The 72,089-nt window shown below is 38.4% G+C and overlaps 1 protein-coding gene across 1 annotated transcript; it reads left to right on the forward strand.

The window, feature by feature from the left end:
* Positions 1–37,137: 37,137 nt before the first annotated feature.
* On the forward strand, positions 37,138–44,304 carry LOC149159339 (ALG6, ALG8 glycosyltransferase family). Its single transcript, XM_089436462.1, has 7 exons — positions 37,138–37,442; positions 37,584–37,824; positions 41,911–42,085; positions 42,560–42,667; positions 42,812–42,973; positions 43,067–43,319; positions 43,426–44,304. The coding sequence occupies exons 1-7, from the start codon at positions 37,322–37,324 to the stop codon at positions 43,890–43,892; spliced, it is 1,527 nt and encodes a 508-aa protein (XP_089292588.1). The 5' UTR covers positions 37,138–37,321; the 3' UTR covers positions 43,893–44,304.
* The last annotated feature ends 27,785 nt before the right edge of the window (positions 44,305–72,089 follow it).

Below are 72,089 nucleotides of genomic sequence, written 5' to 3' on the forward strand. Positions count from 1 at the left end.
ATGTGCATGTATGGTTGTCATCCTTTACATTTGTGTCATGGTTGAAGCACTTTCAAGCAGCATCCTTGTCACAGTTACTTGATTGGTTGATATGGCATTACAGCATTACTTGATCTATCAATTTTGCAGCAAAGTAGGTTAGATTTGTACATAAATAAGCTGCCCGAGGCAGCATTTTAGTTTGTGGTATTTGTTTATGTACATGTTGCAGTATGTATATGTTTTTGGATTGGTATGAGTTGTTTTGGGTTTGCAATTGTTTGACCATCCATGCCCAATGGAAGAGGCACTGTCTGCTTTTTAGAGATCTGTAGTTCTTGGCACCTCCAAGGAGCTGCCATCCCCAATGGAGCCGATGTTAGTTCTAGTCTTCGCATCCTGTCACCAGGGATCAACATGAGCTCTTACTATGTCTGGTTTTGTTAGATGTTTTGCACATGATGTTCAACACAAAACATGTCACAAGTGTGTCCATCAGAAGAATCTCGGAAAAATATTTCCAACAGTATATCACACTCCCATAACTGGTTTCTAGATTAGAAGATATGATCAAAATGAATGAGTGATTCTTGGTTATTCATGTTTTGAGGTCAGTTGCTGCACACAATGACAAGTTTAGTACAAAATCAGTTTCTAAAAGAGTGGTAAGGAATTTTTCGAAAGTGAAAGAGATTTTTGTTCATCACATACCAAATAACAAAAACCTCCTTCAGTTTATGCACAGGTGCTACTATGTGGGAGATATACAGTGATATTTGGAGCCTACATTAAAACAAAGCAAATTTTTCATATTTTTTACTGTTTTAGTCATTTTAGTGCGGGGCCATTTTACAACAGATGGAAAGTAATTTTTCAAAACCCAAGGAGGTTTTTGTTAAGAAAGAGACATAAAATAAAAACCTCTTTCATTTTATTCACAGGTGCCATGGATTTGGATATGTGACTGGATCTTTACAGCTCATTTTCATAGATTTAAATTTTTAATGATTTTCTGTTTTAGAGATGATTTTGTGGAACAGATTGCGAGCAACTGGAAACGAATTTCCCAAATTTGAGAGAGGTTTTTCTCCAACATGACCTTATCTACAAAAAAATCTTTCAGTTTTGTAACAGGTGCTATGGTTTAGGAGATATGAGTTCATCTTCAACACCTATTTTCAGAAATTTGGCCCAAGTTTAATGTAACTGATTCTATTTTGAAGAAAATGGTTGAGCTCAATCCCTTAGTACAAGGATGAGAAAATGTATATATTTTATGAATTTTATAGTGTAGGGGTTGGATTTTGATAGAAGGTTGGACTTTTGAGAAAGCCTTGAGCTTCATTGTACATTCATATCAACATTTGGGCTAAGGAATTGAGACCAGGGTTTGCAGCACTCTTTGGGATTCATGTGGCAATTTGTCTTGGTACAGTGCTTTTCTTTGTAATTGTGTATTTGCTTATATGTCATGTATGCAATTCTCTATCTTGTTTCTTCTGAACTAAACAAACAAGAGTGTAAGTAGAATCCTTTGAAATTGCAGTGCTCTACTTGAGGTTTGCTTTAGTTTCTTGATGTTTTCAGCTGTTTTGAGAGGATCCATGACTTTCCTTGCCCTCTTCAGCTCCTCACCTGTCTAATCCTTCCATATCACTCAAATTGAAGTGCCAAAAACAATTGCCTACCTTGCCCCATTGAGATCTTTGCAAGACTGAGCCTCGATCCCCGCACCCAAAATCTACCTTTCCATCTGAGCCAAAAATAACATCATTTTATTCAATCAAACTTTTTCACACATATACCTAGCCTAAGATCAGTATTTCTATCAATCATCTCAAGCCCTCTTCGATCATATTTTGCTGAAATTGACCTGGAGAGAGCCCTCTCCGGACCTGGTAGGGCTAGCTACCAGGTTAAGCGTGGTTTGATGTTGGTCCTGGATCCTACCTTTCTCAACCTGAGGTAAATCTAGGCTCTAACATAGTGGCCACCATACTGGGGAAGAAATTGTTTGTTTGTTGGTATTCTTCATTTTATAAACTACAGACAAAGTTTGAAGATTAGCCAGGTAGCCTTCGAAACGCTTTTTCTTTGCATTAGCGCAAGTAGATAAAAGCTACTTCAGTCAATCTCCGGTCTAGTCTTATAAACGGAATATCTAACTTGCAAATTGCCCCAATAACATGTATCAAGTTCAGATCTGATTGTTGATGGTGGACAACGATCAGACACATATGAAGGCTGAAATCATCTACCTGGCGACTCCACTGTTCGAAGTCTCGAGTTTCAAAGTATTGATGGTGGCTCCACTGGCTAAATGAAGGACTTAGATGTTGCTTCTATTTGTTCAAGGTATTCATGTATCGATTTTTCTAATCTTCCTGGTTTTCCTAATCAATTACCAAAGGATGCATACATTTTGAGTAATGGCCCTAAATTCAATGGGGAAGATCTGACTTTGACTCTAGAACATATAGAAAATTTTAAAACATTTGTGGACATTCTTAGAATTAAAAAGGAAGATGTCTTCATCAGATTGTTCTTTGATTCGTTTCAAGGCAAATGTAGAAAATGGATTGAAGGTTTTCCTATCAGATCTATTAAGTCCTTTGCAGATTTTTGGCATATCTTTCTTGAAACATGGATGGAGAAAGAGGAAGAATTCAAAATAGAGGTGCCCTCTATTCAATGTTTTAGAGAATGGGAAGATATGTGCACGGATGATGAGGTAGATGAGAACTTTGCTTCATCTCTTTCTTCTTATCTGAAATCCTGTCGATGCAACCATGAAGTTAAGCTCAATTTTTTGCAAGAGTTTTCCATCAAAATTGAATGAGATCTAACTGAATTGGCGACCCAAATACAGTTCCAGTATTTGGATTGTCGAGTCCCATTCTTTGGGGACATTTTCAGCAAAAGGAACAGAAGGTAAGGCTGCCCGTGGATATTTTCATTGATAGTTTGCAATTGGAAGCAAGTATTGAGGAGTTGGGGCAGCAAATAGAGTTTGGTTTCTTTGATCCTATTGCAGTGTACATGGAAAAAAAAATTAGTTTGAATGATAGATCAGATTTCCTTTTACACAACCAAATTCGTTATGTGCATGTACGACTGTCATCCTTTACATTTGTGGCATGGTTGAAGCACTTTCAAGCAGCATCCTTGTCACAGTTACTTGATTGGTTGATATGGAATTACAACATTACTTGATCTATCAATTTTGCAGCAAAGTGGGTTAGATTTGTACATAAATAAGCTACCCGAGGCAGCATTTTAGTTTGCGGTATTTGTTTATGTATATGTTGCAGTATGTATATGTTTTTGGATTTGTATGAGTTGTTTTGGGTTTGCAGTTGTTTGACCATCCATGCCCAATGGAAGAGGCACTTTCTGCTTTCTAGAGATCTGTAGTTCTTGGCACCTCCAAGGAGCTACCATCCCCAATGGAGCCAATGTTAGTTCCAGTCTTCGCAGCCTGTCACCAGGATCAACACAAGCTCTTACTATGTCTGGTTTTGTTAGATGTTTTGCAAATGATGTTCAGCACAAAACATGTCACAAGTGTGTCCATCAGAAGAAGCTCGAAAAAATATTTCCAACAGTATATCACACTCCCATAACCGGTTTCTAGATTAGAAGATATGATCGAAATGAATGAGTGATTCTTGGTTATTCATGTTTTGAGGTCAGTTGCTGCACACAATGACAAGTTTAGTACAAAATCAGTTTATAAAAGAGTGGTAAGGAATTTTTCAAAAGTGAAAGAGGTTTTTTTTCATTACATACCAAATAACAAAAACCTCCTTCGTTTATGCACAAGTGCTACTATGTGGGAGATATACAATGCTATTTGGAGCCTACATTAAAACAAAGAAAATTTTTCATATTTTTTACTGTTTTAGTCATTTTATTGCGGGGCCATTTTACAACAGATGGAAAGTAATTTTTCAAAACCCAAGGATGTTTTTGTTAAGAACGAGCCATACAACAAAAAATTATTTCATTTTATCCACAGGTGTCATGCATTTGGATATGTGACTGGATCTTTACAACTCATTTTCATAGATTTAAATTTTTAATGATTTTCTGTTTTAGAGATGATTTTGTGGAATAGATTGCGAGCAGCTGGAAACAAATTTCCAAAATTTGAGAGACATTTTTCTCCAAAATGACCTTATCTACAAAAACCTCTTTCATTTTTGTAATAGGTGCTATGGTTTAAGAGATACAAGTTCATCTTCAACACCTATTTTCAGAAATTCGGCCCAAGTTTAATGTAACTGATTCTATTTTGAAGAAAATGGTTGAGCTCAATCCCTTAGTACAAGGATGAGAAAATGTATATATTTTATGAATTTTATAGTGTAGGGGTTGGATTTTGATAGAAGGTTGGACTTTTGAGAAATCCTTGAGCTTCATTGTACATTCATATCAGCATTTTGGCTAAGGAATTGAGACCAGGGTTTGCAGCACTCTTTGGGATTCATGTGGCAATTTGTCTTGGTACAGTTCTTTTCTTTGTAATTTTGTATTTTCTTATATGTCATGTATGCCATTCTCTATCTTGTTTCTTCTGAACTAAACAAACAAGAGTGTAAGTAGAATCCATTGAAATTGCATTGCTCTACTTGAGGTTTGCTTTAGTTTCTTGATGTTTTCAACTGTTTGGAGAGGATCCATGACTTTCCTTGCCCTCTTCAACTCCTCACCTGTCTAATCCTTCCATCTCACTCAAATTGAAGTGCCAAAAACAATTTCCTACCTTGCCCCATTGAGATCTTTGCAAGACTGAGCCTCGATCCCCGCACCCAAAATCTACCTTTCCATCTGAGCCAACAAAAACATCATTTTATTCAATCAAACTTTTTCACACATATACCTAGCCTAAGATCAGTATTTTTATCAGTCATCTCAAGCCCTTATCAATCATATTTTGCTGAGATTGACCCGGAGAGAGCCCTCTCCCGACCTGGTAGGGCTAGCTACCAGGTTAAGCGTGGTTTGATGTTGGTCCTGGATCCTACCTTTCTCAGCCTGAGGTAAATATAGGCTCTAACAACATGCAACCTGTGACCTTTCACCTCCTTTTTCTCCTAATTTCATTTATTTTCATAAATAATTGTGCCAAAAATTTTATTTTGCCTTTCAGAGCCTTAGCCATTGCCTTTGCCATTTTCCTTAGCCATATACAACCAAATGAACACCCCCTAGGATGTCTTTCCCAACATTCAGCTTGGAATAAGTGTCCCTTTCATCCGTGCTTATTGTTTTTAAATTTTATTACACGAAATTTTCACCAAGGTTGTTACAGAACCCTCCCACTTGGGGGACACCATCCTCGGTGTTCAATCACTCATATACCTCAGAAACCTACAGAAAGAAGACATACTGCTTATGGAGCTTTATAACACAACTCGATGCAGTATTTACAATGAAATATCTACTCAAGAGAAGAACATCATGACAACATGATAACATACAGTATAGTGGAGATTTATATCAAAACTCACTATGGTATTTAAAATGATCATTCAGCTGAGTGCCAATCTGCATGACTCATAACATCATGATAGCATAATGACATGATAGCATAATAACATGATAACATAACCATAATGACATGACACCCATACCACATAGTGGAGCTTTATATCAAAACTCGCTATGATATTTACATCCATACACATGCGTACATATAGCAACATCACCATAAATATAGATACCAAAACATATATCAAATATATACTAGTCATCATAGCACATATCAAAACATCATATAGCATATATCAAACAATCATAAAGCATATATCAAACCACCATAAAGCATATACCAAATACCAAACCACCATAAGAAAATAAAAAACCATCATGTCAAGCTACTTTGCCTCAACTGGAAAATAAGGAAGGATACATGGCCTGCATCTGATCTGCCATCTCCCATGTAGCTTCATCGGGACCAAAGTACTTCCATTGCACTTTAACTTGCTCGATTGCTTGGTTCTGGAGCATGAGAACGTTTTTATGCAATATACACTGAGGCTATGACTGGAATTCTCCATCTGGTTCCACCTGCAACACAGACCAGTCAACTACATGATCAAGATCCTTAACATACTTCTTAAGAAAAGGCACAGTCATCCAACATCATCAACAAAACCCTCAGGAGATAAGTCAACCACTCAAACAACCTGTTCCTGGGTCCCACTACTATTATGGACCTCTGAGGCCATATTTTCTCTCATGCTATGGGCAAGGGAGCGACCACGGACCTAAAGTCGCTCTCATAGGCCTACCTGCTAGTGACTGTGGACGAAACTTGCTAGTTCTATGCCAACTACCCTAGGATTTAAGCCACTTTTTCAGACCCAAAGCCCGGGCCACTACCCAGAATTGAATGAAAGCTTAGAATAAAGTAAAGTACAGGGAAAAAATGGTGCAAAAATAATAGTTGTTCAAGACCTTAACCAGACCCCTACTAGCCATAACAGGCATTTCATCAAACATATTTTCAACATGTAACCTACAAGCGTAAACAACAAAATTAAATGTGGGGATCTCATACTTATCTAAGAATCGCCATGAACCATTGTTTCCTCGTGTCATTTGTTGCCTTATCACTTATTAGGTCATATATACCATATCCATTCAAATACAAGTAAAAACATGTTGAGAGCCATACATAGTTGTTGTCACAAAATATACATCTAACCAGCATAATAGGAACATAAACACAATAAACATATTAGCCATCAAAATCCATATATACACCAATACATCTACACATGAAAATCAAGGAAATGAATTTCTCATTAATGAATACAATGAACCAACCAGAGATGGGACTACCACATTCCACCCGACCATAGATTGGTTGATCCAAGTCTCTCTTCAACCAATCACCCTTGTGCCATATTCTAAGCATGAATGTCGGACTCATAGAACACATCAAAAAAACCAATCAATGTGGATGCCACCGAAGTTCTCCGCCTACACCATGAGCTATTTGAGTGCCTCCTAGTCTCTCAGGATCTACCGTGCATCCACAATCTATCCATGGATCACTAGGCCCTACACCGAAACATACTCTCCAGTCTTTACCATGCATTCCATCCAGGAATCACTAGGCCCAACGGAGAGAAAATCCACCTCTTGGCTTTACCGTATATCTCGTCATTCACCGTCAAGGATTCCTAGGCCCACTGAGGCACACAATCTGGCTTTACCATAACACATAGTCTAGTTCAGGGGTTACTAAGCCAGTGGCTTTGTGCATCCTGAATCTGGTTAAAGGACCACTACACCATGTGTTTTTCAATTCAGAGATCCACCCCACTCAGCTTCGAATCTAATCTAGCCATCCCACATAAACCGAATGAGAGAACCCATCTCATCAAAGCTATCATGAAATTATAAGGTAGGCTAAAAATATTGTCACACTTGGAAAAACCCATGCCATGGTAGAAAAGAAACACATGCAATCCCATGCATGCCAGATCTAGTATGGAAACTACACATGCAATCCCATGCATGCCAAATCTAGTATGGAAAATACACATGCAAGTCGATACCTGCAATGAAGTATGTTGTAGCTGCTTGATCCTGCCCTTCCTTGCTTGATGTTTGCTTCCTCTTGCCTACTTTTCCTTTCTTTCTCTAATGCCAAAATGCTCTAAGAAAACTCTAAGTGTCCAAGAGTATGAGAGAGAGAAAGAATAATGAAAGATCTCCAAAGCTAAACTGACAAAAGTTTACCAATTGATCCTCAAAATCCTTTTTATGAATGAGCCCTCTATTTTCTTCATTTTCCATTATTTTCCTTCATTTTCCTCCTCACATGCAACCTATGACCTTTCACCTCCTTTTTCTCCTAATTTCATTTATTTTCATAAATAATTGTGCCAAAAATGTTATTTTGCCTTTTAGAGCCTTAGCCATTGCCTTTGCCATTTTCCTTAACCATATACAACCAAATGAACACCCCCTAGGATGTCTTTCCCAACATTCAGCTTGGAATAAGTGTCCCATTCATCCGTGGTTATTGTTTTTAAATTTTATTACATGGAATTTTCACTAGGGTTGTTACAGAACCCTCCCACTTGTGGGACACCATCCTCGGTGTTCAATCACTCATATACCTCATCAACTTGCAGAAAGAAGACATACTGCTTATGGAGCTTTATAACACAACTCGATGCAGTGTTTACAATGAAATATCTGTTCAAGAGAAGAACATCATGACAACATGACAACATATAGTATAGTGGAGATTTATATCACAACTCATTATGGTATTTACAATGATCATCTAGTTGAGTGCCAATCTGCATGACATCATAACATCATGATAGCATAATAACATGATAACATAACCATAATGACATGACACCCATACCACATAGTGTAGCTTTATATCACAACTCGCTACAATATTTACATCCATACACAAGGGTACATATAGCAACATCACCATAAATATAGCTACCAAAACATATGCCAAGTCTTATACCAAAACATATATAAAACATATACTAGTCATCATATCTAAGCACATATCAAAACACCATATAGCATATATCAAACCACCATAAATCATATATTGAACCACCATAAAGCATATACCAAATACCAAACCACTATAAGAAAATACAAAATCGTCATGTCAAGCTACTTTGCCTCAACTGGAAAATAAGGAAGGATACGTGGCCCACATCTGATCTGCCTTCTCCCATGTAGCTTCATCAGGACCAAATTGCTTCCATTGCACTTTAATTTGCTCGATTGCTTGGTTCCAGAGCATGAGAATCTTTTTCTGCAATATGCACTGAGGCTCCAGCTGGAATTTTCCATCTGGTTCCACCTGCAATATAGACTAGTCAATTACATGGTCAAGATCCTTAACATACTTCTTAAGAAAAGATACATGGAAAACATCGTGGACTTTCACTGTCGAAGGCAGTGCAAGTCGATAGGCTACTAGCCAAATCCTCTCAATGATACTGAAGGGTCCACAAAATCGTGGTGCCAGCTTGGCACATGATCCAATCTGCAAGGATCTCTTCTTCGGTTTGATGCACAAGTACACATGTTCCCCAACCTGGAACTCCTTGAACAACTTGTTCCTATCTGCATAACTCTTCTGCCTATCCTGTGTTGCCTTGAGATTCTTCTTGATCACCTGCATCTCCTATTCCATGTCTGCCAACATATCTGGTCCAATCAATACTCTGCTAACCGGATCACTCCAACTAATGGGAGTGTTACAACTCTGTCCATACAATGCCTCAAAAGGACTCATCCTCAATGACTCTTAATAATCGTTGTTGTATGCGAACTCTACCAAAGGTAGATACTATTACCACTTCTTCTGTTGATGCATCACATACATCCTCGACATATCCTCTAATATCATGTTGACCCTCTATGTCTTTCCATCTATCTAAGGATGATAAGTTATGTTGCAGGCAAACTCTGTGCCCAAACCTACAAATAAATCCTTCCAAAACTTGGAAGTGAACTTCACATCCTTGTCTGACAATATTCTTCAGAACACCATGTAGTCTAACCACATCTATGATGAACACATGTGCCACATCACTAGATGAGAACGTAGACTTCACCGAAATGAAGTGTGCAACCTTTTCCAACCTATCCATAATGACCATGATGGAATCATGTTGCTTCACTGTCTTCGGCAACCCTGTGATTAAGTCCATGGAAATGACCTCCCATTTCCATTATGGAATCATGATTGGTTGTAGTAGTCCACCTAGATGTTTACACTCTGCCTTCACTTGCTGACAACCAAATCATCCATCCACAAACTCTACTACATCCCTCTTCAAATTCGGCCAATAGTAATATCTCTTCACCGATGTCAGTGTCTTCTGATAACCCGGGTGACCTGAATATGGTTTCGCATGAAACTCCCTCAAGATCACCTTCTTGAGCTCACTGTTATCCATTACATATATCCTGTCTTCGAACCTAACCAATCCATCTGCAGTAAGACGATAGTCCATGCCCTCTGCACCTGCACTTGTACTTGTACCATGACCTGTACCTATACTATCATCTTGCTGCAACCTATGCACAATCTCCATATACTTGACATCCTGATGTCCTACCTGCAAGATCCTATCCTATAAGTCTATCCCATAGGAGCTCACAACTTCCAAGTGATGTACCTGTACCCATCTACTGAGAGCATCTGCCACCCTGTTCTCTTTACCTTTGATGTACCTAATCTCGAAATCAAACTCGCTGATCGTGGCCAACCATCTAGCCTACCTGACATTCAGATTCAGTTGGTCAAACAAATACCTCAACCAAATTTGATCACTCATAAGCACAAACCACTTGCCAAGAAGATAGTTCATCCACATCTTCAGTGCATGTATGATCACTGCTAACTCAAGATTATGTGTCTGGTAGTTCTGATCATGCTCATTTAGTTTTCAGGACTCATAACATACCACCTGTCCATCCTGCATAAGGACTCCACCAAGCCCTCTCTTGCATGCATCTGTGCATACCACAAACACTTTGTCTGGATCTGCAATCTGTAGCACTGGTGCATGTGTCAACAACTGCTGAAGAGCTTAATGGGATAAGAAATCTATGATAAGTTCCCGATAAACCTCCTATAATAGCTTGCCAAACCCATGAAAGATCTTACCTCATCCACATTCTTAGGAGCTACCCACTCCATGATGGCCCTTATCTTCTGTGGATCTACTGCAATGCCTTCCTTGGAGACAACATGTCCCAAGTAGTGCACCTCAGTATGAAAGAAGCTACACTTGCTAAGCTTAGCATACAACTGATGTTCCCTCAACAACCTCAACACTACTGTTAAATTCTTGGCATGCTCTTCCTCATTTTTAGAATATACCGATATATCATCAATGAACACAATAACAAACTTATCCAAATATGGACGCAAAACAATATTCATCAAACACATGAATGTAGCTGGAGCATTAGTTAAGCCAAATGGAACAACAACAAACTCATAATGCTTGTACCTAGTCCAGAATGTAGTCTTGTAAATGTCCTCCTCTTTGATGCGTACCTGATGTTATTTGGATCTCAAGTCAATCTTCGTGAACATTGCTGCTCCCTTCATTTGATCGAACAAGTCATCAATCCTCGACAAAGGATATCTGTTCTTAATATTCACTTTGTTCAACTGCCTATAATCAATGGATAATTTGAGAGTACCATCTTTCTTCCTCACAAACAAGATCAGTGTGCCCCAAGGTGATACATTTGGTCTAATGTATCCCTTGTCCAACATTTCCTTCAACTAAAATTTTAACTCAACCAACTCAGGAGTGCTCATCCTGTAAGGTGCTTTCGATGCTGGAGCTACCCATGGCACTAACTCAATCAAAAATTCTACCTCCCTGTGAGGTGGCAACTCTATAATGTCCTCAGGAAATACACCCTAAAACTGATGCAACACGAGATATTTACTCAACACATCTGCATCCTCAGCCTCCTTACCCTTATCACTAGAAATGTGTACTGCGCATAACTTACAATATTTCATGTGGCTATGCTTTGCTTGCATAATTGTCAGCATACTAACTGATGTGGCTTTCTTCTTACCTTGCAAGACTCTTGGTTCTCCATTGTCATCAACACACTCAATAGCTTTGTCATAGCAGTCTACCTTGGTTCTATGTAGATACAACCAATCCATGCCTAACAACATATTATAGGATCCCAACGGTAACACATTAAAATGTGTTGTTGTAGGCATACCATTTAAATCAAATGTGCAAGCTCTTACCTAGTGATGACCTCGCTTCTTTGTACCTGTAGCCAACTGCACTAACGAAGACTCTGCATGAAATTCCTTACTCAAACCACACTTATCTTCCAAGTCAGGACTAACATAGATATAATTAGATCATGGGTCAATCAAATTAGAAATAACTTGATCACAGAGCTTACCATCCATCTCAATGATAGATGCCTGGTGTTTTGCTTGCCCATTGTCCACTGCTACATAGATACGTGGAATACTCTGACCAACATCCCCAACAGTCAACACCTCCTATGCATTGTATATCTTAGGCCTTCCAACCTAATGTTGTAGACAATCTCTCCTAAGGTGTTCCTCACCACATGTCCAACACTCCAACCGACCAGACCTCTATGTTGTTGTTGCTATTGTTGTCATCCATGTCCCTGTCTAGCTACATTAAATCTCTTTTGTGGAGCCACATTTTCTTTCCCATATATATGGTGAGGCCTTGTCCTCTTAGGCTTCCATTTACCTCTACCTTTGTCTTTTCCTTCCATCCATGCTGAGATTCATTCTTGCACTTTGATTTCTCATAGCAATGCTTCAGTTTCCCAATAACTTCCTCAAGTGACCGAGGCTCATCATACTCAATCCGATCTCTAAATACTAATGGAAAACCACTGAAAAATCTTTGAACTTTAGCCTTCTCATCAGTAAGATACAATACATACCTCAATAGCTCCAGAAACTTGGTCATGTACTCTTCGTCTATCATTGATCCCATATTTAGCTCATATAATTCTTTAGCCTTACTGTCATAGTACCTTTCTGACAAGTACTTCTTCCTAAAAGCCTCTTGAATTCCCGCTAACTCAAGTCATCTGTCTTGATGTCTCTAACCCGCTTAACATCTTCCCACCAGATGTATGCTTTACCTTTCAAGTTGAAGATAGTTATTCTAGCCTTCATGTTATTTGTGTACTCATGCAACTCAAAGAATCTGTTCATCCTAAGTATCCAAGCCTTTGCATCTTCCTGCTTCTTCACATCTCCATAAAAAGTAGGTGGTTTTTCTTTCTTGAATTCATCCAGTAAGTATCCCCTATTATTCCTCGGTAAGGATGATAGCGATGACAATCATGATGTCTATCTGAACCAGAAATAGAATAATACTCGTACTCATCACCCCTCCTTTCCGAAGTGTCCAAAAACCTGCCATCTTTCATTGTGTCAGATCTATCTGACCTGTGTCTACCAGGAGATCTACTGCCATATTCTCCATTAGTCCCATCCTCATGTGCATGGCTGATCTAAAGCGGCCCTTGTCGCTGCAGTTCTGAAAAACTCTGAAGAAGTATAGCATTGACCTCTGCTTTCTTCTCTTGTGCTTGTATGATTCAATCATTATTTGCCTTACAAATCCTTATCTCTTCCTTCAAGCTTCTCAATGTATCAGCCAAATTAGAAGTATGCCCCACACCACGCTGCTCATTTGACGCATAGGGATATTCTACATAATCTACCACCTTGCTAGCCATTTGATCTTTCTCTTCCTGCAATGCATAATATGTCAGATAAACCAAATCACAATAAACCAACGTACCTTAGTATAGCTTGGGGAGGATACCTTGTCTGCAAGATCACCAAATCAATGTGATACATGTATAACATAATCATAATAACATATCGACATACACAAGTAAATGCATCAATACATAAACATCACTCTAACTAGGATCTAGTCATCAATGCAAGGCCATATCAACAATGCATGTTATGACCTCATGCATGACAACAACCATTACTCCATTATACACATTTCTACATGCAATCGACAATATGCATAAGCAATTCCAAATCAACTACACCTACGCATAAACGCATGTAGTCAAGCATAATCAATCAGTTCTTGCAATCAACCTACAAGACTGATACATGTAATCAAAATATTAAAAATGTAACCTAACATACAAGGATGTAAGTAGGTGACATAAAATCAACATGTAAGTGACAAATAACCATATATATTCAGTCACATACTCATGTCAAATACTCTTCACGAAATCAACATCAAATTCTCCATGATAACCATACTACAACCCTAATCCAACATCAAGCAAATGCAACAAGTATATAAGTGTAAGAGACACACATGCAACTGACATGCATGCATGACTAACACATTCAACCCATCCAGTCTGAGAGTTGAACCATGCTCTAATACCACTCTATAACACCCTCCTCCCACATCCACCCAAGTAACCATGCCAACTGGGGTAAACATGAGACGAGAGGCTACTATGATAAGATTCAACCTCCTAGGTAACCTTAAGGAAGTGGAATCAATAGAACATCACACATAGTCATCCAACATCATCAACAGAACCCTCAGGAGACAATTCAACCACTCAGATAGCCTGTCCCTGGGTCCCACTGTTGTTTTGGACCTCTGAGGCCATAGTCGCTCTCATGCTATGGGAAAGGGAGTGAACACAAACCTAAAGTCGCTCTCATAGGCCTACCTGTCAGTGACCGTGGACCAAACTTGCTAGTTCTGTGCCAACGACCCTAGAATTTAAGCCACTTTTTTAGGCCCAGAGCCCAAGCCACTGCCCAGAATGGAATGAAAGCTCAGAATCAAGTAAAGCACAAGGAAACAATGATGCAAAAGTAAATAGTTGTTCAAGACCTTAACCAGACCCCTACTAGCCATGACATGCATTTCATCAAACATATTGTCAACATGTAACCTACAGGTGTAAACAACATAATTAAGTGTAGGGATCTCATACTTATCTGAGAATCGCCATGAACCATTGTTTCCTCATGTCATTTGCTGCCTTATCAGTTATTAGTTCATAGATACCACATCCATTCAAATACAAGTAAAAACATGATGAGAGCCATACATAACTGTTGTCACAAAATATACATCTAACCAGCATAATAGGAACATAAATACAATAAACATATCAACCATCAAAATCCATATATACACTAGTACATTTACACATGAAAATCAAGGAAATGAATTTCTCATTAATGAATACAATGAACCAACTGGAGATGGGACTACCACGTTCCACCCGACCATAGATTGGTTGAGCCAAGTCTCTCTTCAGCTAATCACCCCCATGCCATATTCCAAGCATGAATGTGGGACTCATAGAACACATCAAAAACACCAATCAATGTGGATGCCACCGGAGTTCTCTGCCTACACCGTGAGGAATTTGAGTGCCTCCTAGTCTCTCAGGCTTTACCGTGCATCTGCAGTCCGATCCAGGGATCACTAGGCCCTATATGTTGGAAATAATACTGAGAGGGGGGTGAATCAGTATTATCAGATCAATAAAACTTTTCAAATTTCATGCTCAGAAACATATACGCTACTTCAGTTAAGTGAACCCGCGTGTACACGCTACTGTGTCTAAAGCAACTAGCGTATATCCAGAAATCTTATGATTCAGTTAGCTTGTCTTTAGTAAATGCATCAGAACATTATTAACCACATTGACAGTAAACAGGTGCAGTATAACAGAACAGATCATCACATAAAAGCCACACACATGAACACCATGATATAAGGTGGAAACCCAATGTGGGTGAAAACCACCTGCTGCAATTCATCTCTTTCTTCTTTAATAAGAAACTTCTTTTCCAATGTACTGGTGCAGTCCTTTACCAGTACGCAGGCTACAACCTGCAGAGGGCTACAACCCTCTCTCGTTTTCCAACTACTTCTGGAAGGGAGCTACAACCCCCTCAGCTCTTGTATTAGCCGATCCATTTACTAGTACGTAGGTGCTGACCCTACAGAAGGCTACAACCTTCTTTCCTACAGGGACCACGTTTCATCAATTTTCAGACTGGATCCATGAGTACAAAACAAACACTGCTGCAATACAATCATCAACTTATACTTGCATCATAATTCTCTAAATCACCCAATACTGAATCACAGAAACCCTGTCATCAAGAACACAGAACACAAACCAGAGCCCAGAACTCTGCAACAACCACCAGAATCAACAGCAACCTGAAATATCAAATCTTATTATGCATACGCTACTTCGCTATACCAAAACCACGTGTATACGCGCTTTCTCCAAAGGCAACCCACGTGTAGATCTAGAAATAATTACTTATACCTTCGCTGTCAGATCCGACCCTTGCCAAGCGTCCCGAACAGATAACCAGCAATACCAGATCTTCTCACTTCGTCAGACACACCTTGATTACACACTTTGCCTAATGATCTTCTCCTTATATAGCCTTAGGCCCTTCACAATACCACGGTCCAAAACCATAGTAATACAATACCATCAACTTCAAAACTAGGGATCGACACGTCTGTCGAGACACCATGGTCCAAAACCATAGGCACAACTTCCAAGGACTAACCGCCATGGACCAAAGGTACGTTTTCACATGTACGCGCTTTTACTGAAACCAATCTGCGTGTATATGCTGATTTTCCTTAATGAACCTACGTATATCTCTTTCTTGTCCTGCTGTACTAAGATTTGTCCTCTAATTAAGTTGCCATCACTTGTACCTGCTTCTGAGTGAGTTGCCATCAAGGACAACACTTGTATCATAATGCCAACAATCTCCCCCTTTGGACTTGATGGCAACCACCACACCAAGTCACTCTCCCCCTTTGACATCAAGGGCAAAGGGCGGACGAAGATATTCTCTTCTTTGGTATACCTTCTGCTGTCCATACTCCCCCTGAGTACATGCTGAAGTTTCTGATTTGGCTCCCCTTTGTATATGCCAAGTTGTATCAATCCATCCATGCTCCCCCTGAGCAGATGCAGGTTCTAAGACCAGCAATAACTATCATTTATCATATATGATCTGTACCATACGCATAAGCCTGCAATACCATTCCTTTGATCAAACAACAAGATGTATCATTTAGTTTCATCAGCAACTTCTAACCATAATGCCAACAATGAATTATTTGAAGTATATGCTCCCCCTGAGCGTGAGCCAACCATGACCATTTCCTGAGTCTGTTCTGCTGCCCTTTATGCTCCCCCTGAGCCTGAGCCAACCATGATTGAAACATTTCCTGGGTCTGTTCTGCTGCCCTTTCTACATATACGCGACTTTGCAGCCTGTAACTCGCGTATATACGCGACTTGTCTTCATTATATCAGCGTATGCAAGATGGAATACTGAAATTCATCACTTTCAGATTCCCCTGTGTCTGTTGTGTCAGCTGACTGAGTTATGCCACACCTTTCTGTCTCTAATTTTGTCTTCTTCAATTCCTGGAACTGTGATGATGTATGGTCCTCTTGTTTTGAATTTTGAAATCTGCTCCTGCATTCCCTTGCTTTATGCCCATATTTGTTGCATGTATAACATCTTACATATTTCACGTTCCTTCTATTGCAATCAATTGCTTTGTGTCCATATTCATTGCAGGCAAAGCAATATCCTCTGAAATACCTGGGATGCGATGATATTTTGTAATGGTCTTGAAACATTCTACTTCTACATCTGGCTGCAACATGTCCAAAATTATGACATACATAACATTCAACATTATTCAGAGGAGGAAATAATCGTCTATCACTGCCATAGTTAGGAGTAAAGGATCTTCCTTGAGGAATTTCTTTCCTTGGTTGTTCCTTGTTCAACATTTCAGATTTCTCATTAGAGTTTCTTGCCTCACCTTGTGAACTAGATTCACCTTCAACATATTCGTGAAAACCAAGACCAGTTTTGATAGCAGGAGACCTTTGACTATTAAGAATATCGTCCAAGACTTTAGTACTATCTTGAAATCATAAAAGCTTATCCTTTTCTTCTAATTTACCTTTCAAGATATTTACCTCAACTTGATGTTGTTCTTCCTTTTCCCGATACTGATTCCTTAGGTCTTCTTCAGCTTTTCTTCCTTCTTCCACTTGTCGCTTTAGTTTGATCACTTCATGTTCTTGATCTTCAAGAGCTTCTCTGTTCTGTTCTCTTGATTTTTTAAGATCTTCTTTTAGAGAGAGGATCTTTGATTCAAGTCTCTGAATAGTTATGCTCTGATCCTTTACTATATCCTGCAATTTCTCCCTTACCCTGGTTTCTGTTTCCAATTGTTCATTTAATTTGGTAACTTCTTCAGTTTCTGCATTCTTCTTTTCATGTGCCATGAGACTTTTAATATCTTCGCTATTATTGGATGAAGCATTCTTCTTTTCATGTGCCATGAGACTTCTAATATCTTCACTATCATTGAATGAACTTTTAATATGGGTATAATAGCTTCTACCATCTTCTTCAGATATCTTTCCTTTGTTACGAGGGCATCTAGCAGCATAGTGACCAACTCTACCACATAGAAAGCATTTGAAAGGTAGCTTACCTTTGAACCATCCAGTTCCCCGTTCAAGATTCTTGACAAAATTTACCTCATCTTCTTCCTCTGATGCTTCGAATGCGGCTTCCGATGGTACCTCTATTCGCATTTCAAAAGCAGTTAAGATCCCGTGAAGCTGTGACATGGTGATTTTCTGCACGTTCTCTTTTTCTTCTATGGCAGACACTTTGGAATCAAATTTAGAAGACAGAGATCTCAAAACCTTTTCAACTAAGACAACTTCCTTAAATTCTTCACCCAGATCCCTCATACAATTTACAATCTCATCCATACGCAGGAAATAATTAGCTATGCTTTCATTACTATGCATCTTAAGATTTTCATACCAGATTCTGAGAGTTTGAAGCTTTGCTCTTTTTACCTGATCATCTCCTTCGTAGCTTGTAACGATTTTGTCCCATATTTCCTTAGCTGATTTGAAATGCATGACCTTCATAAATTCTGATTGTGTCAAACTACTCAATAAGACAGTAACAGCTTTGGCATTGAGCTCATATTGCTTTTTCTCTGCTGGATCTGTAGGAGTTGCTGATGGGAATTTGTATCCTCCTTCTACGATTCCCCAAACTTCTGCTCCAAGTGATTGTAGATATGCAGTGGTTCTTATCTTCCAGTGGGTAAAATTGTTCCCGTCAAAGACTGGTGGCCTGATGTGTGCCTCTCTTTCTGGATTATCCATTCTGATGGATCTTTTCCTTCAAGCGATCAAGCTTCCTCTGAAGGACCTGCTCCGATACCAATTGTTGGAAATAATACTGAGAGGGGGGGTGAATCAGTATTATCAGATCAATAAAACTTTTCAAATTTCATGCTCAGAAACATATACGCTACTTCAGTTAAGTGAACCCGCATGTACACGCTACTGTGTCTAAAGCAACTAGCGTATATCAAGAAATCTTATGATTCAGTTAGCTTATCTTCAGTAAATGCATCAGAACATTATTAACCACATTGACAGTAAACAGGTGCAGTATAACAGAACAGATCATCACATAAAAGCCACACACATGAACACCATGATATAAGGTGGAAACCCAATGTGGGTGAAAACCACCTGCTGCAATTCGTCTCTTTCTTCTTTAATAAGAAACTTCTTTTACAATGTACTGGTGCAGTCCTTTACCAGTACGCAGGCTACAACCTGCAGAGGGCTACAACCCTCTCTCGTTTTCCAACTACTTTTGGAAGGGAGCTACAACCCCCTCAGTTCTTGTACTAGCCGATCCATTTACTAGTACGTAGGTGCTGACCCTATAGAAGGCTAAAACCTTCTTTCCTACAGGGACCACGTTTCATCAATTTTCAGATTGGATCCATGAGTACAAAACAAACACTGCTGCAATACAATCATCAACTTATACTTGCATCATAATTCTCTAAATCACCCAATACTGAATCACTGAAACCCTGTCATCAAGAACACAGAACACAAACCAGAGCCCAGAACTCTGCAACAACCACCAGAATCAACAGCAACCTGAAATATCAAATCTTATTATGCATACGCTACTTCGCTATACCAAAACCGCGTGTATACGCGCTTTCTCCAAAGGCAACCCGCGTGCAGATCTAGAAATAATTACTTATACCTTCGCTGTCAGATCCGACCCTTGCCAAGCGTCCCGAACAGATAACCAGCAATACCAGATCTTCTCACTTCGTCAGACACACCTTGCTTACACACTTTGCCTAATGATCTTCTCCTTATATAGCCTTAGGCCCTTCACAATACCACGGTCCAAAACCATAGTAACACAATACCATCAACTTCAAAACTAGGGATCGACACGTCTGTCGAGACACCATGGTCCAAAACCATAGGCACAACTTCCAAGGACTAACCGCCACGGACCAAAGGTACGTTTTCACATGTACGCGCTTTTACTGAAACCAACCTGCGTGTATACGCTGATTTTCCTTAATGAACCTGCGTATATCTCTTTCTTGTCCTGCTGTACTAAGATCTGTCCTCTGATTAAGTTGCCATCACTTGTACCTGCTTCTGAGTGAGTTGCCATCAAGGAAAACACTTGTATCATAATGCCAACACTATACCGAGACATACTCTCCAGGATTTACCATGCATTCCATCTCGGAATCACTAGGCCCAACAAAGAGAAAATCCACCTCTTGGCTTTACCATATATCCCGCCATTCACCAACAAGGATTCCTAGGCCCACCAAGGCACACAATCTGGCTTTATCGCAACCCACAGTCTGGTTCAGGGGTTACTAGGCTAGTGGCTTCATGCATCCTCAGTCCGGTTCAGGGACCACTACACCATGTGTTTGTCAATTCGAAGATCCACCCCACTCAACTTCAAATCCAATCTGGCCATCCCACATAAACCGAATGAGAGAACCCATCTCATCAAAGCTATCAGGAAATGGCAAGGCTAGGCTGAAAATATTGTCACACCTAGCAAAACCCATGCCATGGTAGAAAAGAAACACATGCAATCCCATGCATGCCAAATATAGCAAGGAAAATACACATGCAAGTCGATACCTGCAATGAAGCTTGTTGTAGCTGCTTGATCCTGCCTTTCCCTGCTTGATCTTTTCTTCCTCTTGCCTTCTGTAAGTGTCGGTATCTTCATCCCTCCATCAATGATCAAATTTCTCTTTTGCATGCATATTAGGTGTCCCATCCGATCAGCTGCATTCCATTAGGTCATGGATCAACTGATGGTAGTGGTTCATTGTCAATTTCCCTCATGGCATTTACCTGCTAGCCTGTTTTCACATGTTTAGGTCATTTACTGTCATTTTGTTTCATTCCATTTACCAAAATCAGTTTTAGGGTTTTTAGTTTCACTAGGTCTAGGGTTTGCCACCATGGTCATCCAAAACTCAATAAAAGGTCAGCAGGCACATGAGGAGGTTTTATAAGTTCATAAGATCATAAATTCACTGATGATATGCTCAATAAATGGTTTTTACCTCAAAACTCTGTTTTGAGGTGAAAACAAAGTTTTTTATTTCTATGTACAAATTTTATGTAATTTAAAGTGTTTTCTATATGTAATAAGTTCCAGCTGCTGCCCTTGGTCACCTTGCCAACTCTAGCCACTGCAAGAAACAAAAACATCAATGCATTAGTTCATCAAGTGATCAAGAAAAGTCAATTCAAATGAAAAACAGAGTTTATGAGCAAAAGTGACTTTGACATTATAAAAGTGGGTTTGAAATAAGGAAAAATTAAAAGGCATCCATATATAAAGTGAAAACATACTAGTCATCTATTTCATTGTGCAAGACATCCATGAAGAGCTAAAATCGCGATTTGGAGGCAAATTGGGCAAAAGAAGGTGAAAACCTTGTTTTTCTAGCAAATCTTCCTAGTGTTGCGCATCAGAGGCAGTGCGTTATGCATCAGACTGGCACTATGCATCAGCGGGTTTCTGCTAGTGTAAATTTACAAGGGCGCTGCGCATCAGGAGGGCGTTGCGCATTGGGCCCAGTGCGCTGCGCATCAGTCAAGAAACTGCCAAAACATTCCAAATCACCCAAAAACCCTCAAAAATGCTGCATTTCTCTCCTACAAGTAAGTTATCATTGTTCTTGAGCTGAATTTGATCTCCTACATGTTTTCTTCATAAGTTTTGCATCTTGAAACTCAAACCCTAGCTTGTCTTCATCAATTTCCATTTCATTGTAAAACTTTCACTCCATAACCAAAACCAACATCATTTCCCCTTTTCTATATTTCATTGCCCTAAATTAATCCATTAATTTCATTTTCCATATCCCAATCCCCTAAGAAAACTCATTCCCTTCATCAAACCCTAAGTCCCTTCACAAAACCCTAATTTCCCAAAACCTATCCCTTCATTCCCCAACTCCATTTCCCATTAGTAAAATCTCTTCATACTCATCTCCCTTGTCCTCCCCCATTATCATTTTCCACCATATTATCATCACATCACTTCCCTAAGACAAGCACCATGACAAGAAGCAGTGAATCAAATTATGAAAAAGAAACACCAAGTGACAACTCAAGAGAAAGAAATGTACAGCCTAGGAGACCTCATAAGGGTGGAAAAATAATTAGAGAGGAACCTATTAGCATGACTGAACTCCTTGCTTGCCCCCTTGTTACCACTTGTTTCAGATATCAATCTTGTTTTGAGTTTTGTGAGATGGTTGAGAGGGTTAAATACCATCATGAGTTAGCAAGACAATTTGTCATAAACATGGAGAATAATGTGGTGCACCTTGCTGGGATCAATTTCACTCTTTCACCAGCTATTATTGCAGAAGCCACTAGAATGCCAGATGTAGGGGAAAAGTGGAACAAAGGCAGAATATCAGCAAGCAACATTATGAACCATATATTAAGGCCAAATATCATGGTAAACTGAGCAGGGTGTTTCCTTTCAAGTTCTTGGAGGACCGGTATGTTCCACTTATGAAACTTATCATCAAATACTTCACATGTGAGGGTAGGTTCTCCAGACTCTATGCCTACCATATCAGATTACTTATGCACTTCACCAGGGTCAGAATGATGAGTATTCCATATTTCATATGCAAAAACATAGAGAGGATGACTGTGATTGCAAAAAGAAAACCATACCCACAGTAGCTCAACAGTATTTATCACTTTGCTGTCATCAAAATTATTGTTGTGCATCAGCTCACTCAGTTGGGAGTGTCATGGGAAACTTTCATTGCCCATGAAAGCTTCAAGGGGCCTCAAATTTTTGCAGATCCTCAAGAGGAAGGTGAACCTTCTGGGCAACAAAAAGAGCCTGAAAGCAAAACTGAAGAGGCTCACATTCCTGTGTTTATAACTTATGAGAAAGGCACCAAGAGGCTTTTTGCAGCTGCCAAACGAGTATTATCTCCACCAGGGGTGGAAGGGGTCTTGTTTTCTTCACCGGATCACAGGCAAATGCTATCTTCACCTGGGGTGAAAGGGGCTTTTCCTTCTTCTTCAGCTGAACAGGTACAGGACAAAGACAAAGGAAAGCAACAAGTGCATGATGAAGGCCCTACTGAAGGGCAAGACAAGGATTTTGTTTTGGTTGAGGAAGATGACACTGATTTGGGCTCTCAAAGCTCAAGACTCAAGGATATGATCATCAAAGAGAAAGAGGCTGAAATTCAAGCCTTATCACTTGACCTTGAGAGGGCCAAATGGATCATTAACTTTCTTGAGCAAGAGAACAAGCAACTAGAGGACAAACAAGCAATTATGGAGCTGCAAACAATTAGAGAAAACCGGCAAGTGGCAAAAAGAAGAAAAATCAAGATGACATCACTAGAGCAAGAAATTGAGGCTGATCGAGAATCATGGTTGGAAAGAGTGAATATCCACCTTGAGAAGTTGCTTGATAAGGCTAACAAGGAGAAGAAAATGTTGCGCCACATGGCTTATCATTACTTAGCTCGGAATAAAATTTGCAAGACAAGGATAAATGGCCTAAAAGCTAAGTTAAAGAGAGCCTTGAGAGCCAAAAAGGAACAAGACAAACTTAAAATTTTGGCTGAAGCTTCCTTGGCTCAGCAAAGCAATTAGTAAGCTTTCCTCTTGCCAAATTTGAAGCAATTTTGAGAAAATTTTGTCATTTCACAATTTTTAAATGCAAAACACAAGAATTTTTAGCTGATGCGCAGCGCCACCGGCACTGCGCATTGAGTTGGCTAGGAATTTTGAAAAATGGCTTATATTTTTGGATTCCTCATGGAAAAATAATGAAACCCAGAAAGTTTCATAAGTTTTGGAGGAGATCTGGGTCACCTAAAGGGCAAAAAACACCTAAAAAATGCCCTCTCTGCCACTTTTTGGACCCACAGGAACCAGTCTTGGGAGAAATGATTTTTGAAGGGGAAAATGGACTCCAAATCCAAAAATTCTAGTTGTCCTAGAAAGTAGACAGGTAGAGCTTTCCAACAAGCTATCTTGGGCTTGATTTGGTGAAGTGGAAGGCCTCCAAACTCAGCCTTGAAATGGTGCTGTGCATCAAGAAAATTTTTGCCAATTTTGCATAAAAACTCAGAATTTCGCCTAGTTTGCTGTCAGTTTGACTTTTTCTTCTCTCTTTGGTAAATTAATGATGTAATATGATGTAATATGATGTACTATGATGTAAAAATTATGAAAAATGACTTGAGGAGGTAGATACATCAGTTAGAGTTGGTTTGAGGATGAATGAATCAGTTTCCATAGTTTTAGAGGCAAGCTGTTCCACTGCCTATTTTTCAGTTCCTAGTTTAGATCTTGTTGAAACAGCTCCTTGACTCATGGATTCGACCCCTGATGGCTAGAATAGGTGGTTTGATGCCTATATCTTGTACTTTCTTAGTCATTTGTCAAGGTTGGACTCTTGTGGATGCATTGAGCTACTTTGTAAATCACTTCTGCAGTTTGGCAAGGAAATGAACCAGGGTTTTGCAGCATTTTGTGGGATTCTTGTGGTAATGTGAATTAGCATTGTTTTCTCCTCTATTATTTAGTTTATCTTATGTGTATATGTTCCATCATCTATCTTTTTCTGCATAACTAAATGAATCAAGATTAAAGGGTGGAATCCATTGATGTTCAGTGCTCTGCCTTGGGGTTTTATTTAGTTTTAAATGTTTTCTATTATTTGAAGAGGACTCATGAAACTTGCATGCCCTCTCCAACTCCTCACCAGTCTTTAGACTCACCATCACATTCATTTCAAAGTGCTAAAACACTTTCCTATCTCGCCCCACAAAAACCTCTGCAAATCTGAGTTGATTTCCCGAACCCAAAGCTGCCTTCCTCATCTGATCTGGCAACCAACCATTAAAATCAAACAAAATCCTCTAAGAAAACATACCTAGCCTAAAATTAGTAGTCATATCAATCATCTCAAGCCTTATTTTCCATATTCTCTTTGAGATTGACAAGGAGAGAGCCCTCTCCTAACCTGGTAGGGCTAGCTACCAGGTTAAGCGTGGTTTGATGTTACCCTAGACCTGCATTTCTTCAGCCTGAGGTAGATTTAGGCTATAACACCTTCTTTTCTTTTCTTGCTCTAATGCCAAAATGCTCCAAGAAAACTCTAAGTGTCCAAGAGTATGAGAGAGAGAGAGAATAATGAAAGAGCTCCAAAGATAAACTGACAAAAGGTAACCAACTGATCCTTAGAAGCCTGTTTATGAATGAGGCCTCTATTTTCTTCATTTTCCATTATTTTCCTTCATTTTCCTCCTCACATGGAACTTGTGACCTTTCACCTCCTTTTTCTCCTAATTTCAATTATTTTCATAAATAATTGTGCGAAAAATTCCATTTTGCCTTTCCAAAGTCTTAGCTATTGCCTTTGCCAGTTTCCTTAGCCATAAATAACCAAATGAACACCCCCTAGGATGTCTTGCCCAACATCCAGTTTGGAATAAGTGTCCCATTCATCCGTGGTTATTGTTTTTAACTTTTATTACATGGAATTTTCACCAGTGCTGTTACAATGTCTAAGAGAATAGATCATACATGCATTTTGAAACTCCACTTCACTGAATGTTGAATTGAAGTAAAATTGGAATTGTTAATAAATATGGACAACACATAAAATGGAATTAACTTAAGATAGAAAATTGGAAATATACTAAGGAAAGAGCATCCATGCACCCTCTACTCTCCTACATAATTAATCCTCCCTCACATTATGTTGCACATAAAAATGAAGACAAATTGTTGCCACAACTCTTGCTATATGGACGTGCAATAAATGTGCCTTTACTGTTGTTGTACAAATTTCTTTCTTTACCTAGTGAACGAGTGCACCTTGATATTGGAGAAAATACTTTCAGAGTAAACAAGGTAAAAATCCAATATTGTCACCATAAATATTTTACTGACTTGTTTGTGCAACGACAAACATGAAGTCCTCCTTTTCCCTGTATTGTTACTTGGAAATTTAATTAGCAAAATTAGACTTGTGACTCTTCAATTTTTTTACCCTTGTATGTCTGTTAGACAATTTTTCCAACATTCCTTCTTAAAGTGCAACTCCCAAAGATTGAGTTGGGCATTACCTACCTCTGACATGAATTTCAAGGGTATTGCAGGAAGCACCTTATACAATGAGGCAAGAGCCCCCAACAAAATCACCAACTTTTCTAGCACATTCCCAACCATCACGTAGATGTGCAGAATAATCTCATGATTAGGAAGACTATGTTGTGAGGGAGTGGGACAAGCATCAAAACAGTTACACATGTAGCCATCCTCCCAAATCACCAAACAATAACTTTCCCACAGTAGCACACATAATCTATGAATCTGAGAAATTGCCAAAGGAGTAGTAGAATGATAATGATGGATAGAAAATCATTGTTTGCATGCCTGAGCCACCGAGCCAGTGTTGGGGAGGGCCACCTACAAATTGTGAGGATGATCCTCTTGCTTTTTGGTAGACCCCACAAGTACATTTTTGACCTTGAAGGAAATCATGAAACAACCTTTACATGGGGCCCAGGTAAGACCACTAACAATCAAGCAAAAGCTTTGGCATTACTGCAAGAAATAACAATTCTGAAGCAAATGGGAAAAAACAACTATCAATGATAGGGAACTCTTTGGAAGTTATCCATCATATGGTATATCCCTTAACCACCACAATAAATCCACTTGAGCAGGCTAGGCTACAAAGCATAAAGAGCATGAAGAAGTTTTGAATGTGTGCATTTCTACAATGTTTTAGAAACAACCAAGTCTTCGAAAAATGAGAATAAAAGTGAGGCATATCATCCTTTGTTACCTTCAATGAAACACAACAATATTTAGCTGAAGTATGAAGCAAATATACACAAATGAAAGGTAATGAGCACTATTAGAAAGGTGTAATCATTGATGCCATATTGGCCCCAAATATCCAAGCACTCTCATGTCTATTGTTGTGGAAGGTAATCCAAAACTACTATGTACCAATCGAATGGCTAAATCAAGAACAAAAGAAAGGTTTTATATTGACTCTTCTTTCATTTATCATTGGAGGTAAAGATTAAAGACGTGCCAAACAATTTGTGCTTCAGTGTGGGTATGGAATCAATCAATATTGTTGGAGGTTGGTGATTTGATCAGGCACAAGATTGCAAAGATGGAAACCTCCCACAAAAATTTTAGAAAGGTTTGTAATATTCAAAAATACAAACCTGTGCACTATGATATTCTCATACAAAACCTACACTATCATAACACAAAGACTTGCAATCATCATTCCTATGTCATGCAACCAGTCATAACTCGTCAACAACTTAAATACCATTATAACATATGTAAAACCAACACCATAAAGGGACATGTCTCCCACTATCAAGCGGTATATAAACAACTTCAAGACTGTAAACATGAAATATGTTATTCACAACAGTTTTAACGAATACTTATCTAGAATTTGAGACTGGGCAATCGAGCTAGGGATTACAACTCTCCACCCAACCATAGATTAGGCTACATGGTGGTCTTTCTTGCAGCCTAGTCACCCTCGATCCAGATACCATAGCATGAGTGAAGGACCTGCTTATGGATTGCTTGGTTTTGTGACAACATGCAATAACACTTACTTATACTGAAACTTTATTGAAGTGGAGGAAGAGACAACATTTGGATCAATACACTTCTCCAGTATATTCTCCAGCGAAACACTAATGGTTTTATACCCTTTTCCATATTACAAGATTCTATCGATAAGCATGCTGGAGGTGACAACCTTACATTACAATGAGGTTCCTTTGTCCACTCTTTTGACAAAATAACCAATACTCCTTGTTTTTATTTAATACTTCTTAATTTGTCAGGAGGGTCTTCTCATTTCTTTCTAGTCAAATTGGTCTCCATAGCCTTTAGTAGAACACAAAAGACATCTCTTGGATTCTGACATAAAAATATTTCTCAAGATAACACAGACGTATGCAAGGTTTTGAGAATACATGAAGAGTCTCTCTTTATGACATGTCCATCAAATCTCTCTTTTCATTCTTACATGCATGGAAAGGAAACAACATGAATAATATGAAAGGATCATGGGTTTGGAAACATAATGGACTGCCATAAAACAAAATGTCTATTATTGCGAAGGCCAAGCATCAACTTTAGGCACTACCTCTTTATGACAACCTACAAGCCCGACATAGGAGAAAGCCCAGGAAGGGAATCTAGGTAGCAACATAAGGGATCACTGGAACTGGTTCTACGCTTTGCCCCTTCAGAATCACATGAACGACAATGAACCTGTCAAATTCCAATAAATGGATAGGTAATGTAATATTAAGAAAGAAGTATTCAAGGGAAGGCAAAGTCTGATGATGCACTAGCACGTTCTCCCTCTATTCCATGCTTGGGATACATATGGAGTAAAATCTTTGTAATGCCATTTTCTAATGATTTTATTAGAGTGTGCATTTCACCTAGCATTATTCATTTGCATCTGCATATGAATCTTAGTTCGCATATATGTAGAGAGTATGAAATGGGAGCACTCCATATGAGGTATCTCTATTAACAATGGGATATAGAGGCAACACCACTATGTCACTGAGGAAACAACACCTCCGAGTCTATAGTTATCTCACCGTTTTGGACCCTAATCATAACTATGTCCACTTGGCCTAAACTTTCTGATCATGAACCTAACTATGCTATTATGTCATGTTAATCAAGCAAACAATTAGAACATAGAGGAAGACTCATTGGTGCCTCCAAACAGAGGGGATACTTCAGACCATATCCCTCACTGCTTCCACTGATCGACACCCCCCCCCGCCCTCTAGATCTTTACAACTTCTTGAAATATGCTTGTCTACTGGTAGTTAGAGCTCATTCTAGCCCATACCCTCTGAACCAATGAAAAGTGTCCCATTTCCCCCTGTCTCCAGATTTTTGTGGTGGTTTAACCCATCAACATTCTTTTTTTGTGCCAGCCTAGTCTTTGTTGGACAATCATCCTCATGCCATTTGGTTGTTTGTCCGTTGTGTAAACTTGTCAGCATCCATGGATTCCATACATCCCAAGAAATTTACCCCCTTCCTTAGCTCTGGAATCCATGTCCCCGACTCAACCTATTAATTTAATTAAATTTGCAAGGCTTAAAATAAGCAGGAAATGCAACCAGGGTTATAATTTACATAAAACAACTTTAACACATTTCTTCAAATGTTTTGCATGAAAATATGCATAGATAAGCTGCATAAGTACTATCATACAACAATGCTAACATACAACAATACTATCCCCATCCACAAAACAACATTTTCATTGGGGCATTTCATCAAACAGTTTGTATGCAATGAATTATTAAACCATTTAGGCATTTCTTTAAACACTTTGCATGCAAACTAACATAATAACTTCCTCGGGGAATATCTCCTAACTTATAACAGTCCAAGTTATAAAAAATGAAATAGATAATCAATGGGATTTCCCCTCACTATGGTCCAAGTTTTAGCCTCTAGAACTTCCCAGATCAAAAGTTATAACAAAATTCCAGCATGACCTATTTGATGCATGAGTTTAGGAGCATCCGGGAAGCTTGAATTCTTCTGATCATATCTCCTAAAATTTTGTGACCTAAGATCTAAAAGTTGTACCAAATTATTAGTGGGATTTCCCCGCACTATGGTCCAAGTTTCAACTTCTAGAACCTTACAAAAGAAATTTTATAGCAAAAATGCCAACATGATCTATTTAAGGATGCATTTAGGAAGCCCAACTTCCTTTGATCATATTTCCTAAAATTTCACAACCCAAGATCTGAAAATTGGACCAGAGGATCAACATGATTCCCGTCACTACGATCGAAGTTTCAGCTTCTGGAATCTCCTAGAAGAAAAGATATAGCAGAAATTGCAACTTGAAATGTTTAAACAAGAATTTAGGAAGCCCATCTTCTTGAACAACTGATTTTACAAAATTTAATACATATAAAACACTACAACCAAATAATATAACTATAGCCATGATAAATGTGTTGAAGGCTAAATGCAGGTACATATAAAATTTCTTAAAAGAGAAATTAAATAATCATGCATATCACTAAACCATCTATGTCAGAAATATCATTAACATAAATATATTTTTATCTATAGTACCCATAAAAACACTGGAAACTGAAGTAGGGTGAGACACATTCCAACCCACCATAGGCTAAGTTGTGCTACAATTTTTCTCATAACTAGCTACCCCTGTGCCAGATCTTGATGCCTTGAGGAGAACTTAACTTAGGGCTATTTCACACACTTAAATTCAGACCAGATTTTAACACTAGAAGTGAAGGCCATTCTCCTTCACACACATAGAGGAAAAATTAGTGATTATCCTTTCCATCTTTGACCAAGATCACATTCACAAGAAGGCCATGTAGGTTTGCACAACACCACAAAGTCCTTCTGTAATCTCTACAGTGCCTCTCCCCTCTTCAGTTCTCTATGTGCCACACACAACAATGACCATTCCCCATCCTCAGAGTCATTTGGTCCAAAGGAAAAGTGTTGCATCACCTTCATTTCCTGTCACATAAGTTGTCGCTCACAACTCTTAACCAGTCATAAGGTCTGAACCTCTCCGGATTTTGTCGCCAATCCTTTTTCCAATTCAAACTTTCTAAGAGAGAGAGATAGAGAAAGAGAGAGAGAGGGAGAAACTAGAAGCTTAAGAACCAAGAAGAAGAATCCCTTGATTGCTCTTCCCTCTAATTTTTATAATCACACGTTGACCCTTTATCTTCCCAACCTTTCAGCTTCTTGGGAAGACTAACCATCACATTAAAGGGAAATATTCACCCAAGGTATATTTTTCCTCTTAAGTTAAATTCCCCCCTCCGCAAGGCATCATAATATATTGGCTATCCCCTTTCTTCATCTCTAGCATTTTTATTAATAAAAATAAAGATTACATCATATTGTGAAAACTCCTTGAAATGCAGCAACTAGAATTTATTCTTCTAACTAATTAATTATGTAGTTTATTTGTTATGGAAAATAAAAAATACCTTCTAGATGTCAAAAGGAATAAACAAGGGAATTATAAATAATAGTCAATTTGAAAGTCAAACATAGAGTTCTAATGCATTGAAGACTAACTAGCAGCGAGGATAAGGAGGCGTCCCAGACTTCATGAAAAACCAATTATTTCATGCACTTACATGTCATGAAAACACTCATACTAATTAACAAAGGAGATCCAATGTCAAGTAAATCCCTTTTGATAGTAGATTATGTGCAAGAATCATGCAGTCTGACGATATTTTGTTTTATTAGCATATTTTCAGAATTCAAGATCAAAGAAGATCACAAGTTATCAAAACTGTGATTAACTTAATTTCATATATAATTATGTGAATGTACAAGGAGTGAAGAGAAGATATGTAATCCATATTTTGATTTCAGACTTATGATTTTATAAAAGATACTTCTGATCCAGATTTCGATGTTCAATTAATCCTTTTAGTCCGTGAGCATCTTCTATAACAACAAATCCATGAAGGAGGAAGGCCCCCCCTATTTTGGGTTTGTTGTTGTTCGTGTTTTTAGTTCACTCTGTGAGTATATTTACTTTCATTTCATTTTATGTTTAAAATATTTATTGGTTTTTCATATTATTTTATATGACTATTGTTTAAAGCGAGCTAGTAAGAGTTGGATTGTGATTTACTAGTTTTCAAATTTTAAGTTTGTAACATAGAACTTATTTTATGAGCTATAATCCAATCAATTAAACAAAGTATTGTTATATGAAGTGTTCAATCTAGTAGTTGAACACATGTTTGTAATCTAAATTTGTACCATCGTAATCATAATAGATAATTGTTTAAAACTAGTTGTCTCCATGTAGTTAAAGTCTATTTAAAAATCTATAGAGAAGCACTCACTAACTAATTATAATTGAAATGGTTGTTACATGTGTTAAACACATACATGTCAGACATAATATGAATGATAAGCATGAGAGTACGTCTATTATTGACAATGATATACATTTATAGTACAAGGGAATGACCTTTGGTTTCATATTCCAAGTGGTCCCTTGGACTCCTTTTCGTTGTTCAGCTTCCACACCAACCCTTAGAGGATTAGGCGTCCAACATTGCCCCGCTTAATCCGAAGGGTTATGTATGAGTCCAAGAAGAGAGCTGTAATACAAAACGTGCAACAATGCATGGCAGCACTAGGCTGAATGTGCTCTCTGAAATGTTGGTATCAAGGGAGGTGGTTTAAGGATGACCACCAACACTGGAACACTTAGTGCAATTCCCAGAACTCTTCCAAGTTTGTCATGAAGCTAAGGTATTCTACTGAAGGAAGTGCTCCTGATGTTTTGAAGAGGGAAACCTTCAACCTTGAAAGGGAGGTCTCACCCCGCATAAAAGGGAGAACCTCAACCTAAAAAGGGAGGTCTCAACCTGTGATGGTTTAATGATTACCACCAACTCTGGAATGCTTAATGCAATTCCTAGAATTATTCCAAAATTGGAAAGAGGTTGAAGTCTCTTGCTGGAGGAAGTATCCTGAATTCTTTGAAGAGGCATCACCAACTGAAGGCATGCTCAAGGTCATCTTTGTCTCTGGCTACAACTCTGAATCTGGTATGGCAGGTTGTATCTCAGGCTCACTTGATGTGGCTTTGAAGCTGGTAGATGACCATCATTTCCCCCCTTGTCAGATACAAGGTGAGATGATGGAGAAAACTCAACTGCAAGACTGTTCAATACTCTAGAACAAGTTTGAACATATGACTGAAATATATTCCTGGTTGTTGATGCCCATTTCCAAGAAGCGATCCATCCAAGATGAATCTTTGTTCTTGTAGGAGGTTTGTTTCTGAAGCATCTGTTTGAAGAATGACTAGTTTTATGACAATTATTACATGGATGAAGCTCAAAACATTGATCTTTCACATGGCCAACTTGGTCACAATGTTGGCATTGAACACTCGGTTGTGGCTGTTGTGGAAGAGGACCAGAATCTGAAATAGCTGAAGGTGAACTGTCATGAAGGAATCCATTACTCTAAAACTTGATGGGCTTTGAGTAATCTAGAATATGAAAGGAAACCTCCTTATGATATCCAAGACCTATTCTGTGCTTGTTGTGGACAAGCTCTTCCCAAGGTTTGATGATTTGCTTGGGAAGTGCAGGCTGAATTTCTGCATCTTTATGTGAAACTACTCTTGAAATTGGCACTTGATGGGGATCAAACTCAACATTACTGACTTGATGACTTGCTGGTTGTTGATAGGATCCTGTTTCAAAGTCAAATAAGGGATTGTTCTGAACAAGTTCAGAAGGATGTCTTTTCTGTTGTAACTCCTCTTGTTGTAGCTTTGTCTCAAGCTACAAAAACTCAATATTCTCCTGTGCATTTTACAGACACATTTTAATATTGGAAAGAAAGGTTTTGTTGATCTTAACCATCTCATCAACAGTGGAATGTATTAAATTATTCAATAGTTTCAATACATAATCCTTTCGATCCATTTCAAACCAATATAATCAGAGAAATGATGTTATCTTCAACTACAAATTAACCTATAAAATGATAAATATTTGCAACTATTAGATGAGTAGCAAGATACCAATATCACCAGTCACTGTAGCAGACAATGTAGTACCAATTTCAATGCAGCAAATGACTTGCTGCTTCAATGCACTTACTTCTCAAACTTCTCAAAAAGAAGAGCCAATCTTCGACTTTCTTTGCAAATGAAATTTGTCGACAGTTCTAGAGCTTGCTAAAACATCTTTTCATAACATCTGAATACAAATTCAAAATTCACAAATGCAATAATCTTTTATCACTAAATTCACTTGAGTAATTTCTGGTGTTTAATGTGGTCTCGCCCCTTGACATTTGGTCCTACTATGCGGCCATCTCTGATAGTCCTCCTCCAACACTTTCACTGAAACTTGGTGGAACATAACTTGAAACATCCAATTACAGCATAAAAATTTACTAAAACCGTCCACCCAAAAATAAGATGTCTTCAGGTCTACCAAACTACCAAGGGTAAATTATTTATCCGAAACATAAATGGTGCAACTCAAAGTATCCTTGTGTCGACAACATCATCATCACCCTCTAGAAGTGCAATAACAGATGATGACACAAGCAAGCCTATTTATTCTGGCTGTTAAATCATAAGGATTGATGTAGTCAAACTCTGATTCTGATAAGCATATTAGCTGGTATACCGCACAAAACCGATTTCAATGCGCACAACATAAAATGAATCCCGAGAGATTTAGACACAAAAAAAATGAGGCTCTAGCCGCGGGTCTAGAGATTGCTATAGAATTTGGTCACGCCCAATATGCTCTTGTACATTTGGCCATAGCTCTTACCGAGGACAAAGGGCGTAGTCTTTGTTAAGAGATTTCATCTGCTATGGATGGAGAGGAAACTATGGAAACAATATAGAGAGTCCTTCAACGGGCCCTAAAGAAACTCCCATCCCAAGATCCTGCCCCCGACATCATTCCTCCTAATGCTTCATTAATAAATTGCATCAGGCGTGCTCAATCTTCACAAAAGAGAAAGGGGGACACTGAACAAAAAAATTGAATGTTGCAAGGCAGATCACCCATGGAGAATCCTAAAAGTTGCAGAGTATTTTTATTCTCCCCTCGAAGTAATTCGATGATTTAATCCCCAGTGTAGGGGGATGAACGCCCCGAAGGAAACAATGAGGTCAGCCCGGACCTACAGTGATGAATCCATTGAGGCTGAGCTTGAGGAAGACGAGATGATAGTTTTTAGAGGAAAATTATCTAAACTCACTAGATCAAGATTATCATCAAAGAAAACCAGGGATAAGTCAGGCCTTTCACAAGAAGACCAACATCATGAAATTCAACCTGTGAGTAGTGCTACACCTCATGAGGCTATAACCCCAAATCAATACAAGGCTCAGATCTTCCCCAATTTGGACTCATCATGTATATCTAAGTATAATTGCTCCTCCTACGCTAGCTGTGGCGATCCAGATTCTCATAGAAATAGAAACGTAAAGACAGGCACCACAAACCTAATCAAACACACAATTTAAAATGCAAAAAGGTTCAGAAAAGAAATGAAAAGAATTTTTGTATCATCATTTATTCACTTCACTTCAAAGGGTTCCATAAATGAAACAAGCCTGTAAATAACAAAATCAGAGCCGCCTGAATCTGCTCCAAGCATTAAACTTCGAGATCTTATATTTTCTAAAAGCGTTTCTTGACATATGGATCATTCATTGCTTTCGGTAGAAAATGCTTCAGAAATGCCAGGGAAGTGTAGAGCATGCCGACTGCCATGGAAATCCTCTCGACAAGATGCATAGTGGACAAAGTTTGAGCGCACAATCCGAGGGTGTTATTAGCAGCACCAAGCCATGATGGCTCATGCAACAGTAGGCGTTACACAGATGGTGCCAGCAAGAGCGTAGCTTAACCAAGGAACAAGTATGCAGAGAAATGAAAATGGTCAAGTGCATAAATCTTTCATCCTTTTGATGTACTCTCTAGGCAAGACCAGACTAGCGTTATTCAAGGAAGCTCAGACAAGCTTGGCAGGGAATGGAAACATGTCATTTTTTTCTACCTAACGCAGAAAACTAGTGGCTCAAATTGGAGCAGGACTAGCAATCGCTGTCTCTGATACCATGTTAAACACATACATGTCAGACATAATATGAATGATAAGCATGAGAGTACGTCTATTATTGACAATGATATACATTTATAGTACATGGGAATGACCTTTGGTTTCATATTCCAAGTGGTCCCTTGGACTCCTTTTCGCTGTTCAGCTTCCACACCAACCCTTAGAGGATTAGGTGTCCAACAATATTGTTACATGAATGTTTGAATTCTATAATTGAATGTAAGGTTGTAACCTATTACTTCAACATTTGTAGTTTCAATACATAGTAGTTTAAGGATTAAATGAAACTTTGTATTGCTTTAAGTGTGAAATTTTATATGAATGCATTTCAATTTCAGAGCCACAGGAACATCATTCATTTGTCAAACTATTCTCAAGTCAATCACAATAGGGTATTGTTACAATAAAATCGAAATCATGGGATTAGTACATGAATTGTAATATTCATTTTCACATTTACGATTAAAGTAAACGATGACTTAAGTTGAATGCATTTATAAGTTTTATTGCTTTCATATATTAATAAGATAATTTAGGATAAATTTGTCTATTGTAAAAAAAGTAAGGTTGCATAAATAAAGCACTTCATAAATATTTTGTAACTTCTAGTTGACATATAAATGAAACATAATTTTAAGAATATATAAATTGATTGTTGAAAGCATTAATCATTCACATGGGTGTAAAATAACTCTAAGATAGTGCTAAAATATGGGGTTGGCATAATGGGTCAAATTGCACTAAGTGAATGAAAAGAATAAGAAGGCAATATTTGCAAGAGGCAAACTCACAATTGCTTTCAAGGTTGGATTAACAATTCTTGTAGGTTGTTGCGCTTTTTGTAATTGTATTTTGTAAATAAGTTGCAAGTAGGTGTTCACTGTCCTCTATTATACATTGTAATGTTCTTAATCTATATAAAGTTACGGCAATTGCCTTGGGTATCATCTATACATGTGTGTTGTGGATTCTTTATGTGTTGGATGTCACCATTCCTTTGTTTTGCTTTATGTTGGCTAAGTATTGAATAATTGACTAAGTGTTAAAATATTGTTGGATGCTTTAAAGGTGTGTGCGCAAAGCGTGTGCATCTATTATTCAATAAATTTGACTATATAAAACTTAGTTGCATTTGACATATTGTAATTTAAGATGAATTTATAGACAACTGTTAAACATAATCTCATTATAGTAAAGGTATGTTAATAACAACAACAAAATAAAAAGAAACATTACCTTAATAAACCCAAAAGAGAAGGAAAAAAAAAAAAACACCATTATCTCACTGGTCACCCGATAACCATGAGTACTAGTAAATGTGAGTGTGATCCTTCCTATTTTCACAATAGGTTTTTCTTTGAACATTGATGCAATGCGAGATTTTAGCATCGGGCCAAACATCCAAACACTTTTCAAAAAATATCATATATCTCTATAAATGCCCAGAAGCCCATTATGGCCAAACATCCATACACTTTCTCAAAAATATCATATATCTCTATAAATGCCCAAAAGCCCATTACGACCAATTTGCGTTTGCCATGATAAATTCTCGGATTCATCGCGCAGGATATGACTGGTAAATATGGGATCGCATGGAGATAGTTCTAGCCTTGTTTGGGTACTAGATAAAAAATTTGCAATATTTTCGACTGTTTCATTTGCATTCCTTATACGGGTCTTGGTATCTCTGCATCCCTACTCAGGTATTCCTCTATATTCTCCTTTCATTACTGAATGGATTCAACCGATCTGTATCCTCCTATTTCCGTATAACTGTCGTTTAGCTGTAAAGAAACAGTTCTACCCGCAACGGGTTTTACTGAAAACAGATCTGATTTTGGCAGGTGCTGGAAACCCACCGCTATATGGGGACTATGAAGCTCAGAGGCACTGGATGGAGATCACAGTGCATACCCCTGTGAAAGAGTGGTATAAAAATACTACTGATAATAATCTCAGCTACTGGGGTCTTGATTATCCGCCACTCACAGCTTATCAGAGCTACAGTCATGGACTGGCATTGCAGGCCCTGGATCCTCAATCTGTAGCTTTGCACACTTCTAGAGGTTATGAGACCCGTCGCAGGTAAGGATACAGTTAGACATCGATATCTATATATATGTAAAAGAAAATTAAATTACACGAAATATGGTTATCGGTTGAACTCTCCTAGCTTCGGTAAATATGATTGCAATACATCCCTTAGAGGCTAATGCCAATCAGAGGACAAAATTCAGTTGTTATGAGTTCTTCTCACATACTTGCAATAGTTGATTTTTTTATTTTGAGCTGGTGAAGCTCGGAGTTTAAATGTAACTGTGTCTCCTAGGCACATGTGCTCTCACCATAGTATTATGGGTTTCGGCAATTGCAATTTTACCCATTTCCATTTTTGCTCATAGCAGTCCTAGTGACTTGTGACACTGTCCAATTCACTTTCTTCTAAAGAATTGGGGTTGAATCGTCCAATTAGAAAATCCCAATAGTTCACTACATATGCAATGCAGGAATTTGATGTGATTTTTCTTCTTCATTACAACCATTACAACCATTCGTTTTTCCTCTGTTTTCGAAAAGTACTCACATTTTCTTCTAATAGGGTTCCTACTATTTTTTTTTAGGAAGTAATTCTTAGAAATATACACTGAGGGGCTTCACCAAATAATACGGGCTTACTTCGATTTAGATGCTATTTGCTTGAGGCCATCTAATTTTTCATAATCACCTGGGACTTACACCTAGCCTCAACCCTTTCAGTAACATGTAATTCAGGTGCGGCATAACTCAATGTGAATAAAACCCTGGCGAATGCCTTATAACTTTATAGTGTTAACCAGTGAATGAAAGCCTCATTAGCACTCCTCCTCACTATTATCAAACGCTGAGATAACCATTACTAACTTCTCTATAACCTACTATTAAGTACAGCTGGCCTTCTCCAAAATAGTGCTTTATTGTCTTCATGCATATCTCATGTTGACTTTCCATCTTGTTCTTTTTCTTGATCTCCGCCATCCATTACTTTTTTGCATACTTGCTGCATTTTTTCTCCAAAGAAAATCACGCAGGGAAATGCCCAGGTACTTCCCTGCATTCGTTGATGTTAACTGGTGCAAACCTTTTTCTTGATCTCAGCCATCCATTACACTTTTGCATACTTGCTGCATTTTTTCTCCAAAGAAAACCACGCAGGGAAATGCCCAGGTACTTCCCCGCATTCGTTCGTTGATGTTAACTGGTGCAAACCTATCAACGCTGATTATGGTGCTGTATCTGGCTCTGACTTAAGTGATGCATACAAAAATGACAGCCAACCCAAGGAATTGACCCTGAGACGTCCTGCATGAATCTTCAAAGCACCCAACAATTTGAGCTAGCTCGTGAGGCTTCATACTTACTGCATTCATCCATGAATTGGGTTGCCTGGGAATTTACCCTGAAACCTTCTTCATGAAGCTTCAAAGCACTCTTCTCGTGCTGCACTTTTCTTTATTGTGCGTTATCTTCCTATTTGCATGTGTCTAAATTATCCCCCTGTTTGCATGCAAATGCGTCATGATACTTGATTTGATTTTGATTTTTATCAAAGCTTAAACATAATTCCTCATATTTAGTAGGCACCCATGTTCACAATAACTTGAGAGGTTTGCAGTGTCCCCTACAAGTTTTTGACAATGATAATTTATCTGATATGATTTTTCTCATGACAGTCCTAGTGATCAGATGCATTCTCCATATCTCCCTCCATAAATGATGCAACAAAACTGTTTGCAAGGTTGGGGTGGAGGTTGGACAGTAGTAACCCATTTGTTCACCTTAGTGTGCTGTAATATAGACATTGATTTAAATCTCATAGGGAGTTTGGGCGAGGGCATTCACATATTTTAAAACACTTCAGCTAAACTAGCATGCTTCCCAATTGAAGATATGATAGGTTCGGTGAATCTTTTTATCAATGATGAATTACCAATATACTCGTATTTTTTATGTGTCCTGACACTCCCATTCTAAGGATGTCTGTAATATGCTACTGCTCTTCATGTCGTTGAGTGTTAGGATTTCTCATAATTTAAATGCAAGCAAGTGCCCTTTGATCCATGTTTTGAGAGAATAAAGCATAATCCTTTGATTGCTTTGATGCCACCTTTCCAGTTAATTTTCTAAGTCACTTCATGCATCTTTACCTCTTCAAGGTCTTTGGAATTATAGCTTAATCTTTCATCATTATGCTCCTATTTTCTGGAAAGACTGGGCCTTTTCTTTTGGTCCCTGGGTGTAATATCCCTTAGGGTAAAATTCCCCCTAGGGTTCAAAAGAGCACATGACAAGTTTTATATTCTAACTAGCATCCCAATATACTTCAATTTTTGCAACCAGAGGCAGTATTGAGATGCAATAAGATAGTGTAACCATGTATTCAACAATTCATTCCCATGAAACCAATTCAGCAGTACATAAGTTGTTTAGATCAATTTCAAAATTCATAACAATTGCTATTGCACCAACAACACCCTACTGTCTTAATCCCCTAGATCTGACCTTGTAACCAGCCTTAATAATTTCTGCCTCCTGCTGTCTCTCTGATGCCAGAGATCTGCACAGAGATGACCTGGTGCTCAGATCAAGCCTCAACTCCAATGCGCTGCCACAGATTTCTTATGAAAAGGGATTACAGAGTGAGTTGCTGCTGTCCAAACAGCACTTCGCTATCAAACAACCCTCTGCTGCTCAAACCAGACTTCAAGAGTGGTTTACTGTCACAGTGATTCCTCCAAATAGAACAGCAACCCTTATCCGAACCCTCAAACTGGTGTCACTGCCCTAAAGAACCACCTCAACCAGAATTTGCTGTCACAAAGTTATCCCAAAGAGGGATCTGCTGCCACCAACAGAGCCTCCAACGTTGCCACTGATTGTGCCCAGATTAGGGCGTTGCCACAGAGCTGCTCAGAATTAGCCTCAGAGAGATATGCTGCCATAAATTGATCCTCAGAAAGGTCCTTAAAGACAGCCGCTGCCCAGATCTCTATCTTGAAAGATTCTGCTGCCACAGAAAGGGATGTTTGCTGCCACTGCCCCTGGAATTGTTTGGACAGACCTTGCTGTCACAATATTGCTCCTTAGTAGCCCAAACAAGCCAATCCTCAGAAGTTCTCCCTTGATTGCCAAAAACAGATGAAAGATGCCTCTGAAAAATTATGCCAAACAGAGTAGAGAGAAGGGGATTGGCTAGGGTGGAATCTTTCACCAATGAAAGCAATCAGAAAGAATAGGGGTCTTAAAATCCTCAAGAGCCTCGGCTCATAAATCAGAAGATCAACAATCCATGATGAGAAAAATGATTCTCCTTTCTCCTATTTATAGATTCCCTTTGGGGTCTCTTCTCCTAATTTGAGGGCCTAACAAGTTTCCCTCCATTTTGCCTCAAATTTGGCTTCTTTCACAAGTTTTCCTCCAATTAGTCCAATTTGCCCAATGTTGCCCCAATAACATTGAATAATGGGTTCCCCTTTATAAACGACTATAGCCTATCGGGTTGGATAGGCTTCTTCGTCCTCCCTTGGGCTATTTAATTAGAAGAGGACATTACACTGGGTGTTTAGACGTCAGCCCAGAATGCTATTATCTGGTTGCTAAGCTGTGCACCATGGCAATGTTGTCCATTGAAGATGCAACTAAAGGACTAAATCTTTTTTAAGGTGTTTTCATGTCGAGATTTGCTAACAAGTATTGCAACAAACTTGGCAGTGAGTAAAGAATATAGTTGCAACACTGACATTGTCTGTGTGAACGATGCTGCTAACAAGAGCCTACCTACAGTGGAACTGTTTTTAACACAACCAATTGCTACAGATCACGTCTGTACTCCTAAATATTTATAGATTGAAGATTTATGTGTTTTTGCTGCATATGACACTCTTGTGTATGTGTCTTCTTGTTGCTTAAAGCCTCAAAGATCTATAGTATATACAAGGTTGGCCTTGTGGACTTTTCTTTGCTCTTTGCTATATGGTTAAGGATTTTGTCTCCTCTCATATTGGAAAACAACTTGTCTATATGATGCTGAACCCTTGGCCTATAATTTTCTTTGCATGTGTTTCATCTATATAATAAAGAGGGAGAGAGAATAAAGAGACTCGATATTTTACTGTTGCCTCATGTGATGTGCAGCAAACTCCTAATGCGTTGGACAGTGTTAACATCAGATGCAATCATATTTTTTCCTGCAGCCTTATACTTCATTGCTGTTTATTATAATGGGCGGAAGGATGAAGACCTTGTATGGGCACATGCAATGATTCTTCTTCAACCATGTGCAATATTAATAGACCATGGACACTTCCAGGTACGATGGTGTGAAACCATTTTCACTCCCTGTTTTCACTTTAGTCTGGTAATATGGTATGTTCTTTTGACAAGTTCTTGTATGGATTCATTGGATAAACCCACTGAAAAAAATGGAAAAAAATTCAGCAGTCTATACAAAAACAATCCCCATGAAGAACAAAAAGGGGCTCATTGTGAAAAAGTGGTAAAAGAATGTTCATTAACTAAACGAGCCAGATAAAGAAGTAATGCTATTGAGGATGGGGTTGTGCTAAAATCATATGCACCAATTTGAAGGACAAGAGTCTAAATGGTTTTTTGCCCCTGTCAATGCTTGCTAGTATCAACATGTGAACAAAATTCTGTTTTGCAGTACGGGAAAGGCATTTAACCACATTTGGCTTTCTGATATTATAGTTGTTTGCAACTAGAATTCAGCACAATATGTATAAGGATATTGTGGTACACTGCATCTAACATGAAACCTTTTCAGTATAATTGCATCAGCCTTGGTTTAACTGTTGGAGCAATAGCTGCAGTTATCTCAAACAGAGAGCTAGTAGCATGTGTACTTTTCTGTCTTGCTCTTAATCATAAACAGGTATGTTTCTCTGTATCGACAATTTTTGTTCCTTGTCTGTGTTCAATATTACTTCATATGATTGAAGAATAAACATAGGACCTTTTAACATGGCATGTCGTGTTGATAATGAAGTGTGTATGGTTTGTAATGCTTGCAATGCAGATGAGTGCATATTATGCTCCGGCATTTTTTGCTCATCTTTTGGGGAAGTGTTTACGCCGCCAAAATCCCATTTTTAATGTCATAAGACTTGGCTTAATTGTTCTTGGAACATTCACAGTCGTATGGTGGCCCTTTCTTTATTCCAAAGAAGCCATACTAGAGGTATGACTCTTGAGGGTTTCTGTCCAAAATAAAGCATAGTTGAGGTACCAATTCTTCAAATCTGGAACTGACAACTCACCTTCGTAAATGCAGGTTCTTGCACGCTTAGCACCACTTGAACGGGGTATATATGAGGATTATGTTTCTTCCTTTTGGTGCTCCACTTCATTACTTATAAAATGGAAGCAGAGGTTTTCAATGTCCACACTATCATATTTTGCCTTGGGTGCCACTTTGACTGCTTCTCTCCCATCCATGGTTCAGCAAATATCTGCCCCAAGTAACAGAGGATTCCTTTATGCATTGCTCAACAGCTCATTTGCCTTTTATTTATTTTCATATCAAGGTATGCCCCTCGACTCAGCCCTCTATATATTTAGTAAACATTACATTACTCATGATTAAGTACTCTTTTATCAATTAAATGACACTTTTCTCTATGAAAATAACAGTCCATGAAAAGTCCGTGCTGCTGCCTCTGCTACCAGCAAGCCTGTTGGTTCTGGAAGAACCTTTTCTTTTCAAGTGGCTGACAATTAATTCCTTGCTTTCCATGTACCCTCTTCTTCGCCGTGATGGATTGACCATATGCTATATAGCTCTGCTGTTTTTGTTTATTCTTCTGTACTATACACCATTGAAAAGCAAGGAGGATGGAAGCAGGAGCAATTACATAGCACAGAGGCTTCCAAAGTTTTGGTGGGCATTAATGTCCTTGTATACTCTTTTCTTAGTCATGCTACATGTATTATATCTGTTTGTGCAGCCTCCCACAAGGTACCCTTTTATCTTTGAGGCTGTTATAACGGCATGTGCATTTTCTCAATTTGCTATTCTTGCTATATATACGAACATTAAACAATGGAGGGTACCCATTGATATACCCCGTAGCTCAGATGTCAAAGAAAAGATTAACTAACTCAACTTATGATAACAATTTCCCCCTCTTATGATATCTTTGTTTGCTTTTGCACTCTGTTGTGTATGTTTCAGGAAATTTCCTTTAGATTCACTTATAAAAGTATTATAATCTGAAAGTGCATCTTCTCTGTTGGACACATTTGGTTCCTCGCCTCTGAAACACCCAATGCTTGGGTGGGTCTCTTATATATGCATTATGCCAGGTAGACATGGGATTTTAGTATTTAGCTACATCACATTCTTGAATTCAACCATTGGATAGTTCAAGCCCACTGAAGTAAGGATGATTCACTTATAAAATTATTAAGAAGCAATCTGAAACTGCATCTACTCTGTTGACACATTTGGTTTCTTACTTCTGAGAGACCCAAAGCTTGGGTGGGTCTCTTATTTATGCATTATACTAGCTAGACATGGGATTTTGGTATTTACCTATATCACATTCTTGAATTCAACCATTGGATAGCTTAAGCCTACTAAAGTTAGGATGATTAGCAGCGGTATTGTTAACATCAATAAGAAAGGAGTAGCTTTAGTCACTTAACCTTAAAATATGCGTGACCTGCCTTTTCATTCAAAAACCCAAGTTCCATGACAGTTTAGCTAGGTATCCTCTTTTACAATTTTCTGTACAAAGTTTAAAATGTGTGAATCATATTTTGTGAATATCCTCACCATTCATGACCTTTCCAAAAACTCTTTGCTCTGATTTTTTACAACAGGTGGATTGTGATTTATGTGTTGTTATAGTTAGTGTAATGTGACAAGAACATTCAGTTCATTTTCATAAATACCTGTCAAGTGTTTAACTAACAGCTTTCCTTGCTATGGAGATCAAATTGCATTGCTTTTTCTCAATGAATCACAATTTTGTATTGCTGTAGTTAATGTCTTTTTTAACATTCATGATTAGCATGGACTAATCTGTGAGATTAGGTGTATAGTGAAATCTGCTTCAGGATTTATAACTCAAAACCATAGTTCTTATCTAGCATGTATTACTTAAATAGTTGTGTCACAAGCATATACAAGTAGCATGGAGGCTACGTAACTGAATCAGGAATTCAGTCAACGATTGGAGAAGCAAGGGACAGCATCCAGGTGGTTCCAAATAAGCTCTCAAGCATTGTGGTCATCTCATTATTGGACTTCGATCATTGTTGGACTTGGATCTTTCATATGTTTAGGGCAAAGACTCTTAGATTTTGAGAAATTTGCAGTCATCTTTTGCATCTATATATATTTGTCTTTGAATTATTTATATTAAGTACTCTAGGGTATTCTCTTCTTTCCTTGGATCATAGTTGTGTGCTCCATGTGGTGTTGATCAGTAATTTCCTCGTGTAAATATCAATGTAGTAAAATGATGTATTAATCTCCATGTAGTAACAATGATATATTAAATTATTACAGAATCATGTTGGATGATGGTGTGAAGTTCTCCTTGACCATTAAGGGCTTCTGCAAGGAGTGTTGCCTCTAATTCCTTATAGGTATCTCAAGTGTTGTAAGTCCAATTGGACATTCTTTTATTTGATCATCAAAATTTCAATCCACATGTTATAAGAACAAAGATTGAAATAGTTAATACACTCAACATGGGCATTTAAAAATTAAAATCAAGTACATTGTGTCCTAGCTTAATTTAGCCTGCTACATGCAAAGTGTTAACATTACATTAAGTAAATAATGTTCTAGCTTAGTTTAGCCTGCTATGTGCCAATGATAACATTGTTAACATTAAGTAAATAGTGTTCTAGCTTAGTTTAGACTGTTAAGTGCCAATGTTAACTTAACATTACATTAAGTAAATAGTGTTCTAGATTAGTTTAGCCTGATAGGTTTTGGGTTTGGTCTTTGCTGGTAGCATTAAGTTCTCTTGATGATACATTTTCATTAAGTAAATAGTGTTCTAGATTAGTTTAGCCTGATAGGTTTTGGGTTTGGTCTTTGCTGTAGCATTAAGTTCTCTTGATGATACATTTTAAATGTAATAAAATAATATTAATGCATTTTAGGTTTGAAATATATTTTGCTTATTGTTAAGAGCGAAGAATGGATCACCTAGTGGAGGTCATCTCATTCTTAATTATACTTATTTGCTTTGGAAAAGAACTTCTTTTATCAATAAATAATCATGACATTTATAAAATAATATTTATTTTTTATTATATTGAAATATTAAATATACTCAAATGAAGAGCTAAGTAATAACATCATCATTAGATTTAAAACATTATTAATAAAATAATTTTAGAATAATTTTATGCTAAATTTGTCATAACAAATTATTAAATATCTCTTTATAATAATGAAAAGACCAATATCACCAATAATTATATATTCCTTTAAAATGATACAAACAAAAACATTTACAAAATTATTTTTATAAAGTTAAAATATAACTTATAATCATTCACTTTAATGATACAAGCAAAAGCCTTAACAAAGACGTATTCATAATTTAATAACATAATCCTTGGGTTTGCCATCTGTTAAGTTTTCAAATTCAAATTGAAAACCTTTAATGGGGTACCATAATACATATTTTAAAAATAATTTTTTTTGAATAATCCTTTAATAAAAAATACGTTATACTTTATAATTAATACTAATGCTTTTGTTATTTTTGGTATTCCATATTATTTATTAATGTTTTTTGTTAAATAATAATAATAATATTCATTTTTATGGTCACGACTAAGTCAGACACCAAATTTGTGTATGAGACCTTCTTGTTTATGGGACAAGGGGCATTTGACTGCTAAATCTATGAAAGCATACATACTCTACTCCCCTTTGGTTTTGAACCTGTGACCTCTTAGGAGGAAACACATGCTCTTAACCATTAGGGCCACTCAAGCTGTATTCCATATTATTAATAAATGCAATTGAAACTTAAGTATGTAATTTTTAATATTTAAATGTATACTAATATTTTTATACATTATGCTGACAATTTTGTATTGGTTTTTTTTTTTTAATATATTTGTTAATGTATTGTAATACTTTTTTAAAATAGAAATGGATATTTTGGTTTATATTAAAAGATCTAGAATCTTGCGTAAAATTGTTATATTTTTTCTAAAAAAGTGTTGCTAATGTTCTTTGAGGATTTGAGATTGAGTATATAGGGTCAATCCAAATCCTCAATTGAGAACTCCATAATACAAAAAAATTATTTCCGTTCTAGCTAAAGATTTTCTAAAACGCCCCTAAGATCTAAATACATTTACATCCCCTTCTTAACTGTTTGTCACTTTAACTTTGACTTGTTTTTCGTTTTCCTTGGCGAGATGGTTTTCGTCTATTTTCCAACTTAGATCCATCTTGAGTTATTTGATGAATTTCACAGGTCACTTGTTTGAGGATGATCTCTACTAGTAGCATCATCCAATTGGCTCCTTGATGGCTCTTTCTTGTTTGCCTTGTCAACCTAAAAAGTTACTTGTCCAATCTTGCTTTTTGAAGATACACAAGAGAAGGGATTGTTCTTAGGGCTTTGTTGAGCAAGTTCCTCTTTTCGGTGGATTTTTTTATGACTTCCTCATCTTCTTGCCCATCTTGTGTTTCTTGCTTATCCTCGGCCTTATCTTAGGGTTTTTCTTCCTTATAAATTGTATAGTGTTCTCTTTGAGCGCCTTCCCACCATTTGTGCCTCTAGCTATTTTTTTTGCATTGTTTGTGTATTGATAGTTTTCATGGCTCTTGGGCAATTTTTAAATGTGTTCCCTATCTCATCACATGCTTGGCACCAGAATGAGATATTCTCATAGTTGAGCTTTTGAACCCACAAGTAATTTGTGCTAGTTAAATTCATTTTTGATGGAAAACCCTTATTGAAATCCATCTCCACACAAATACAAGCATATTTGGGGTTGAAATAATCTTTTATTTTTGGGCTTCAACAATGGAAAACTCCAATTGGATCTCCAATTGCCTTAAGTGGAGAGATTCCAGAGATGCAGGGGTAGATTTGGAAACCTGATCTAAACTGGAGCAAAAGAAATTGAAGTTGTAAGAGGATTGAAGGAGGGGGAGTATGGTTGCATAAAAAGCCCCGCGCTTCCCTAAAACTAGGGATCATTATTGGAAATAATGTTCTTTCCTTCTAACTCCTCGAAAATCACCACAAAAAAACCACGAGCCAAAGTATAAATATTAAGTTCATCAGAGAGAAGGGGCTTCCAATTCTTTGAGATCCACTGATGGAGGTCAACTAAATGAGGCCATAAGTCATTGAATTTGGAAACTAAACCTCTTTTCGAAAAACACAATGCTTCACTAATGGGTTTTGGCCCCAACAAAACTGTGATTGTAGAGGCTTCATGTGCCACCTAAATGGGAGCACGAGAATAAGATCTAAACTTGACCACATCTTTAAAAGAGAGAATGCCTTTACCCAAACCAGAGGATGCTTTGAGACTACCATGGGAGTTAGAGCAGAGGGTGCGGCCAGAGAAGGAAATCCAAGCCTAGAATTAAAAAAGAAGGGGTGTTGCCATCGACAAGGAGCGCTGACTTGAGAGGGTGGAAGAGCTATAGCGATCGACTAGGACTGAGCCCTAGCCGCCGCAGAGCTCAACCCATAACACTGTTTTGATATATCATAATACATTTTTAAAAATAACTTTTCAAATGACTCTTTTTAAGAAAATACATTAAATTTTATAATTAATGCATTGTTATTTTATGGACAATACACCATGCTTCATAATTAACGCATTTTGTTATTTCTCTATATTCTAGAATATTGCTAATAGCTGCAATTTAAACTTGAATGTGCTACTTTTTGCATTTAAATGTAAAAGTCTAAGGGATATTTTTATGGATTATGTTGAGTATTTTATAGTTGTTTTTTGTTTTTAATATAATTTCTAAAATAGTAATTTAATAATCAATTACAAAATAATATAAAATAGGAATTTAGATTGAAGTATTTGGATATGAAACTATGTTGAAGTCTAAACTCTTCACGATTATGGAAAGCTAACCTAAGCTTTTCTTTCACGAGTTTCACATTATTGAAGCTTTCACTAACAAACCAATGTACCTTCGAGAAGAGTAAAATAGGGTTAATCTTGTGTTTTTCATCCACGAGATTCACATTATTGAAGCCTTACAAACATGCCAATCTACCTTGGAGAGGGGAGTTCGATTAACTAGTGCCACAACATAGCTCTTTCTACCACAACATTTGTTGCATACAAATTGGCAATGTTTGGTACATTACCATCAATATTAATGGCCCATAAATTGTTGTGGATATTTCATTGGAAAGTTCGTCACAACATATCTGATAAAATGATATTTGAAATTCTAGGCTATTATAGTTTTGTTTACATTTCTGGATATGTAGAATACTATTAATAGTGCATCCATGTGAATTAGAAATTATGCAGAAAATAGAGAACAACAAAATAAAAGCTCACACACACATTTGACATAAGATATTACCTGGAAAACCCTTTCAGGAAAAAAACCCAACTGGAAGGTGAGACCACTTTATGCCATAACAGCCAATACTATAACATCTATGCACATAGGTAGCTCAATCACTCCTCATACATGCATATTTTTCACTTTTACAAGAGAATATTGCACATTGGCTTCTTAATTCAATACTCTGGCATTCTAATTTGGATCTCTAAAGAAGATACACCAAGTGTCATCGATTTCTATCACTCATTCGCATTGTTGTCAAACCCTTCTCTTCAAGCATACTTTGCATTATGCAACCAACCATTACTTTCTATGTGCATAGTTTAATCTATTGTCACTAGTCTTCAAATGTGCACTCTTTCCATGCGCACAATGACTCTAGATAAACCTTACAACTCATTTCTTCAACATTTGTTAGTCTTTGCAATAAATAAGTCAAAACAAAGTAAAATATACCAACACACTGTTCTATATAAATACCTCCATGATGGGGCAACTTTAACTACAAGTTAATATCTCCAGATCAACAATTACATCAAGATTTTATTAACATTCAAGACCAATACATTTTAGAGATCATGTTAATCTAAAACATGGAATAATATTATATATTGTGATTGCCTTGTCTTGCACACACTAAAGGAGACATCAACATATAAATGAACACATCAAATTATGTATAGTGAAACATCATGCCAAAACTCACACTTTCACCAACTCGCTTATATCAAAGCTCTGCAACCATACCCCTCTGCATAGCCCATTGTCTTCAGAAGAAAACAACACGATAAAAATAATAGACATAGATCTAAATCGGTGTTGTGATGATTGATAATATTCTTCTAAACTTATCCCAGAATTGTTATAGACATTTTTGGGCACTGCAACCCCAATCATAAATGTCCATAAACTAAAGGCTTCTAAGTCCCTAAAGGTGTTGTTTCACACCCTAAAAGAACAAGGTTAGCTGATTATATCATCTCCCAGAAGTTCTCCATGAAAAACTACTCAGAACTGGATCATTTCACTTGCTCCATGGCCAGGGTGTGATGCATCCCACCTAATACACACGGGAAGTGCGATGCATGTTGAAAAACACTTCTATGGGGTGCGATGGACGAGAAAAGACAAGTGGCAGAGACAGTTTGCGAGGTGGATGATCATGGAATCTTCCAAAAACTTCTCCTGTGACACTTGCCTCTCAGAATCGCCCAAGGATGAGTAAGAGATCAATGAGATCTCCATGTGGAATCAAGAACTATCAGAGAGAAGACACTAATCAAAAACCCAGAGCTGACTCACACCTCTGAAAATATCTATATATAGATCTCTCATCCCAGAGATCCAGAGGTTGGAGGCTGGAATTTTGTATCTTGTAAGGAAGTGCTGTTGGTTTCTTGGTGCAATATCATAGTGTTGGGTGATCTAAGCTTTTCATGAGGTGAAGAAGGCTTACTTGCTGAGAGGATGATGCTGGGTCAGAACAATCGGTTGTAGTTCGCTTTGCTCTTTCTTGATTATCAATAACACTATTCAAGTTTTCCTCCATATTTTTGTATGATTGATTATTTATGCATTTGTATGGTCAATGTACATCTGATCCTATATTGTTTATGATAATAGATCTATGTTCTTGGATAGTGTTATGCTGCTTTGATTCTACATGTACTCTTTGAAGCTAGGTAGACAAGGAAGCGAGTGGCAAAGACCTACCAGAAGAGAGAGGAATCGAGCAAGGAACCAAGCGCAAGACGGAGGTTGGTCTCCTTATTCTTCTCTTATCTATTTTTCATAAAGGAAAACGAAAGTAGTTTTTAGTGTGTTTGTTTCTAAGGTAGCTACCAGCCTTAGTGGGATTAGCAGCTCTGCATAGACACTATTCCCGATAACAAAATGGCGACTCCGCTGGGGAGCGAGTAGATTGTTTGTTCATCTACATTTGTTTACTTTATAAACTTACAGACGGAGCCTGAAGTCAAGCCAACTAGCCTTCGAACTGCATTTGCTATGCAAGTGCAAAGTAGATCAACGCTGCTTCAGTCAATCTCCGGGTTTTGTTTATGAATTAAACGATTGATTTACAAGCTTTCTAATTGCCCTCGTGGTGGCTCTAGTAACCTCCTTAGATCTACCCCTGTGATTGATTTACTGATTACCACTTGCTTGGCCTAAATCCCTGAACTGAACTGCAAACTGTGACCCGGAATCCAATCAAAGTCTCGTCCCTGGTCCAACGCACTGTCTGTTCTGTGAACTTCAAATGCATCGCACTTCCCGAGTGTAGTAGGTGCGTTGCATTTCAGTTTCACTGTGTTACAGGTGCGCTGATCAGACAAGGCCTTGTTCCTAAATTTTGGTTTCTGTGTTCACTCTTTTAAGCTCTATTCAGGGGTTTTGCTGCCTGTAGTCAGTACACCTCCGTTTGAAACCCCTTTCCTTGCTGTTATTCCGCCTCCATTGTGCAAATAACGATAAATTTTTTTATGTGTTTTTGAGTCATTTTTAGTTCTCCTTTACAAAAAAGTAGCGTAATTGTATTGTCGTTTCTTGATTTGAAAGTGTCGCAAGTGTCGTTTTTAGTCATAGAAGAGAATTTGATTGTTCTTGATAGTCAATTACACTGTTACTCTTGTATTTGATTTGAGTTAGTAATTTTCCAAGTGTCGAAAGCAAGTTTTCAATTCCAAATAACGAAGTGTCGTCATTGTCCTCATTTTGTTTTGAAAAGAAACTTGTTAGTAATTGCCGCTTTGGAAAATAATTCAGATTTGTGCTTAGCTTTCTTTTTATCATTCACACATTAAGAAGGATGAAAACAAATACATGCATGTGCATTTGCATTTAGACTATTTGTTGGCTTGATTTAGGACAGTGCATATAGTGTGTGCTCTTTGCTCTTTGTTGAAATAACGCCATCTCTCTTTCCTTAGTAACTAGGATTTTCATTTGCAAAAAGAAGACTAAACGACTGTTTATCATCTTAGATTGAATTTTAGGAATTGTACATCTACATCACGCGGTGAACCTGAAAGGCAAATTTCTTAAGCAAGATTAACTATAAAATAAATTTAATGAATCTAAAAACGCTTTGGAACCTAATGCACAACATCTAGAAGTCTAGGCTGAGACGTATTCCGGCGTCGTAAAGGCTGGTAACTGTTGTTTTCACTGTTGGTTGGGTGATTCCTCCACTTTGAGACGATAAGTTCCAGTACGGACTTGTGCTCCCACGTACCGTCGAGTATATTTTGGGAGACCACAATAGGCTTTATCCTTTATCCATAGGAAGCCGTGTCTACCGCTTTATCGATCGCAATGCACTGAACACAACATTCGGGAAGATTGACTACCGTACCGTAAAAAGTATTCTGCAGTTTTGCGATTGGTTTGGTAATCCCTCTGTCTAGATTTCCAGAGCAGTCCCTTTCGTTCCTTTTCAGACTCCTTAACGGAAAAGGTCCATCTGAGCACTTGTCACTTCAGGCTCATTAAAAATCGAAGGTGACTAGAGTCATCTTTTGTTTTTTCTCGACTCTTAAAAATTGAAAAAACAAGTTGTGTCAAAGCGTCTAAAATTTATTTTAATCGGAATAACGTCACTGTTCCCTCGTTGGTCTTAGAAGTTAGTCTCCCTTCATCGCAAGTTCTTATAGAATCGCTAGGAAATCTTTTGGATAGACTAGATATGTCTGAACAACCGTCAACATCCAGGAATGTGTCATCCGACGCAGCAGCAGCAGAGCCTCCTGCTGCTACTCCAACAATGTTTGCTGGTATACCATCTGTCCCGGCAAGTTATCAACAACAAGCCAGAGTCCAATCAGGGACTGTTTCAACGACATGGTCAGTTCCTTTTTCTTCATCCGGATTATCATCTGGTATTTCTTATGTTGAAACTCAACAAATTGATCCAATGTGTCTTCAAAGGCCAATCTACCCTTTAAGTACTGGATTGCCACCATATGGAGGGCAGTATGCCTTTTCATTGTTCCCTCCCGGAGAACAACCATATGGGAGTTTACAACAAAGTTCAGGTCAAACTGGAATTACATCCAGCGGTTGGGTACCAATACTGCCTCAACAACTAAGGGTTGTATATTCAATGCAACCAGTCCACCCTGTGTCGAATATTCCCACTATACCTGCTATGGTGACTGCGTCGCAAGTACAAGCGCTACCTGTTGTATGTCAACCCCAAGTTTCTCAGGTTGCAATACAACAGCCTCTTGTCAATCACAACCTCAGGTTAGTGCCTCCTTATCTGGAGCGACTCAGGCTCAAACAAGTACTATGACTCCTCATCTTGTTCAATCATCCAGTATTGGGCAACAACAAATGGTCGAACAACCATGGCTGATTCAATCTCAACAACCGCCATTCCAGCAATCATATCAAGGACCTAAGCAACAAGTTTTTGTAAGTAATGGGAAACCACATTTCCAAAGCGGTTATCAACAACCATATTATTATGGTTATGCCCATCAACCTTATCAAAGTTACCAGCATCAAATACATTATGTTGGTATGCAAAGACCCACTGCTCAGGCGATTCCACCTAATCCTGGGTATGCTTCGCCTAACCTGAATCAACAATTGCCCTTTGTAGCAACTCTAGAATTACCAGATTTAAACCGGCTGACGAATGATCCAATTGCTTACACCCCTTGGTGGCCAGCGATTCCGCATAAACTTCCATCATATATTCCTAAATTTAATGGAAATCCGGGTGAAGACCCGTCGAATCATGTGATGACTTTTCATCTGTGGTGTTCATCAAACACCCTAAACGATGATTCGATTAGACTTTGCCTTTTTCAGAGAACGTTAACTGGTCCAGCAGCAAAATGGTATATCGAATTACCTAGAGCTTCGTTTGATAACTTCAGTATCCTAGCCACAACCTTTTTAACCCATTTTCAGTTACCCATAAGGTACGAAACGGGAACAGAACTTCTTACCAATTTCAAGCAGACAACGACCACTCACATATCTGATCATATTCATGAGTGGCGACGTCGTCGCAGAATGGTAAAAACATATGTTCCTGATCAGCTGCTAGCTGAATGGTTTATTAAGTCTTTATTACCTTCTATTACAGAAGATGTGGCAAAAGGAGGAGTCGTCACTGAAGAGCAAGTCATTGCTCGTGCGCAATATCTAGACTTGATATATACTCAGTCTGGCACGCTCTACGATAAAATCCCTGATGCTCCTAGACTGGAATTCTCCATTCCTCCTCCTCCTAAATCAAACAAAGACTCTCATGCCGACGATGGCGTGATAGGTACGACAAGCACGAAATCGACAAAGGCTACATCTAAGAAATCCCGTAAGATTTTTGATCAAAATGCAAATGAAAAACTTCTCGCCTCGGAGGTAAATGCCGTGTCGACCGACAAGGGAAAACAACTGAAGCAACCAGGGGGCAAGAAGAAAAAGAAAGGGAAGAAGAAGAAACAGGAGGAGCCGTCTCCTGAAAAATCTTCTATAAACCCTTCTGGAAATAGGAAACCAAATCATCCATGCTTTATATGCGATGAGGATCATTGGACATCAGATTGTCCATATAAAGCTGAGCTTAGAAAATTCTTCAAGAATACAAAAACCTCGGCAGTATTAATTGATCCGTTTCCGAATCCAGGAACAAATATGGTTGCTAGTGACAATGCTTCCCGATCCCAAGTACTTATGCTGTCTGTTTCGAAGCACCAAAATGATGCTTTGATATCGACAAGGAATAAAGATTATGGGAATCCACAGCTGTCAAACAACAAGGCTAAAGATCAACCTAGTAGTTCGACAACAACTTCGACCGAAGTTGTGCCACCCATCATTCCTGAGCTAACGATAAAGCCGCCAAAGGGAGTAGTACACAAATCGACATTTAATCCTCGTGCCAGAGCAGCACAACATTATAATATAGTAGGGGACTTGGCCCAATCGCCGTCCGCTATGTCGACACTTGAGGTACCGCAAAATTGCCCCTCCCAAAAGCAAGCTTTATTATCAGCAATAGGTGGGATTGACCCAATGGATTCCAATCTTGTGGCCTTTGATCATAAAGGATATGACCCTCAGTTACCAGCTCAACTAGCTTTCCTTATTCAAGTGAAAGCCCTCAACAAAACTGTTCATCGAACAATTATTGATGAGGGGGCATCTACATGTATTATGTCGATGAGTTGCTGGAAAAATTTAGGCTCACCACCCTTGTCGAGATCGTCAACGACGTTAAAAGCATTTGATGGACGATCATACACTCCATACGGGATTTTAAGTAACTTGCAAGTTGAACTAGGGGGAAAAACAGTAGAAATTGATGTTGAAGTAATCGACGGAAACCTCGATTACAACATCCTACTGGGAAGGCCCTGGATATATGCCATGGCCACAGTTGTGTCAACCTACTTTAGGAAGATTGCATTTCCCTTCCAAGGAAGAATTACAATCGTCGACCAACAAACATTTCTCCCCAAAAGTTCACAAGTTACGAAAAGCATTCCAATGATCCATGGAAGCAATCATTCGCTTCAAAATATTGGAGTAGGCCTCCTAAAAGACCCTTCCTTAATGGGTACTTTTGCACTACCGCCTCAAAGTAATCTGGCGGAAGTGGCCACGGTGGAAACCTACAATATGAAATCTTCTATATCTAATGGATTCAGAAGATTCCTAAACATTTTGTCAGCATGGATCATCGCCATTTTGGAAATATTGTAGCAATCAATTTTCTTGGCATGGGGGGCAAACCCAAATCAATTCTCATAGAGTGTTTGGATAAATAGGTCTAAGGAATATGGCACCTCTTCATATCCTTGGTCGCATGTACATTCTATAGACGAAGGAATCATTCAATCAATGATGATAGGAGAGGCACCATGGGAAGATTACCACCATCACTCCCATCTTCCGGATTACCACGAAGATTATTCCAACAACCTTAATCATCCTTCAGTTTTTGAGTTTCTATCAAATACTGTAAATACCATGGATTTCGAGGATGGTTCTTATCTCGTGTCGACCTCGTTAAAAAATGAAACAAGGAGTCATGAGGATAGTTCTTTTACTGTGTCAACCGCATTAAAAAATGAAACGACCCCCTTTCCAAATCGAGTCTTTGATTACGATATCGTAAAATCAAAGTCGAGTCTTTCGAAGATCTCGAAGGTAAACCTTCATTCCAACCACCGAGATGAATGCAATGAAGCTTGGGGGGCATGCACCTCGATTTGCGTTATTATGCTGGGGGCATGCAAACTTATCATGAGCAATGTTACCACAGGGTTCAAGCTCATTAAAAAATAAACCTGCCACGAGCAGTATTACTGCAGGGTTCAAGCTCGTTAAAAAATAAACCCGCATCAAGCAGTTTTAACGCGGAATTCAAGCTCGTTAAAAAATAAACATAAGCAATGAGCAAGTGTTTCCCCCAGCGTTTAAGCTCATTAAAAAATGAACCATTTTTCCGGTAAATAACCATCGTGAATGTATTACTTCAGCCTTTGAAGCCTTGGTCGTGTTCTCATCATCACCTCCACTCTGTATTGGCCGATCATTCACCTCCACTTGATTGTTTACCCTTTTGAGGAACAACTGCGAAGAGTGATCCTGTTAGCCATCCTTGTGACACTGCCGTGATTGGAAGATTCCAAACCTTACCTGGAATCAGCTGCTACCCGAATCTATCACTCGTTCCTCAAAGAACGAGTCTCCTTTAAGCTCTTTTCAACTGACTCGTAAAATATGAAAAGATTGCCGAGCCATTGGCCTCTCTAGCTCATTAAAGGGACCGGAAGTGCTATCCCTCCTTTAGATTTTAATCTTTTTGGACCTGAGGGATTATTACATAAAAGATCGAGCGCTTGTTTTGTTCGGCTCGTTAAAATTACCGAAAACTCATCCCTTTTGTATTATTTTATACTTTTTCGGACTTAAGGGATTAGATGACGAAAAAGGATTTTTTGGAGTTTCCTTTACGTCCCTTTTCAGACTCTCTAAAATTGAAAAGGACCGAGTTATCTTTGTCGTTAAACTCGTTAAAACCAAATAGCGACAAACTTGTCCATAACAGACAAGAACGAGTTTCACTATCGCTAGGCTCGTTAAAACATAGCGATGGTTTTTCCCGAAGGGCAAATTATAGAACAAGCATATGTTATCCTCCTCAAGCTTGACAAAAATAAAGAGGTACTGGTCAGCAATGACTGGGGAAAAATTGGGAAGAAAATTTGAAGAAACTTTGTTGGTAGCAAGTCGCTCTTGAACATGACACTTTCACTCCGCATCCGAGTCGGGTTGGGTTGTTCCATTCACTGGTCACATCACCATGGTTCCATCACACCATCCACATTTGGGGTTAATGCTACCAATCCATCATGTCAATGTCGCCGATATGTTCAAGAGAAGTCGCTCAGAGAATTCACTTGTGTCTCACCCACTGCAATACATTTACGCTCCATTCTTTCATGACTGCCACCTTGAACCTTATATCACCAGATCGTTTTCACCTCCATTAAAATCATTTGCTCCGTTCCGTGTCATTGATGTGGGATTCACTAAGGCCCTCCTATGACGGATCAATTCTTGTCGACGTCAGCTCATTATCCAAGAAGTCAATCTAGGAACAACCCTTTCAGTACTTTGAAGCTTGCATGCCTCAATGGCAAGTTTCTCACTTCCGGCAATAGGTTTACATCAATGGCCTTCGACCGAAAGATTTCGCGTGGTGTTCGACGCCAAGTCCCTTATTCACACCACATGAATTGTATTGCAGTACCTTGAGGGTCATCATCATTATCGGTGATTCCTCTCGTGCCTGTTAACAACTTACATCATTGGCTGGTAATCAAGTGATGTCTTTCCATGTTCGACTCCAGAACATCTATCACATGGATCGACTTGTACTTTGAGTGAAGATCGAACAAGATTGAAGACCCCGGATCTAGTTTCATCCATCCGGGCTGCGATATATATTCAGGAAAATAAAGACATCAAATGTACATCATTGCTGCATAGATAATCATCCAATCCAAGGGATGATGGCTCTACCAGAATCATCAGTCTACACTCAGACGATTGTCTGTCCTATGTACATGAAAATGAATTTATAAAGCTGAGCATGGGAATGCCCGCCTCAGCTAGATCATGAAAATATTATGAAGATAATGTATTGTATTGTATCTTATTACAGGTCGCCTTCCAACTTGAAAAAAACTTCGGATCCTCATGATAAAGCATTTCACCCGACATCAAAAGATTAACGACCTCATGCTTTAGGGGGCAACTATTATAGACATTTTTGGGCACTACAACCCCAATCATAAATGTCCATAAACTAAAGGCTCCTAAGTCCCTAAAGGTTTTGTTTCACACCCTAAAAGAACAAGGTCAACTGATTACATCATCTCCCAGAAGTTCTCCATGAAAAACTACTCAGAACTGGTCAAAATTGGATCATTTCACTTGCTCCATGGCCAGGGTATGATGCATCCCACCTAATACACATGGTAAGTGTGATGCATGTTGAAAAGCCCTTCTATGGGGTGCGATGGACGAGAAAAGACAAGTGGCAAAGACAGTTTGCGGGGTGGATGATCATGGAATCTTCCAGAAACTTCTCCTGCGACACTTGCCTCTCAGAATCGCCCAAGGATGAGTAAGAGATCAATGAGATCTCCATGTGGAATCAAGAACTATCAGAGAGAAGACACTAATCAAAAACCCAGAGCTGACTCACACCTCTGAAAATATCTATACATAGATCTCTCATCCCAGAGATCCAGAGGTTGGAGGCTGGAATTTTGTATCTTGTAAGGAAGTGCTGTTGGTTTCTTGGTGCAATATCATAGTGTTGGGTGATCTAAGCTTTTCATGAGGTGAAGAAGGGCTTACTTGCTGAGAGGATGATGCTGGGTCAGAACAATCGGTTGTAATTCTCTTTGCTCTTTCTTGATTATCAATAAAACTATTCAAGTTTTCCTCCATATTCTTGTATGATTGATTATTTATGCATTTGTATGGTCAATGTACATCTGATCCTATATTGTTTATGATAATAGATCTATGTTCTTGGATAGTGTTATGCTGCTTTGATTCTACAAGTACTTTTTGAAGCTGGGTAGACAAGGAAGCGAGTGGCAAAGACCTACCAGAAGAGAGAGGAATCGAGCAACGAACCAAGCGCAAGACAGAGGTTGGTCTCCTTATTCTTCTCTTATCTATATTTCACAAAGGAAAACGAAAGTAGGTTTTATTGTGTTTGTTTCTAAGGTAGCTACCAGCCTTAGTGGGATTAGCAGCTCTGCATAGACACTATTCTCGATAACAAGAATAGAGCAACAAAGACAAATAAAGAACTAAGTGAAACTTTGATCACATCAAACCATGGAGAACCTAAACTTCAAATGCTCAGATTGATCACCCCAATACACAAGACTGACAAATTTCCTTGAGTATTTACAGTCTCTCTGCCATTGAATTACCATGGGAAAAACCATAAGTTTTTTTATGGTTTTGTTTGATTAAATCAATTGGATCTCGTGTGCATGTATTCCTTGGGAAATCTAATGTTTTTGGAAGCAAGGGTTTTGTTTTCTCCCCTTACAAACACTGTCACGCCCTTTGTTCTATGAAACCACACTATAACAAGGGTCACATATGTTGTAGAGCACATTATAATGCGCTTAATTTACTTAGACAACCACGTTACCAAGACCCTCTACCCAAAACTCCGTCAAACTGCTTCAACAATTCAACAGGAATCTCTAGAGCCCATCCAACTTCCTCTGCAACCATCAAGACATCATCACAAGGCTCTAGCTTGCCACACACCTTTGCGTCTTCCTGCCATTCCTCTATAAGAATCAAGATAAAAATACAAGGTCCTGCACAACATCCTATGTAACCATCTAGTCATCATACACAAGCATGGTGACTAGTTGACATCAATGCCAACCTAACTAGCATCATGTTGCCGAAACATAAAACATTTTTATGCTCATACATTGAGAAATATAGTTGATACATGAAGAATTACATCAATGTTTTTAGATATTTATAGTAGCCTACTTATACAATTCTCTGCCATACATATAATTTCATTATTTTCATGTTTATGGCATTTCTAGCATACCCACAAGGCCATTTACAAAGAACTAGCATGGTTGGATATCAATTTACAAAGAAAAAGTAGAGTCATGCCCTTTCCATTACAATATATTGCTATGGTACCCTTAAATTTGCATATAAATAATTTCCAATCAACCCAATATGCACTCTTGAGCTGAATGCTAATTCGAGGCTAGCATTTTCTTCATTAATGCATAGTGATTCCACACAACAAAGCTACAAAAATTAATATTCAACAATTAAACAATAGTAACTAAATTACTTATCTAATTTAATGGATGCACTTGAGGAAATATCTCAATGGGATTTTTTTTCCTTCTAACAATAGAGATCGATGGAAGTAGGTGCCAAATTTGTGCTAGGCAATGAAAAAATAAGGGAGAATTTACTAGCTATGGTTATTGTTGGCTCTAGCTCTCTTCATACAACCCAATTCCCAAAATTCATATCATGTTAATTCTCATAGCTATCCTAATCCACCATCCATCTTCCTCGATAGACTACATAAACCAAGAAATGGGATCCCCTCCTCTACCATGTAGTCCCTTAGGTTATCACTTCCCTCTAGGGCTCCAACATAGAGCATACAAGAAATATCACTACTAGGGTCTCTAGGGATTATTAGTCACAATTATTACCATTATACATAGCCATGACGTCTTCATACCCATATGGAAACAAAAACTAAGGCAATAAGATCACTAGTGGCATAATGTAGTTTCAACAACAACATCTAGCCTACCCCCACATGTTTTAATGATCTAAGAGTCCATTGAATTGTAGAGTTCCTAGTGGTTTTCACCCAATAACTTACATGAAATCCTAATTTGCATGAGTAATACGCCTCCCCCCCTCCGCCCCCCCGCTCGACTCACCCACACACACAAGGCTCATATGACAAAAAATATATTGACTTGGGAATAACGACATATGGATAACAATAAAAATATATTTAATTGACCATTCTTGTTTCCCCTCTTGTTAGTTCATTGCTCCCATGGTACTCATAAGGAGTTATCACCCAAAGTGCACCTATTTATGACTTTATTAATTGTATTATTAATTCAAATATGAGGAAATGAGAAACTCACCACATACTTACCATAGACTGACACCATATTCCATTGCTCGTAAAGATATTACACCATAAAGGCTCAAAAGATATTATTTTTGAAGAGAAAAAAAACAATTATATTCATGGATGCGAATATACATCTTGTGGTTCTTTACATGATTGTTTTGATATTGGGGTCCTTTAACGAGATTTCATTCTAATCAGAACATAATATGAGGGTGAATCCCTACCAAAATTCAAAATGGAGATGCATTGTCTCATTAGTACATGACTAGAAATAAACTAGAAGCATTCCTTCGTGATCACCATTTCCTTAAAAAACAAAAATATTGATCTAGACTAGATCCAGAGTACAACTTTAGGTCTATAACAACCCTGGTGAAAATTCCATGTAATAAAAGTTAATAAAGGCAAAAATAATAACCACGGTTGATGGGACACTTATTCCAAGCTGAATGTTGGGCAAGACATCTTAGTGTGGGTGTTTATTTGGTTATTAATGGCTAAGGAAATTGGCAAAGGCAATGGCTAAGGATTTGGAAAGGTAAAATGGAATTTTTGGCACATTTATTTATGAAAATAATGGAAATTAGGAGAAAAGGGAGGTGAAAGGGCACATGCTGCACGTGATGAGAAAAATGAAGGAAAATAATGGAAAATGAAGAAAATAGAGGCCTCATTCATAAAAAGGCTTCTGAGGATCACTTGGTAACCTTTTGCCAGTTCAGTTTTGGAGCTCTCTCATCATTCTCTCTCTTTCATACTCTTGGATACTTACAGTTTTCTTGGAGCACTCTTGGAGGGTGTGGTATACTTGGATTTTTGGAGCAAGAAAGCAAAGGAAGGGCAGGGAAGCGGAAGAGGAAATCGTGGTCAACAACTCCAACGGGTTTTACTTGCAGGTACCGAGTTGCATGTATGTTTTCCTCACTAGTTTTGGAATGCATGGTATATGCATGTCATTTGTGGGTTATGATCTGTCATTGGCATGGAGGATGACTAGGACTGGCAGTGGATTGCCTAGCCTTGCCATTTATTGGATAGTCATGGAGATTGCGGGTTTGTTTCATTATTTTGTTTTGGTTGGTTCTCATGTTTCCTTAGCTTGGGTTGAGTTACTAGTTCCTAGAGCTTTGGTTGGAAAAGTGCTCTGGAGCCCTGTAACAACTTGGGTTGAGTTACTAGTCTCGTAGCCTTGTGTGGACAAATGCTCTGGAGCCCTTGGTAGGTTGAGTTACTAGTCCTAGAGCCTTAGTTGGACAAATGCTTTGGAGCCCAGTAAAAGCTGTGGGTTGAGTTACTAGCCCTGGAGATTTGGTTGGAACAAATGCTCTAGAGCCCTGGAAGGCTTGGATAGATATTGATTTGATGATGGTTTTGTACTGTCCGACCGTGAGGTGGAATCACTGTTTGATGGGTTGAGGTGGCTAGCCTTTGGAAGCCCTGGATGGTTTTGGATTGATGTGTTCTATGAGATACCACATTCATGCTTGGAATATGGCACGAGGGTGAATGGATGAAGAGAGATTTGGCTCATCCATTCTACGATCGGGTGGAACGTGGAAGTCCCATCCCGGGTTTGGATTTTGCATCATCAATATGAGGTTATTTCTCCTTGTATTTCTATGAGTATTATACTAATTTATATGTGGATCATATGGTTGTGATTTCATTGGTATTTATGTTGCTATTATGTTGGTTATATATGTGTTTTATGACATTAGCTATGTATGGCTCTCATCATGCTTTTACTTGTAAATGAATGAACAATGTATCTATGACCTAATGGATGAAATGGAAGTTGATGTGTTGAGGCATCAATGTTTCTTAGCGATTCTCAACTAAGTATGAGATCCCTATGCTTAGATATATTATTTATACCTGTAGATTACATATTCATGATATGTTTGACAAAATGCATGTCATGGCTAGTAGGCGTCCAGACAATGCCTTATTCATGTAATTGCATTTGTATTGTCATTTCCTTGTTATCTTAATGTTCTGAAGATGTCATTCAATTCTGGACAGTGACTTAGGCTCTGGGCCTAAAAAAGTGGCTCAAATCCCGCGGACGTTGGCACAACATTGTGCAAAATAGTCCCTGGACGCTAGCTTGCAGGCCTGTGAGAGTGTCTAGAGGTCCCTAGATGCTGGCATGCCCATAGCATGAGAACGTCCAGAGGTCAAGTGGTCCAAAATATCAGTGGGACCTAGGGGTTGGTTGGTAGAAATGTTGGGATGGTTCCCGAGGGTCCTAATGTTGATGTTCAAGGTCTGTATGGTGTGTTTCCGTTGGTTTCACTTCCTTAACGTGACTTAGGAAGTCGAATCATATCATAGTGGCCTCTCGTCGCATGTTTACCCTGGTTGGCCGATTGCTTGGGTAGATGTGGGAGGAGGGTGTTACAGAGTGGTATCAGAGCATGGTTCACCCCTCAGACTGGATGGGTTGTGTGTTGGTCATGCATGCATGTCAGTTGCATGTGTGTCTCTTATGCTTGCATTCCATGTGCTTGTTGCATTTGCATGATGTTGATCATGGTTGTAGTGATGTCATCATGTGGAAGTTGATGTTGTCATTGTGGAGTGCATCGTCATGAGTGTATGACTGGTTACATGTTGTTATATGTCACTTACATGTATCATTTTGTATGCTTGGTTACATTCTCATATGTTTGGTTACATTCTTGTATGCTTGGTTACATGTATCATTCTTGTAGGTTTGGTTACAAGTATTGTTCGTTTATGCTTGATTACATGTGTTTATGCATGTGTGTGGTTGGTTATGCATTGCTTATGCATGTTAATGTTTGCATGTGGTCAAGTGTACAATGATGTAGTGGTTGTTGTCATGCATGAGGTCGTGGTATGCGTTGTTGATAAGGTCATGCATTGATGACTGGACCCTAGCTAGAATGATGGTTGCATGGTTATATGCTTATGTGTTATGTTTCTATATGCTGTCATGATTATGTTATACATGTATCACGTTGATTTGTTGATCTTGTAGACAAGGTATCCTCCTCGAGCTATACTAAGGTACGTTGGTTTATTGTGATTTGGTTTAGATGACATGATATACCTTGCAGGAAGAAATATCAAATGGATAGAAAGATGGTAGACTACAAAGACTCTCCCTATGAAGCAGATGAGCGGTATGGTATTGAGAATTCTTCTAATTTGACAGGCACATTGATAAGCTTAAAAGAAGAAACAAGGTGTTGTAAGGCAGATAATGGCAGAATCATATAGGCACATGGGAAACTAGCAGAGGTAAATGCAGTGATACTTCAGAGTTTGTCATATTTGCAGCGACATGGACCACTTCGAATTAGCCATGAGCAGGAGGACAAAACTAATGGGGCATATGGTAATAGGTCACATGGTGGTCACAGGTCAGATAGAGATGACACGCTCAGAGATGGCAGATTGTTGGACACTCTGGATAGGAGAAGGGATAAACACAAGTACCATTCTAGTTCTGGTTTTGACAGGCATGATGATCAATATCGTTATCATCCATATAGGAGGAGTGATAGGGGATACTTTCCAGATGAGTTTAAGAAAGCAAAGCCACCAACATTTGATGGAGAGATGAAGAAATCACAGGATGCAGAGGTATGGTTGCTTGGTATGAATAAGTTCTTTAGGTTGCATGACTATTCAGAGAACATGGAAGCCCGAGTAGCTACATTCAGTCTCAAAGGTAAAACAAACATTTGGTGGGAAGATGTGAAGAATGTAAGAAGTATACATGAGGAAGACTTGACTTGGAATGAGTTTAAGCGACTATTGAAAAGGAAGTACCTATCAGAGAGATACTCTGATGACAGGGCGAAGGAATTATATGAGCTAAAGATGGGATCTATGACAGATGATGAGTACACTGCAAGTTCTTGGAGCTATTGAGGTATGTTCCTTATCTCAAAGAGGAGAAGGCCAAGATTTAGAGATTCACAAGTGAATTACCAATGGAATTCAAAGATAGGATTGATTTCAATGAGCCTACATCATTAGAGGAGGCCATCTGAAAGCTAAAGAATTTCTATGAACAATCGAAGAGCATATCCGAGTCTAAGTCAGATTGGAAAGGTAATGCAAAGAACAAAGAAAAATGGGACAAGAAGTGAGTAAGACTGCATGATTCAAGTAATAAATAGAATGTAGCACCATCTAAGAAGTTCAATGCATCTAACAAAGGACAGGGACTTCGATATGAGGAGAAAAATAAGGAACCCGTGTGGTGTTGGACTTGTGCAGGAGATCATCGTAGGAAAGATTGTCCACAGTATGAGGGTGGTAGGCCTCAGATATATAATGCGCAGGACACAAAAATTGTTGGGGATGTTGGTCAAAACATTCCTCGTATTTATGCATCATTGGATAGAAAACATGCATACCGTGAAGCATTTATTGTTGAGATGGATGGTAAGCTTTGTGATCAAGTTATTTCTATTTTGATTGACCCTGGATTTAATTATAGCTATGTTAGTCTTGACTTGGTGGATAAGTGTGGTTTGAGTAAGGAATTGCATGCAAAATCTTGGTTAGTGCAGCTGGCTACATGTACAAAGAAGTGAGTTCATCATTGGGTAAGACCTTGTGCATTTGATTTGAATGGTATGCCTACCGTAGCACATTTTAATGTATTATCATTAGGATCATACAATATGTTGTTGGGTATTGATTAGTTGTACCTTCATAGAACCAAGGTGGATTGTTATGACAAGGCCATTGAGTGCTTGGATGACAATGGAGGACCAAGAGTCTTACATGGAAAGAATAAATACACATTGGTTAGGATGGTAACAACTATATAAGGAAAGTGCAGTCACATGAAAGGGTGTATGTTATTTGCAGTGCACATTTCTCGTGACAAAGGTAAGGAAGTTGAGGATGTAGATGTTTTGAGCAGGTACCTTGTTTTAAAGTAGTTTAAGGATGTATTTCCTGAGGATATTTCAGAGTTTCCACCTCACAAGGAGGTATAATTTTCTATTGAGTTGGTGCCAGGGGAAACTCCAACATCAAAAAAACCTTACAGGATGAGCACACCTGAGTTGGTAGAGTTGAAGCTACAGTTGAAGGAAATGTTGGACAAGGGATACATTAGGCCAAGTGTATCACCATGGGGCACACCGGTATTGTTTGTGAAGAAGAAAGATGGTACTCTCAGATTATGCATTGACTACAGGCAGTTGAACAAAGTGACCATCAAGAACATGTATCTATTATCGAGGATTGATGACTTGTTCGATCAGTTGAAGGGAGAAACAATGTTCTTGAAGATTGATCTGAGATCCGGATATCATTAGGTATGCATCAAAGAGGAGGACATTTACAAAACAACCTTCTAGACTAGGTATAGGAATTATGAGTTTGTTGTAGATCCATTTGGCTTAACTAATGCTCCAGCTACATTTATGTGCTTTATGAATAGTGTGTTGCGTCCATATTTGGATAAGTTTATTATTGTGTTCATTGGTGACATATCAATGTATTCTAAAAACGAGGAAGAGCATGCCAAGAATTTAGCAACAGTGTTGAGGTTGAGAGAGCATCAATTGTATGTTAAGCTTAGCAAGTGTAGTATCTTTCAGACTGAGGTACACTACTTGGGGCATGTTGTCTCCAAGGACAGAATTGCAGTATATCCAAAAAATATAAGGGCCATCATGGAGTGGGTAGCTCCCAGGAATGTAGATGAGGTGAGATATTTTATGGGATTGGTAGGCTATTATAAGAGGTCCATCAGGAACTTCTCACATATTGCTTCTCCTATCACATCATTGCAGATAAAGGTAAGAAGTTTTAATGGACAAAGGAGTGTGAGGCTAGTTTTGAGCTGCTTAAGCAACTATTGACACATGCACCAATGTTAAAGATTGTGGATCCATACAAAGAGTTTGTAGTGTGGACATATGCTTGCAAGAAAGGACTTGGTGGAGTGCTTATGTAGGATGGACAGGTGGTATGCTATGAGTCACAAAAACTGAATGAGCACGAGCAGAACTACCCCACACATGATCTTGCGTTGAAGATGTGGAGAAACTATCTTATGGGCAAGAGGTTTATATTGATGAGTGATCATAGTGGTTTGCAGTATCTATTTGACCAACCAAATATGAATGGTGGGCAAGCTCGATGGATGACTACGATTAGGTAGTTTGAATTTGAGATCAGGTACATTAAAGGCAAACAGAACATAGTGGAAAATGCTCTTAGCAAGTGAATACAGGTAAATCACTTAGCATCTATGAGCTCCTATGGGACAACCTTACATGATAGGATCTTGCAGGCAGGTCAACATGATGTCAGATATATGGAGATTATGCACAGGGTGCAGTAGAGTACTGGTATAGGCACATGTGGTAGTACATGTAGAAGTACAGGTGATAGTACAAGTACAAGTATAGGTGATAGTAAAAGTATAGCTAAAGGTACATGTACATGCACATGTAATGGTACAGGTACAGGTGCATAGGATGTGGACTATTGCCTTACAACAAATGGATTGGTTAGGTTAAGAGATATGATATATATGCAAGACAATAGTGAGCTCAAAAAGGTGATGTTGAGGGAGTGTCATGCAAAACCATATTCGGGTCACCCAGGTTATGAGAAGAGACTGACAACAGTGAAGAGATTTTATTATTGGCTCAACCTAAAGAAGGATGTAGCAAAATTTGTGGCTAAGTGTTTTGATTTTCAGTGTGTGAAGGAAGAGTGTAAACATCTAGGTAGAATGCTACAACTGATTGCTATTCTAGAGTGGAAATGGGATGTCATTTCCATGGACTTCATCACAGGTTTTCCAAGGATAGTGAAACAACATGATTCCATCATGGTTATTGTGGACAGGTTGACAAAGGTTGCAAATTTCATTCCAGTGCAATCTACATTCTCAGCTAGCGATGTAGCACATGTATTCATCAAAGATGTGGTTAGATTGCACAGTGTTCTGAAGAATATTTTGTCAGACATGGATGTGAAGTTCACTTCCAAGTTTTGGAAGGAGTTATTTGTAGGTTTGGGCACAGAGTTGGCCTTCAGTACAACTTATCATCTGCAGAGAGATGGACAGACAGATAGGGTCAACATGATATTTGAGGATATGTTGAGGACGTATGTGATGCATAAACAATGGAAGTGGGAAGAGTACCTTCCACTGGTAGAGTTCGCTTACAACAATGGGTATCAAGAATCTTTGAGGATTAGTCTATTTGAGGCATTGTATGGGCAGAGTTTCAATACTCCTATCAGTCGGAGTGATCCAGTTAACAAGGTGCTAATTGGGCCAAACATGTTGGCTAACATGGAACAAGAAATGTAGGTAATAAAGAAGAATTTAAAGGCAGCACAAGATAGGAAAAAGATCTATGCAGATTGGAAAAGGTTGTTCAGGGAGTTCTAGGTTGGGGAATGAGTGTACTTGTGCATCAAACCGAAGAATATATCCTTACGGATTGGATCATGTGCCAAGTTAGAACCACGATTTTGTGGACCCTTCAGTATTATTGAGAGGATTTGGACATTAGCCTATCGACTTACACTGCCTCCGATAGTGAATGTCCATGATGTTTTCCACGTGTCATTGCTTAAGAAGTATGCTAAAGATGCTGATCATATGATTGACTGGTATGTATTGCAGGTGGAACCAGATGGATAATTCTAGCCGAAGATTTAGTGTATATTGCAGAAAAAGGTGCTCATGCTCTGGACCCGAGAAATCGAGCAAGTTAAGGTGCAGTGGAAGCACTTTGGGCCCAATCAAGCTACATGGGAGATGGAAAATCAGATGTGGACTATGTATCCTTCTTTATTTTCTAGTTGAGGCAAAGAAGTTTTCGTATGGTGTTTTGGTATATGTCTTGGTATATGTTTTGGTGATGTTTTATATATATATATATATATATATATATATATATATATATATATATATATATATTGATGCAAATGCCACCATGAGCTACGTTATAAAGTTCATATAAATAGTATGCGTGTCATGTCATTATGATGTTATGCTGTTATGTTTTCATGTTGGTTTTCTTCTCAGTAGGTTGAGCATTATAAATAATGCATCGAGCTAAGTTATAAAGCTCCATCGGTAGTATATTTTGCTTACAACAATTTTGTGGTTATAGATGTTGTTGAACACCGAGGACGGTGTTCCCCCAAGGGGGAGGGTTATGTAATAACCCTGGTGAAAATTCCATGTCATAAAAGTCAATAAAGGAAAAAATAATAGCCACGATTGATGGGACACTTATTCCAAGCTGAATGTTGGGCAAGACATCCTAGTGCGATTGTTCATTTGGTTATTAATGGCTAAGGATTTGGAAAGGAAAAATTGCATTTTTGGCACATTTATTTATGAAAATAATGGAAATTAGGAGAAAAGGGAGGTGAAAGGTTAAAAGTTGCATGTGAGGAGGAAAATGAAGGAAAATAATGGAAAATGAAGAAAATAGAGGCCTCATTCATAAAAAGGCTTATGTAGATTAGTTGGTAACCTTTTGTCAGTTCAGTTTTGGAGCTCTCTCATTAGTCTCTTTCTCTCATACTCTTGGACACTTACAGTTTTCTTGGAGCACCCTTGGAGGGTGTGGCATACTTGGGTTTTTGGAGCAAGAAGGAAAAGGAAGAGCAGGAAAACGCAAGAGGACATCAAGATCAACAACTATAATGGGTTTTGCTTGCAGGTACCAAGTTGCATGTATGTTTTCCCCACTAGTTTTGGAATGCATGGTATATGCATGTAGTTTGTGGGTTATGATCTTTCATTGGCATGGAGGATGACCAAGATTGACAGTGGATTGCCTAGCCTTGCCATTTATTGGATAGTCATGGAGATTTCGGGTTTATTTCATTGTTTTTTTGTTGGTTCTCATGTTTAATTAGCTTGGGTTGAGTTACTAGTTCCTGGAGCCTTGGTTGGAAAAACACTCCGAAGCCCTGTAACATCTTGGGTTGAGTTAATAGTCCTATAGCCTTGGTTGGAAAAATGCTCTGGAACCCTTGGTCGGTTGAGTTACTAGTCCTAGAGCCTTGGTTAGACAAACACTTTGGAGCCTGGTAAAATCTGTTGGTTGAGTTACTAGTCATGGAGCCTATGTTGGAAAAAATGCTCTAAAGCCCTGGAAGGCTTGGATAGAGACAAATTTGATGATGGTTTTGTGATGTACGATCGTGAAGTGGAATCACTGTTTGATGGGTTGAGGTGGCTGGCCTCTGGAAGCCCTTGATGGTTTTGGATTAATGTGTTCTATGAGATACCACATTCATGCCTGGAATATGTCACGCGGGTGAATGGATAAAGAGAGATTTGGCTCATCCATTCTATGGTCGGGTGGAACGTGGAAGTCCCATCCCAGGTTTGGATTTTGCATCATCAATATGAGGTTATTTCTCCATGTATTTCTATGAGTATTATACTGATTTTTATGTGGATCATATGGCTCTGATTTCATTGGTATTTTTGTTGCTATTATGTTGCTTATGTATGTGTTTTATGACAATAGCTATGTATGGTTCTCATCATGTTTTTACTTGTAAATGAATGAACAATGTATCTATGACCTAATTGATGAAATGGCAGTTGATGTGTTGAGGCATCAATGTTTCTAAGCGATTCTCAGCTAAGTATGAGACCCCTATGCTCAAATCTATTATTTACACCTGTAAATTACATATTCGTGATATGTTTGACAAAATGCTTGTCATGGCTTGATCTGAATGGAAAATTAGTTTTGCTGTGCTAAATTCCTCTCCAGAATATGTTAAAGTTCTTAAGGATTCATGAGGTTAATTACAAGTTTTAACATGATTTTTTGAATGTTTTAATGTAAATTGCATGTACAAATTAACATAAACAAATGACTAAACAACAACATATAACAGACATGAACATCACCAAAACAGTATCACAACAACACATGATGGATTTCACCCTGTCTGGGCTACGTCTCCTTGGTACAAATTCTAATGGCTTGGCCTTCTCTATTATGCTCAAAAGTGTGAGTACATCAGTTTACAATGCTCAGATAGCTCTGAAACCTATTCCAATGGCTCCAGAATTCCCAAAAATACTTGTCTAGCCTCTTTCTGCTCCTGATTTGGTCAAAAACTAAAGAAGTTATGAGCTTCCCTAGCTCTTTCACTATTCGCTCTACAAATTCCCCCAAATCTGACACCGGTCCTACAAATCCTCCCCAAATTGTTCTAACTAGGCGCCAAATTCGCGGGATTCCAGGCAAATTTGTAGGCACGTTAATTCATCCAGTAAGCCCTTAATTTCGAATTTTTGGGCCACATGCCCAAGGTTAAGGCCAACAGGCCGCCCCCGTCGGCTAGGCCCCCACTTTGCTCCGCCGCAGTCTTGATGAATGTCACGCACCCAAGGGCTGGCCCTTTTCCCGGATGGCGCAACATGTCTATTTTAAATATATGCCAACAACCATAGTTATTAAGCACTAAACGTATGACATGTTGGTAACGAATTGGACTTGGAGTTTGGATGTCGCGGGTTCGACCCCTGCCCATTGTTGCTCA

The sequence above is a fragment of the Pinus tabuliformis genome, chromosome 5_2, assembly GCF_031772625.1.
Source record: "Pinus tabuliformis cultivar Carrire ecotype Pingquan chromosome 5_2, CPIR1, whole genome shotgun sequence".
NCBI classification, from domain to species: Eukaryota; Viridiplantae; Streptophyta; class Pinopsida; order Pinales; family Pinaceae; genus Pinus; species Pinus tabuliformis.

What these genes read in the sequence shown, in the direction of transcription:
- LOC149159339 (XM_089436462.1), top strand. Translation starts at nt 37,322, where the DNA reads ATGGGATCGCATGGAGATAGTTCTAGCCTTGTTTGGGTACTAGATAAA. An exon ending in GGTTATGAGACCCGTCGCAG is followed by an intron (nt 37,825 to 41,910) that starts GTAAGGATACAG and finishes TGTGATGTGCAG; the next exon opens with CAAACTCCTAATGCGTTGGA. An exon ending in CCAAAGAAGCCATACTAGAG is followed by an intron (nt 42,974 to 43,066) that starts GTATGACTCTTG and finishes TCGTAAATGCAG; the next exon opens with GTTCTTGCACGCTTAGCACC.